The sequence below is a fragment of the Coenobita brevimanus genome, chromosome 54 (genome assembly GCF_032717465.1).
Source record: "Coenobita brevimanus isolate Jiangsu-jjx chromosome 54, ASM3271746v2, whole genome shotgun sequence".
NCBI classification, from domain to species: Eukaryota; Metazoa; Arthropoda; class Malacostraca; order Decapoda; family Coenobitidae; genus Coenobita; species Coenobita brevimanus.
Genome location: NC_137007.1, coordinates 36,025,405 through 36,086,352, shown reverse-complemented (window position 1 = coordinate 36,086,352; position 60,948 = coordinate 36,025,405). Strand labels below are relative to the sequence as shown.

The 60,948-nt window shown below is 40.9% G+C and overlaps 1 protein-coding gene across 1 annotated transcript; it reads right to left on the bottom strand.

Annotated features, from left to right (window-relative positions):
• Positions 1–9,336: 9,336 nt before the first annotated feature.
• Lnk (SH2B adapter-like protein Lnk) lies at positions 9,337–47,006 on the bottom strand. Its single transcript, XM_080273324.1, has 8 exons — positions 46,272–47,006; positions 41,560–41,661; positions 40,981–41,084; positions 30,000–30,156; positions 23,548–23,635; positions 16,684–16,880; positions 10,653–10,880; positions 9,337–9,459 (listed from the first exon to the last, which is right to left on the bottom strand). Exons 1-8 carry the CDS (start codon positions 46,902–46,904, stop codon positions 9,337–9,339), a joined length of 1,632 nt encoding a protein of 543 aa, XP_080129450.1. The 5' UTR covers positions 46,905–47,006.
• Between the last annotated feature and the right edge of the window lie 13,942 nt (positions 47,007–60,948).

Below are 60,948 nucleotides of genomic sequence, written 5' to 3'. Positions count from 1 at the left end.
TGATGCCCATACTTTCAGTATGTGTTACTTCTAATATAAAACAGAAACAAAAAATAGTATAGATGTTCCTGAATCCAAAGTTTTGTGCATATCTGCAAGGCATATAGTTATCTGTATAAGATATAAGATTAAAATGTGAGGATTCACCATTATTAGTATAAAAGAAAGGGGGAAGAGCAGAAATACAATTACAATAATTACACTCCTCTAGTTTCAGAGGATTCTCTTGTCAAGGAAAGCTTAAAATAATTAAAATCAATTATGCATTTGCCATCCACTGCCTTCCAAATAATAATACCCTGTAATAATAGCAATAAATAATAACAATAATAATAATAACAATAATAATAATAATAATAATAATAATAATAACAGCAGAGTAACACCCGAGTATTGTTACTTCCTGTTGCCTGAGTTATGCAATCACCAGTATTTAAATAAACTTTTAACAGCTTCAGCTTCCTAAGTAAAATTGCCTTTAAAATTTTCAAATACCATCTTTCACCTTTTAATGTCAATCAACATAACTAAAGAACTTCAACTGTTTTGTTACCTGAACTATTCATCTTCTTCACTGCAAAAACCGTGTATATATAATGATAACTTCAATTATTATGTTCAGGTTCATTATCCGAGTCTCAAAAATTCTCTAACCACTTCAGTGACAATATACTGTACTGTATGTATATGCATATACATATACACAGTCACTGCTCGCATAATGCACGACCAGAAAGCGCGAAATCAGTCATAATGCGGCCTTTTTTTATTTTTTGAGTCCAAGGGTGGAAGTGAAGTTAGCAGGGGAGTGAAAGATAAAAATGGTAGATTACTAGTGGAGAAGGGAGAAAAAGTGAGCAGATGGAGAGAACACTTTAAGGAATTGTTGAACGTAGAGGATGGAAGTAATGCGAGTACAAGTGGCTGGGGAATGGCTGGGAGAAGGAGGGAGGTGAGAAGACAGGAAGAAATCAGTAGGATAGGAGTTGTGGAAGCAATGAAGAAAGATAAATCGGGGAAAGCCCCAGGAATTCATGGAGTGTGTGGTGAAATGCTGAAGCATGGGGGAGGGATAGTAGTACAATGGATGTGGATGATGTGCAGATTGGCCCGGGAGGAAGGTAGAGTCCCGGAGGATTGGAGGTCAGGTATAATTATTCCCTTGTACAAAGGAAAAGGGGAAAAAGAAGTGTGTGGTAATCATAGGGGCATTTGTCTTCTTAGTATAATAGGAAAAGTGTATGGTAGGATACTTATTGACAGAGTTAGAGAAAGAACAGAGAAATTAGTTGGAGAAGAACAGGGAGGCTTTAGGAAGGGAAGAGGTTGTGTAGATCAGATATTCATTCTTAGATCTTTAGTGGAAAAGTTTCTAGAGAAGGGAAAGAAGTTGTATGTGGCTTTCATGGATTTGGAGAAAGCATATGACAGGGTGGATAGACAAGGATTGTGGAAAGTGTTAAGAATATATGGAGTAGATGGGAAGTTGTTGAATGTTGTGAAGAGTATGTACGATGGTGCGAAGGCTGCAGTGCATGTGGATGGTGAACTAAGTGAATTTTTCTCTTTGAAAGTTGGTCTGAAACAGGGATGTGTCATGTCTCCATGGTTGTTCAATCTGTACATGGATGGGGTAATAAAAGAGGTACAAGGTAGGGTAGTGGATGTTGGAGTGGCCCTGGTGAGAGAGCATAGTGTTTGGAAACTCCCTGTACTGTTGTTTGCAGATGATACTGTGTTGTTGAGTGAAGATGAAGGGGAGCTGCAAGGCTTGGTGGATGAGTTTGAGAGAGTGTGTAAGAAACGGAATCTAAAGGTGAATGTAGGGAAGAGTAAAGTGATGGTCTTTGAGAGAGGTGAAGTCAGTGAATGTATAGTGAGGTTGGATGGTGAAGAATTGGAAAATGTGAGTACGTTTAAGTACTTGGGTAGTGTGATGAGTATGGATGGAGGTTTGGAGGGTGAAGTGCTTGAAAGGGTACAGCAGGGAAGAAAGGTTGCTGGTTCTTTGAAAGCAGTGATAAGAAACAGGGAAGTGAGCATGGAAGAGAAAAAGTTACTACACGACAGTATTGTGATACCAACTCTAACGTACGGAAGTGAAGCTTGGACGTTGTTGGAAGGACACAAGTCAAGAGTGAGAGCAGTGGAAATGAGTTATTTAAGAGGAGCATGTGGAGTCACATGGAGAGACAGGCTGACGAATGAGGATATAAAGGAGCGTTGTGGTGTTGATGTGGATGTGATAGGAAGCGTTATGAGGAACACACTGAGGTGGTTTGGCCATGTGGAGAGGATGGAGGGTGAAAGACTGACGAAGAGAGTGTATGTGAGTGAGGTGGAGGGGGGAAGAGGGAGGGGGAGGCTGAGGATGAGATGGAGGGATGGGGTGGAGAGGTATATGAGAGAGGGGGGTGTGAGTTGGGAGCAGGGCAGTGAAATGGCGGGGGACAGGGCGACTTGGAGGCGATTTATTTGTGGCCACCCCAAATGGGATTGAGGCGTCTGGCAATAGATAGATAGATAGAGTCCAAGAAATAGTAAAAACGTGATTTTGACAAACATTAAGAAGGTGGAGAAATTGCCCATTTCTTACAAAATTGTACTTACTGAAGCAAGCTGTGATAAAAGACCCACGTTTGACTACTAGACAACTGAAAGATATGTACCCAGAATTGCTGAAAGATGTGTCTGAAAGAACCATAAAGCATCAACTTCAGAAAGACTTCAAGATCCCCAGCCGTACTGCTGCACTGAAGCCTCTCCTTAATTTTTACATTTTCCTCTCTCATAGTTAAAATTCGGGCTTTTTCTACGTCAGTTAGTGGCTTGGGACCCATCTCCAATGATTCACTAAGGCAGAGGAGGGTGTGAAAACGAGAACTTTGATATTAACAAGGGCCAGGCAGGACAAGAAAATCTGACGTGCTTTTCCATCCAAAGTCAGGCAGGCACTGATCTCATAAACTCACAGCATGTGGTGTTAAGCCTGCAAAGTTGCTAGAAGCCACCAGAAAAAAAATCCACCGACTACAGGGATTTTCCTACAATATTTCTTGGACCCTACCAAATATATGGTGCGAAATAGAGGGTCCAGACTTCCATTGCGCCGACTATATATTAATCTGGTTTAAACCATGCAAAACTACTATAAATTACCTTTATAATGATATTGTATATAGTTTATGGTAATTTATGCATGTTATTGCACAGTAAAGCGGAAGAAAAAAGATGCACAATTTTGTATGATTCTTGGCTGCATTCAGGTATACCCTGGTTTAACAATGCAATTGGTTAGGTAAAAACCCATCGTTAGGCAAGGTATCATATACTCAGGTAGATTTAACATGTAAAGTGATGGGATGCCTTTATCAGCCTTGGGTTTCCCCCTCAACCAAGTTCAAAACCCACCCAAATGAGTCCAAAAACAAGTTTAAAGCCAATCTAAATGGCCTACAAGCCGTAAACGAAGCTAGCCTAAGCCTAACACCTGTAAATAACTCACTAAAACCAACAAATAAAATTTGACAATCGTCAAATGTCTAGAATAAATCAAATTTAGTAAACTGTACCCCAAAATGACAATGTTTACCCCACCTATTGGTAAAACACATTAATCTAAGTCTAAAAACTGTTTATAAATCAACCTAAACACACCATTTTAGTCTAAAATATCATCAAAACCAGTAAAAAAAAAAATGAAAAACCCATCGTTAAACTGGGGTTTGGCCATCATTACGTAGGGTACGATGGTATTTCTACCCCCATCTTTAAGCCGGGGTATCGTATAGATATTACTGTATTCCCTCAGTGATCTTTTTCTTTGATTGGTCTGTGTAAATATAACTTTCATGATAGTATGCTGGTTTTGGTGTCATTTTAAAGCTGAATACAGTAAGACCTCACTATGATAAACTAATTGGAGCCCAAGCCATTCCAAAAAACACAAAACTCCGATAAAAGCAACACCCAGACTTCCCCCTGATAACCCAGACTTTTTCCCATATATCAGACATTAGTCCCGGATCGCACGAATGGTTTTTAAACTGTTTTGACTACCATTGCTGTACTGGACTATGCTTTAACTTCACTACATTACTCAAATGGTATAATATATATAATAATACTGTACTGTACACTTATAAACATGACTTTTATTTACCTTACTGTGATGAACATAGCTGATGTGGTCAGGCAGTTCGGACTGCTTCTGGCTTTATCGGATTTTTTACGATATGCAGGAATTTAGTCTGGTAGCTCCCCTATTCTGATAAAAGCAAATTCCAGTTTATTGAAGTCCGTTATACTGAGCTTTTACTGTAGTTGTACTTGATCGCAGTACGTTCAAAAATGGAAGACAAAGAAAATACAGTAATGTCAAAATGAAAAGTTAGGCAAAAATGAAAACCTTTATACCTTGCTGCAGAAAAATATTCACCAAGAATAAAGTAATAAAGAGATAAAGCCATGAGTCAGACCAGCTGTGCAGTACCTGCCATGCATAGACCAAGCATTCTGTAACGTCACAATCAAGTCTCTTTGTTATGACACGTAAACGCAATTTATGGTGAATCTTTTACAAAAGTATCTTAAAATGATGCATAAACACATCATCGGAATCTCTGAGGTTGGATCTGAAATGACGCGAATTTGTGTCATTGGCATCTCAAAGGGTTAAGATGGGAGTGATCAGTCTCACTCATCCCTGAGTGGCATTATGTGAGCAATAAACCCCAACCACTCCTTGGATATAAACCTGCATCGGCTCAATTCGACTGGAGCACCTTAATTGCCATCTAAACCACCAGGTGCCATAATCTGGTTATATGGTTACTACTCAGCATAGTAACTGGTTTCTTGGTGTACAGGAAACCATTTGTCTTGTTGCTCAATGTAGTGTCACTCATAAGCAGAAGCAAGAGGAAAGAATGAAGGTAAGAAAGACAAGAGGAAGGATGGAAAGAAGGAAGAGGGGAAAGGGCAGGCACCCAAGAGCAGCACAACATCAAGTGCATGATCATCATCATTATTTACTGTATATATATATATATATATATATATATATATATATATATATACGCAAAGACGGTCTCAGAAGCAATGTAATTATAATAAACATCTCTAAGCTAAAATATAACCACTGGTTATAGGTACAAGTATTGTGTTCATTTCCAGCAAAAATGCTTATATCTCAGAAATATTTTTCCTGGGAATTTTGTTTTACTAATTTGCAACTTTACTACCAGCTGCAAAATGATATTACTGAATATCTGTTTTATAAAACACGATTTTTTAGGTTACAATAGGTTAGTTAATATTAGTCTCCGGACTGGGATGGGTTCAGTTACTACAGAATAATATAAGGTTTTCAAAATTTAAAAACATCTGACTAAAAACATGGTTGTCATCACTCCCTCAAAGCACCTTGAAAATGTGGATTTTAAAAATCCATTATCAATGGGAAATAGGAGAATGTCTTCTCATCAACAGTTACTGATGCTATTTCAACTGAATTATACTGACTAATTCTCATACAGTGCATACATTAACAAAAATTACATTGAAACTAATCTCTGATGAAAGTGAACAGTGTATCACAAATTGCACAAATAAATCTTAATACCTCACTTTGGATCTAACTCTAACAAAAATATACCACCCATTAAAGTTGCAAATCTCCAACAGAAAAAACCGAAGCAACAGAAATGAAGAGACAGTATGTACTGAAACTTCAGTAATAAGAAATAATCCACTACACAAAATCACCCTATGCTGATGCAATGGTAATATACTTTTAAAGTATTCTGGCAAAGTCACACAGATATAAAAGGGATCAGAACTTCTGACTCAATAAACAGTACATCAGACACTTAATAATCTTAAATGATTACTGAGATACAATGCAGTATTACGGTACACAAATTTCCATGGAAGTAAACTATATGAAGTTCACACAATCACAAAATTTAAGTTTATACTGCACAGCTGCAGAAATATTTCCCTGGATTACTTAAGCACTGTCTGCCAACTAAATATTTTACTAAACTTTTCAGCCTGGTGATCTCATTCTTTACTTTACTCTAGCTGCTAGCAGATGGTTTTATTCATATTAGGAGAGTACCCCTTGTACAGAAAGTCAATTAAGGCTATATCTTACCTCATCAGTTCAATTTCTCTCCTAAAATGAATAAAACTGTTCAAAGTATCAAGAATAAAATAAGCAATATGCCACTGGATTCATGGGGTTAATAAGTTATAACTCTTACTTCATATAAACTGCAAACCACTCATAGGTAATAATTATCAACCATGCCAAATACCTATGTCAGACATTGGTTAGGGAACTTTGCTATAACAGTCTTAATATCCAGTACAGTACACTCAATGATGCTAAAAGTATGCAAGATACCAGGGGTATGCTAGCCTTTTCTGCAACTGTACAATAAACTGAAAATCATGAGTTTAACACAACACTGCTGAGTTGAGTACAACAGCAACATCAAATATTTCACACATAATAGCCAGAGATTGCAATTGTCAGATACCATATGAAGTGCAGCAAACCCACAAATACTCTCATACACAGACATACACACACTAATATACTTACACACAGAATCAGTTTATTAAAAGTACATCAGTGCAGCATGTAAGCCTGATCCTGGTCCCAGTTTTTCAAGGTGGAAGCAGGGCACACTGAGTCTGTATCAAAACTATTGTTCTCAATTTACTCATTATTTGAGTAATAAAACTATTCATTCATACAGTCAAGTAAGTGCAATATAAGACTAATGCAGTTCAGAGATAAATGTGGCATTTGCTGCATTTGAGCATTTACTGTCAAATAATAATAGCCTACATATGTTTGTGCTCATACAAAGTGGAAGAACTGCATTCTTGATTAATAATTTGATTAATTACTAAATTGATGCTTGCCAACCTGAAATACATCCCTTTCACAACCTGAGCTGTTCAAATTACAAAACCTCACAATATGAATACCTAATTCCCGGCAGCATGAAAAGCACTGCAATTAAACAGAATAAGGAACTCAGATGCCTTGTATAACTGCAGAGAGCGGTACTAAAATCTTGTCACCATAAAAGAAAGAGAGCATTTTCACTTACACAAAAAAATTCACGAGCATTACTCATCTCAATACCAAAATATTTCCCTGATAGTCTAAATGAATATCAAGTTATCGTGTATAATATACAGTACTTACGTATTACAAGGAGCTCCTCCAAAAATGAACAAGATATAAGAGAAGTAAATATAGGAATGTCTTCATCTCCATAGATGCTAAGATTCCTTAGCAAAATAATGTGGCTACTCTAAAGATGACTCCCGAATCTTCAGATACCATATCATGTAACCTCTGCTTACCCAAAAAGTTAATCAGGCACTAGTACTTGATAACATATTTAGATATTAAACACACTTTGCTACCTTACTCTAGCACAAATGAGTAGGTCAATTTGCATTCCTGGCTAATTTCCCTTTTATTAAAGTTCCTTTTTTTAAAAAAAATCAATGTAAGATATGAAAATACAACTGAACAAGAAGGTGTAATGAAATAAAACCATCACTAAGAACCTGACGGTTAAGATGGCCTTAAAAATGGCTACATGCGAACAGTTGGCACTATGCACTTAACTGAAGTGAGCATCCTGACTTAAGAAGGTATCTGGGAATCTCTTTCCTGGACAATTTAAGCAGCTGACACATCAGTGAATACAAAATATAAATAATATTCATTAAATTTTTTTTCTTTTCTCATGCAAATCAATTTAAATCATAACATAATACAGTACTTGGATTATTGATTTTCAGAGGCAATTTGACATTTCTTCACAGCAAATATAAGTGGTTCTGCAAGACAAGATGTTCCTCAATATTCCTCATGGCAACTACACCAAAATAGTGCAACTTTCTTCAAGTTTTCATCAGTAAATAAATACAAGTGAAGAAATGACCAATGGATATCTCATTCCAATCTGTCTCTTGCTACCTGAATGAAGAGTATAGTATGTGAAATTTTGAGTTCAATGGTCGTTGCTGGTTGTATTTTCATTATATATATATATATATATATACAGTATATAGTGTTTCATTTTCCTAACTTAAAGCTAACGTCAGTTTCTGGAGATCATGGTGTAAGTGGATGGAGGAAACTTAGGGAACTGTTGCCTTGCCTGACCTTAAAGGGGTTCTCCTTTCATGCTATGAAAAAAACATATTAAAAGTGTAACACTGTATGGCTGCAAGATTTGGCATGTAAGAGAAGAAGACATACGCAGATTGGAGTGCACAGAGATGAGAACGCCAAGGTGGATAAGTAAGGCCTCTATCAGTACCAGAACTTATAATAATGTGCTGAGAGTGATCTGCCACAAGAAATACCAGAAAGCTCATGCAAAACAATAGGCTGAGGTGATTTGGACATGCTGAGAGGAGGGATACGATGACTGGGTGGCGAGCTGTAAACATGTAGGGAAGCACCCCCACAACAGGGAAATCATCCAAGATTGCAACACATGGAGGGGAACCATCAGGTGAAACAACCTACAAGTTACTGACCAGCATGCCAGACAGCTAGTACTGCAATGTGATTGTGTTATTCAATATTATTAACACAGATGTAAATGCAGTAATGCAAAAACTATCATCCACCAATGACGTAAAGTAAGTATTGGGAAAGTTTTTTATACAGTATTTCATAATCTAGTAACAGTAAATTAGAATAAGAAAACATATTAAGATATGTTTCACTCTCATCTTAAATGTCGGGACCAACTGCCTAGCCCCGGGCTCCTACGTTCCTCATGGGGCAATGCAGGATTGGATGATGGATGGATAGATGGATTAAGATACGTTAAACCAATATATACATGCTCTAAAAAGTAATGATTTTCCAATAATAATTAAATATGGTTTACAGGTACACAGGTTCAACCATACAGCATCACGAGATATCATATATATATATATATCTTAGTTAATGCCATTGTTGTTACCATCAACTTCCAAACATTATTGCCCTTAAACGAAATACGGATTCCACACTGAGGAACTACTGTAATGAGAGACTTTCAGAAGACAATAGCCACACCTCTTGCTAAGGTTATTTCTTGAAAAAATAAAAATAAACCAAAAATATACATTTATAAGGTAAGCACATTATATTTTTCTTGACAGAAGCCACACTTCATACGCAATCCTGACATGGAGCAGCATAAGTACTGTATAGAAAAAGAGATTACCAATTTAGTCATCTTCATGCTGTGAATCTTCTGGTATAAGTGCAAGTGTTCTCCTGCGCAGTGGTGCGTTGCTTCAGGTGTAGGTGTAAGTGTTTTCCACAGCCCTCCCTGTTGACCCACCTGAGTTGCTCTGCTCATACTGAAGCCGCTCTAGTGCTGAGGTTGTCATTCGAACTGATCCTCCATGAGTTGTCACCTGAAGAGAAAAGTAATGTTAAATTTCATCTGCTTATTAATGAACTCTTAAAAAAAATAAATAAATAAATAAACTCCATACTTCTAAGTCGATCACCATTTGGGCTGTTACTTGCTTCATCCATCATTCACAATACTGTACTGTAGTACAACCATACCCCGATTTCCAGCAGTGCTGTGTACCAGTGGGAATGTTCAATTAGCAAGTATGTCGGATATCAAAACAATTTTCCCCAGAAGATACTGAAGAAAAGCCAGAGATGCTCCAGGCCCAAACCAAATTCTCATATACCTTACTCAATCAATAGAGACTGACACAGAAACATCATAAGCAATGTTACTGTCATTATAAACAATACTATTGCTAAAAAAAAATGGGACAGCAAGCATCACATGCAGGAAAATGAGGCTGTGGGAGGGCAACTGACACGCAGAAAGCTACATGGGGGGGATGGGGAGGGAGACACGCAGGGGTGAGGAAGAGCGAAGGGACGGGGAGGAGACATGGAGGGGTGGGGGAGGGAGGGGAGGGAGACAAGTGGGGGTGAGGGAGGAGGGGAGAAAAGGAAGGGCAGGGGGATGGGGAGGGAGACAAGCAGGAATAGGAATGGGTGAGGGAACAAGGAGGAAGATAAAAAAGCCAACTGCCCTACTACCCCCACCCTTACTCCATCTCACTCACTCACTAACTCACTCATTCTCTTATTCACTCATTCTCTCTCTCACTTGCTCATTCTCTCACTCACTTTCTCACTCATTCATTCTCACTCACTACTCACTTTCTCACACATTACGGCAATTTATTAATGACAAACGAAAAGTTTATTTACAAAACGAACATTTTCCTACTAGGCTGTTGCCAGGGAGTGTGGAGGTGTCTCAGCTGTTGCCTGGGAGCGTTGACTTGGCTCAGCTGTTGGCATGACAGTGGTTTGGACATGTGCGTTTCAAACCTGGGGAGCAGCAGGGTGTCGGACTAGCGAGGTGATGGCCTTTCAGATTGTGGGGATGTTCCCCTATTTCTTTTGTTCGGTGTTGTGAATTGTCAGTTATCAATGCATCGGAAATCGGAGTATGGGTGTAACACCTTCTGCATCAATCATAAAGAATGGAACATCATTGCTTAGCTCATCTTTGCTCAACAAAGGTTATTTCTTTTTCCTTCAGCCATTACCAGAGTACTACGAATACTACCTCTCTGGTGTCAGGAAGTGTAGGTGGTCTGCGGTCTGGTCCTGTCTGGTTTGTCTGTACGGTGTACTCTGCAGCGATGACAAACTCAGACAGGGTGACATCAGAGGTGCCTCCTGACTCAAGAGGAATGTGGTTGTCCCGGAAGTACTCCAGCAGGTCAAATATTGTGGCAAAGGACAGATGTTGCACCCGGCAAGCTCCATCTGGATTGATGGTCATTCGCAGGTGCTGAGTTGGGGGGATGGAAAATAACAGCCATAGAAATAATGTCAATGTAGGATTCTTATGTTAGTTTTATCACTAAGCAACAAGCTCAACTTATATAATCAACCTACAAGCACAAATCCATTTAATATTTTGCAGTATTTCATCATTTAAAATGCTTGAGCATAAGTTTTTCACTATAAAGCTGTTAATTAATACAGGAGCACTTTCACATAACAAACCACTGTTCATTATTAAGCAAACAGGATGTGAAGCAAAAGACCAGGGTTGATACAACTCAAACTACCATTTATCCCAATATACCACCCATATCTTTAAACTGCTTACTTAATACAAAACATTCACACACACTGAGTCACAATACTGAATTAACTACTTTTTTATAATTTTTTGCAGCTTTGACTATGATTTTTTTTTAATATTTGAAAAGACATTCTCCCTTGCTGGAACAAAACCATCTCTTAAAGACTTAACACTTAACAGTGATTTTCAGGAACACAACGAATATTAAGTGAGGAATTACTGTACAGTAATAATGGTATGCTGCTGTCAAAAAGTTGTTATGCAGATGACAGATGACCAATATTAATGATACAGTACTAAAAATAAACTGGGATCCCTGATGTCTGATACTAAGATCTGGAAGACAAAGAGATGACTCTGAAGCTTGGTGAGTCACAGCTTCATCCGTCTGTTCTGTTCAAAATCTCGGTGTACATTTCAAATAAAAACTAAATTATCAACAAAATATCAATCATGCTGTCAAAAGTTGTACCCTACACATCAGAAACCTGTATTCTGTAAAATACTTTCTAAAACAGATGATGCTTCTTAACACTGACCCACATAATGGTTTTGTCTCTTGTTGTTTAATGCAACTTGTTATGGATTGATCATCCAAATAATCTACTAAAGAAGCTTCAGTCTGTGCTGAACAGGGCAGCAAGGCTTATCTTTGGCCTTCCCCAAAGAATTTGGGAGGAATCTGTGTGTGTAATGGAGGGAGAGTAAGAAATTGTTTTGGAAGGAGGTAAAGAAAGTAAGGCAGTGTGAATGGGGATATAGTAGGGGAGTGAAAGATAGGAATAATAGATTGTTGGTGGAGAAGAGAGAGAAATTGAGGAGATGGATGGAGCACTTCGAGGATTTGTTGAATGTGGAGAGTGACAGCAGTGTGAGTATAAGTGGTTGGGGAATGGCTGGGAGAAGAAGAGATGAGTGGAGGGAGGAAGAGATCAGTAGGGCGGAAGTAGTGGAAGCAATGAAGATCAAGATGGGAAAGGCCCTAGGAATTGATGAAGTGTGTGGTGAAATGCTGAGGTATGGGAGTGAGATTGTTGTGGAGTGGATATGGAAGTTGTGTAGATTGGCTTGGGAAGAGGGAAGGGTTCCAGAGGACTGGAAATCAAGTATAATTGTCCCTTTATACAAAGGAAAAGGGGAGAGAGAAGTACGTGGAAACCATAGGGGTATTTGCCTTCTTAGTGTGACTGGAAAAATATATGGCAGAATACTCATTGATAGGGTTAGGCATATGACAGAGGAGCTAGTTAGGGAAGAACAAAGAGGATTTAGGAAGGGAAAAGGGTGTGTAGTTCAGATATTTGTTCTAAGATGTTTAGTGGAGAAGTATCTAGAGAAGGGAAAGAAAGTGTATGCTGCCTTCATGGAACTGGAGAAAGCTTATGACAGAATAGATAGGCAAGGTATGTGGAAGGTATTAAGAATATATGGAGTGGAGGGGAAATTGCTGAGTGCTGTGAAGAGTATGTACGACGGAGCTAGGGCTATGGTGCGAGTGGATGGTGAGCTGAGTGAGTTCTCTGATCTCAATGTCGGACTGAAACAGGGTTGTGTGATGTCTCCATGGCTGTTTAATATATACATGGATGGGGTTGTAAAGGAGGTGAAAGGCAGGGCAGTGGATGTGGGGGTGGCTCAAATGAATGAGGGTGAGATTTGGAAGATTCCGGTGTTGCTGTTTGCTGATGATACAGAATTGCTGAGTGAAGATGAATGGGAGCTGCAAGGTTTGGTGAATGAATTTGGGACAGTGTGTAGGAAGAGGAATCTGAAAGTTAATGTAAATAAGAGTAAAGTAATGGTGTTTGAGAGGAATGAAGTCACAGAATGTACAGTGAGGTTGGATGGTGAGGATATGGAGAATGTGAGTGCATTCAAGTACTTGGATAGTGTGATGAGTAAGGATGGAACATTGGGGGATGAAGTGTGTGAAAGGGTACAGCAGGGAAGGAAGGTTGTTGGTTCACTGAAAGCAGTGATGAGAAATAGGGAGGTGCATATGAAAGTTACGAAGTCACTGCATGATAGTATTGTGATCCCTATCCTGACATATGGAAGCGTGGCATGGACCTTGCACGAGGGGAACAAGTCAAGAGTGAGAGCAGTGGAAATGAGTTACTTGAGAGGAGCATGTGGAGTGACATGGAGGGACAGGTTGACGAATGAAGAAGTCAAGGAACGTTGTGGGGTGGATGTGGATGTGGTTGAGAAGATAAAGAGAAATACACTGAGGTGGTTTGGACATGTGGAGAGAATGGAGAATGAAAGACTGACTAAGAGGGTGTATGTAGGTGAGGTGGAGGGAGGGAGAGGGAGGGGTAGACCGAGGATGAGGTGGAGGGATGGAGTTGAGAGGTAAATGAGGGAGGGGGGAGTGAGTTGGGGGTAGGGTAGTCAAATGGTGGGTGACAAGGCGACTTGGAGGCATTTTGTCTGCGGCCACCCTTTGCAGGATTAGGGCGTCGGGCTATAGATAGATAGATAGATAGATTGATAGATTTTTTTTTTTTATTGTAGAAGTGTTGAAAGTTTGTTGAGTGCTAATGAATTCCTTATTAGAAGAACTGACACTTCTGAGAAACAAAAAATCAGTGTTTTTTCATTATTATTATCATTATTATCAAATATTTGCAGTGAGACAGATGGTGGAGAAGGCATGTAAGGACAATAAAGTGTTTGTGGCATTTTGGGATCAGGAGAAAGCATACGACAAAATAGACAGAGATGGATCGTGGAAGGTTTTGCACACATATGGTGTGGACGGTAAGCTGCTCGGTGCCATCAAGAGTTTTTATGACGGTAGTGAGGCAAGCGTACGGGTAAATGGGCATCTAAGTGAATGGTTCACGATCACTGTAGACATGCAACAAGGTTGCATGATGCCCCCATGGTTGTTCAATATATATAAGGATGGGGTGATAAGAGAAGTAAAAACATAAGTAAAGGAGAAAGGGATGTCATTGGTAATGAATCGTGATGAATGGAATACTGTATTTCAAATTTGTAGTATGTTGATGATGCAGTGCTACTTACAAACATGGGATAAGAACTTGGTAGACTAGTGCAGAGTTTTGTTGATGTCTGTGAGCATCATGCCTAGAGAGCAAATGTAGAAAAGAGTAACCTAAAGTGATGGTTACTGGGAGAGAAGGTGACCCCCAGTGTGATGTTACAGTGAATGGAGTGAGACTGAAAATGGTGAGAGAGTTCAGATACCTGGGCACAACAACAGAAAAGAGAGGCAAATGTACAAAAGAAGTGGAAAGTAGAGTGACACAAGGAAGGAAGGTAGCTGGTGCTATGGAAGCCTTGATATGAAACAAAGGATTGAGTGTTGCAGCTGCCCCGGGCTTACATGAAGGAGTGTCAGTGCCAATTTTAACATACGGATGTGAGACCATGGTGTGGCATGAAAATGAAAAGTCAAGAGTAAGAGCAGTGGAGATGGGACTGCTGAGGAATGTATGTGGAGTACAGAGAGTAGATAGGATATGGAATAGTGTGATACGTGAAAGACGCAGAGTGAGGAAGTCTGTGGACACCAGAATTGAAGACAATGTACTGAGATGGTTTGGTCATGTAGAGAGAATGGATGACAACAGAGTGGTGAAAAAGGTGTATCTGAATGAATCTGAAGGAGAGAAGAAGCAAGGTAGGCCAAGAAGAAGGTGGAGGGATATGGTGAATGAGTGTGTGAGGACAAGAGGTATGGAAGTTGGTGAGGCTAAGGGACTGACAAGTGACCGAGCTGGATAAATGAATTTTGTGCGGAGAAGCCCATAACCATGGATTTGACACCCCTTTTTAACGTGACAGCATTTGGACCAGCTCTATCAGACAGGTATATGTGAAGCTACTGAATGCGATGAAATTTTTGGGGGGCCTATCTGATGAAACCAGGATTCTGAGGGCTTGAATGATAAGTGAATGGAAGCAAACCTTGGCTGTCTGGATGTTGCTACTCCTCATCATGCCCTATGGTGGGAAAGGAGGTCTGAATGATGATGATGATGATGATGATGATGATGATGATGATATGATGATGATTTTTATTAGGTCTAGCATTTCTGAAATATGGGTTATTGAGTGAGGGTTTACTAAATTTACCCTAGTCTGGCAAAAGCTAATAAAATTAGAAGTGTTCACACCACATTAACATTGCAACATCCCAAGTTAAAGGGTGCCATACCAATATTATTTTTACCTTTTCGCTTCGAGTTTTTTTTTTTTTTTTTTTTGGTGGGAAAGGAGGTCTGGATGATGATGACGATGATGATAAAGATAATTGTTCTGATAAAATATTCCACACCACAAAACAAACCATAATTTCTTAAGTAAAATTATGTCTAACATGATGTAAAAAAAAAAAAAAAAAAAAAAAAAAAAAAAAAAAAATCCTGAGTGGTGAGCTGTCAAAACCTGTGGTGTTGGAGCTCCTCCACTGCCAGATGTATGCCATTAGGTATAATGATGAACTCAAAGCTGTTCTTTTTTTTTTTTTTTTCTTTATAGTAGCACCTTCATTATCACTCTCACTTTCGGCTGACAACATAATCTGAGTCATCAGACATCGCTTCCATCACATGCAAGTAAGGTGCCACGGAAGCAAAACATTTCACACCGCATGCCTCAACATACTTCTCATACGTGATAAAAATAATACTGTAGACAATAAAATACGCCTCCTGTGATGGGAAGTCCTCAGTCTTGTCACCTCCTGATACTGAACCACTACTGGGCCCCCAGTACTGGCGCGCAAATATAAAATGTCCAGAACATGTACATGTGCCACCCAATGGCTACAGACATTTCCTCGTTGGCACATTGATGTGCCATCTGATGTGAAAGTGTTACGTATGGTGCATGCATTACGGTTCTGAATGACTATTTTTTCAGCTATTAGGTGACAAAAGTTGAGAGAAATGAGAGAAGAGTATTATAAAAATCACTGTGTCTTGTAGCTGATTGCTTCCCACCAACTACCACCACACCAAAACAAAACAGACTGCATCACTTTGTGTCAAAGTGTGACATATCTAATATAGATATATGTGCATTACAATTCTTAATGGCAATAAATATATCCTGAGCTCTTAAACTGAGTGAAATGTGTGAAGAGTAGCCTAACATAAACTCAATGAGGTAAAAAAAATAAAAAACTGTTATTCATTCACGATCACTCCACCAGGTGACCAGATTGGTTTTGGACATATACCAATCTGTATTTGGTATATGAGAATACTGTTCAGCAGGCTCAGAAAATTCATTAGTTTGTACAGCCAAAATTCAGTATCAAAAGGTTCATTATAGCAAGGTTGTACTGTACATATTTCAAGACGTCCGTGTAGCTTTAAGTTGGTGTTAAACACACACATCCACATATCTCTAGGCTGTTAGATTATAAGCATTTTCTGATCCGCCCATGAGCACTGTATGTTCTTTTAGTATTCCTTGCAGCATATCTTCTCCATACTCACTGCACACACTTACATTCTCCACTCACCTTGGCACGACCTTGGTAATTGAAGGTTAGGACATATTCGCCTTTCCTGGTCTCACTCTGCCGAACCAGGAAAACCCCATGCCCTGCTACAGCTTCTTGCAGCACTGCTGAGGCTGCATCACATCGGGACAGTGTGCCATGGAACCAAGGGTAGTCTCGTAACGTTGAGTAGAAATCTACTTCTGGCGGAACATTTCCTTAGTGAAGATGGGTACATTTTGCTCTTATAAATACAACTCACAAATAAATAATACTTAGAATGAAAACTACACTATCTTCTGTCTATCTATACCCAGATGTCCTGCTCCTGATTAAGAACACTACTGTGGAAAAAAAAAAAAAAAAAAAACTAACCACAAATTAGATATACAGTACAGGTATATAGGTTTGATTCTTGCTTCCTTATTACAGGACTGAAGACCAATTACTAATTTCACAGAAGATTCTCACCTTACAAAGCTAATGTATTAACCAATATCCAAGTGTCCCATGGAAATCCCTTTTGCTGGCCTCTTCAGTGAATAATAATAATAAAGCTATTATGTCAACCCAAGCTTGTCTAATTTCCACTTTTCCATTAACAACCACATACAGTACACCCTTGCTAAAATGAACTAACTGGGAGGAAGCCTAACCTGACAAAGCAGATAATCTGCTATTTCCAATGGTCCCCACTGAGGTGGGACTTAAAGCACGACCGAAAATGATTATAATAGTACTGTATATTCACATACTAAAAATGAAAACTATGACCATTTTACACTGACTTAGTCCATAATTTTCCCCTCTTGCAGCTTATTTCACATCCTAGTCACAGCACTTCTTTATGGATTGAACAGTACATTGTTACTGTAGACTGTCATTACAACTCAGCAATCACGATGGAGAGAAGGCAATTTCAGGAGAGGATGGAGTAAAAAAAGAGTAGAAAACACATGTACTGCAATTCACTGTGCCTCATTAAATGGACACTGTTTGTTATAGCTGATGGATATCCAGTGGCCTTCATAGTGTCCATTAAATCTGATATCTTACCTACCAAGATCCTTTAAATCAAAGGTGTACTATATGACTCCAAATTATCAACTATAGTAATATGCTTCCTAAGGATATACCTTACTACACAAATGTAAAACAAACATAAGACAATGACATTAATCTATGGATTGCGGCAGAGGAGCTGCAAAATCGGCTCCGTGGAGTGGCTATATGGCCAATTTATTTATTGTTTGAAAATGTACTTCATCATCTTGGAGATGATATTAAAACACCTACCCATGATTTTCTTTCTTTCTTTTTTTTTCTTTTTTTTGTTCAACTCACCATAGTTATGGAGTTACTATGGTCAGATATTTCCCAGTTGGTGGGAAACAGACAACCATGTGAGAAGGACTCACTCCTGTCAAAGCGCCAGTGAACTGCCAGTTGGGCAATAAGCCGTAACTTCAGTGTGACATGCTACTTTTGATCATTTATTTCATCTTTTTCTTTCATCACTGTCAGCCTTGTAATCAATTCTGCCATCAAAAACCAGCTTTTCAAGACAGGTCTGAGCCTTTCTCAGGTGCCAATGACATGGTAAATGGATCAGAAGTGCATGAATTTCATTCATTGTAGCTACTGTTACTGTTTCTTGACTCAACCTATGGGGTGGAGAGGAGAGCTGATAGAAAGCCTAACATCCCATAAAAACTGCATGACACTACTCCTGTGAGAAAGCTTTGTGGTGTGTTGTTCAAAATCCTGCTCATACGAGGTAGGTTGTAAGTCACCGTGGTTGACTTAGATGGGGTAAGTCACATGCCACAGATTAAAGAAATTTAAAGCAATAATTAGTATTGTGGCAACTACTATCAATGCCACAACTACAGCTACAGCCACTAACATTACCACAACTACCATCACTACCACTACAATAGCTGCCAGCACTATAGCTACCATTACTCCTACGACCACAACCATCAGTACCACAACTGTCATCACTATCACTACAGTATAAGAATTAGCATCACCTCCATTACTATAACTACTGTAATTCACTACCACTACCACAGTTACCATCACAACTACCATCAATGCCATTATCAGGCCAATACCAATCCACAAACTCAGTGACAGCAACACATTTGGGATAACCACATAAGGCAAAACAAAATGACAAAAATGCATACAATAAACTGAGAGGCTACTGTGCCTTACATGCACCTAAAGTTTTCTGTAAGTTTGTGTGACATGATCAGAGAAAATGCTGAGAGGGCAGCCTGGACTCACACACAAAGGAAAACATTCCCAGGAATTTTATTTGCCCCAGAAATTGATTATACAGTATTGGTATAAACCGCACATCTCTATTTCTGCTGAGTTTATACTATACAATAAGCTAAAAAAAACACAGAAAACTGACGAGCAAAAGTATAGTGAAAGTACCGAAATGCAATGAGAATAAAGAATAATGTTCTACGGTGAAACTGGCTTCCCAACATCCAACCGCAATACAGTGAAACCTCAATATAACGGACTTCAATAGCCTGGAATTTGCTTTTATCGGACTCGAGGAGTTACTGGACTAAATTCCTGTTTATCTGAAAAAGTCCAATAAAGCCAGAAGCAGTCCAGACGGCCTGACCACTTCAGCTATGTTCACCACTATAAGGTAAATAAAAGACATGTTTATCAGTGTACAGTACACTATTATTATATATATTATACCATTTGATAAATGCAGTGAAGTTATAACACAGTACAGTACCACAATGGTGGTCAAAACAGTTTTAAACCATCCATGCGATCCGGACTATAGTCCTTCCAAAATATCGAGATTGTTTAGACGTTGTCCCTCACAGGAATTCCCCTACGTGCTACGTCGCCACAGTTTCTACTGGGCCAATTATTGGATTAGAGACAAACCTCAAGGGACAACTCTCACTCCCAGCTCACTACCTCTATCTCTCTCTCTCTCTCTCTTTCTCTGCATATAAAATCAACATTATATGGAGATTTACTTCAATAAAAAGTCTATACGGTTGTATGAATTATTAGAATTTGAGGTAAAACCTCCTGACTCTGTCTATGTCTGTCTGTCTGTCTGTCTGTCTGTCTGTCTGTCTGTCTCTCTCTCTCTCTCTCTCTCCCTGCATTAAAATCTACATTTTATGGAATTTATTTCTATAAAAAGGGATCAATTATAGGTCCTCTGTTGGCCTTCTCTTCTAAAAAATACTTACTTACACTGTAAATCAGTTCTTTTTCTCGACTGTGGAGCAGACGAGGGTGAGTAGTAGGGGTAGGAGCTTCCATCTTTAATGGCGGTCAGAGAGGAAATGACCTGCGGATTGACACCTGACCTACCCTCACTGACTCACCTACAAGCATGACAGTGTTGAAAAGCAATGTTGCCAAGTGTTGAGGTATTTATGAAAAGTCATTGTTATTATTAAAAACAATAGGCATTTTCCTACACTATATAGCCTTATTAGAGAATTTTATATAAATATATATATATATATATATATATATATATACTGCAAATAAATTTCACTTAGAAGTAGTAAATAGCTGACATGAGACAGAGAGGTGTGTTTTGGTACAGATTCGGCAGCGTCATGCGAAGGGGAATTCTCGTGAGGGACAACGCCCAAACGATCTCAATATTTTGGAGGGACTATGATGTCTGATATATCGGAAAAAGTCCGGGTTAGCAGGGGGAAGTCCGGATGTCGTTTTTATCGGAATTTCGCATTTTTCGGTATGGTTTGGGCCCCAGTTAGTCCGTTATAGTGAGGTCTTCCTGTATTTTGTCTGCACCATGCATGAGCTAAGCATATGTCTACATGTAGAATTTCATGAGCTTTCACGTGGTGTCTTCGGAATTTTGATAAATCAAATAGTTTTTGAGTAAGTAGTCAAAAATCACATGCATACACTCCCCCCCACCCACTGAAGGCCAAGAGGAAGACGACTATTTAAGCATGATGACCTTGAAATAGACACCCTCCTCCATGATGCAGCAAAGATTGATGCATTTCATGCTAAAACTTAATTTTTGGTGAATATTTTTGTCCAAAATTGCCTAAGCGGCATCCCTTCAGTTCAACACTGCCAAGTGTGTCATAGTGCGTCATCAGTTCCTCTTCAGCCTAACACCATTTTTACTCAACTTGCGTCATCACACATGAGGAGGTTAATATTCATTACATCAAGCTGACTTACACACTGTATGATGACACCAGGTTATGATTCATACATTAAAAAATGAATAAATGTTTATACAGTATTCTACATACAGGTTCACTCTGTATCTTATACTGCAGTATGGTATTGGTAAGGAAAAAACTTTTGGGTCATTCCTTTAATATTACTGTTCTTTCTCTGTGCCTGCTCTCCTCTTCTCCCATCTTTCCTGTTGCTTTATTTTAATCTTCTTTCCATTTCAGGTGGCTTTACTTTGTGTGACAAGCCTAATGGTTTCCTGTACACCAAGAAACCATTTACAAGCCTAGGTGGTAATCATATAACCAACCACACATATGTGTTTCCTACATGTCAACAAGAGGGATGGCAGAGGGTCAGTGCCCCTTCCCATAAAACAACTAACTCAAAGTCAAACGGACACCCCTAATGGGATTATGGTGTCTGGCTATAAATAAACAGACAGATCTTTGAAAGTCTGTCAATATTCATAATAGTATGATGAAGGGCAAAGTTATTGTAATGATAACAGGTCATGCTTCATGCTACAACATGAAAAAAATATACATTTTGCTTCTGAGAGGAGGTTCAATAATCTTTACGAGGTCTAATCAGAAAGTATCCGACCTTAGGCTCTAAAAAAAAATAAATAGCTAACATGTTGAGCTAGGACACTGATCACTCCTCAATGCAGGTCCCTTCTGACTTGACACACATAACCCAGCATTCTTTCCACTGCCTGAAACATTTTTCAAAGTCGGTTTTGGTATCTCCTGCAGGTGCTTCGTCGCGTTCATCATGATCTAGTTTCTTGTTTCAAATTGGGAAACCTTCAGCAAAGTTTTGAGCCTGGGGAAAAACCAGAAATCGCATGGAGCCATGTCTGGAGAGTAGAAAGCCTGCCGGACCTGTGGGGTGTTGCGCTTGGCCGAAGATTCCTGAGTCAGTTGAGAAGAATGGGCAAGGGCATTGTCATGGTGCAGCTTCCAATTTGCTGCTTTCCAAAGGTTTGGTCTCTTCCGCCAAACTGTAACATGAAGATGATGGATAATATCAAGATAGTAATGTCTGGTGACAGCCTGACCTTCTGGTGACTGGTAGGTATTCGTGATACACAACACCATGGTAGTAAAAAAAAACTGTCAACATGCATTTCATTTTCCTGTGTACCTGTTGTGTTTTTTTTGGCCAAGGCAACCCTGCATGCTTCCACTGGGATGACTGTGCTTTGGTTTCTGGGTTGTACCCAGATATCCAAGTCTCATCTCCAGTGATAACAGTCTTCAGAAAGTCTGGATCGCAATTTGCACATCCCAGCATGTCTTGAGCAACGTTCATCCACAGAGCTTGTTGTTTAAGTGAAAGGAGCTTTGGAAAGAACTTGCCGGTAACTCTTCGCATGTCCAAATCATCCATTAAAATTAAGTGTGCTGAACCATCGCTGATTCCAATTTCATTAGCAATTTCTCTGACAGTCAACCGACGATTTCCCAAGACCAAATCGAAGATTTTCTTCACATTTTCAGCACACCTGCTTATTGATGGTCTCCAAGGATGTGGATTGCTGTCAACTGACATTCAGGAATTTTTTTAAGCGATTGTACTCATCCTATATTTGTGTTACCCCCGTGGCTTCAATCCCCAAAACTTCTTTCATCGCAATGAGCGTGTGAACATAATAAACGTAAGATGCACAACCATGAACACAAGCTGACTGACAGCCACTGAGTCATTTGTGGTGGCTGGCATTATTGAGGCACGTGCACAAAGGTCCTTCACTACACTACAGAAAACTCAGCCCCTATCCTCCAACTGGAAAAAAAAAAAAAAAAAGGGGGGGGGGAGGGGTTGGATACTTTCTGAACAGACCTCATATTATAACTGGCAATTATTCATTACAGACAGACAAAAATGCACATAGTATAATGAAAATAAGTTAACTGTACGTTCAAAACATAGTGATAAATAACTATACTTTGCAGGAAAAATCTTACCCAGCTTACAAAATACATAAACCTTTGCTCTAAGCTCATAAGCAGTGCCTCCAATAATCACACACACACACACACACACAGTGAATCACTACTTGGCAAATTGATCAGTACTGTATAGATGTCCCCTTACTTATGAACTTTCAAATTGCAAACTTTTGGACAAGAAGGTTTTGTAAGAAGAATTTAATGAATTGTCTTTTTGATGACAGCAACAAAATACTGTATATAATACTACTGCAATTAAGACAATGACAATTATATTAATAATGTAACATAATTAGCTGGTTCTGATACTTGATTTAGCTTTCAGTTTATAGAAAACATGGCCAACCCCAATACAAGGATTCCTTAAGCAGAAAGAAGGCATCCTTTGTAGATCAGTGACTGGATTATTAACTTACCTGAAATAACTGGTCCAACAATGGTATTTGTTTCTGCCTGTGTTCAACAATTATTTGTAAGTGTCTGACTTTGGGTATTAGTGAATCTCAACATCACGAACTTTTGGAGTTACAAACCAACTCTTGGAAATTATGAAGTTTGGAAGTAGGGAGTAACTGTATCATACAAGATACTTTTTTTTTTTTTAATAACAAATTTTCATGCACAAAAAATCCATAATTATACATTCTTTACCATGATCAGTCATATTTTAACTCATAAAACAAGAAAAGATACCCACCAGCATCTTCATTTGAGTAATCACCAAGTCCATTTTGAGATCTTGAATGCATTGAGAGGTTGTTTTGTCTTGCTATGATGAGAGAAGCCTATTGGAGCATAAAACTAAGATTACTGCCCCTCCAAAACAATACAGTTAAGGGCTTTATTCCAGCCAAGAATCAGAGTCATAACAAACTATATTCCAGACATGAATTTAAGCAACAACAAATTATTTTGCTGAAATCAATTTCAGTCACAAAAACTACAAAGTTCCCATAAGAGAAAGAAATGTCAATCATAGTGGCAAGTCTGTATCTCTTTACTAAGAATTTTATATACAGCACCTATTAACATGCTCAGCCTGGAGATGCCTTATTTTCTTCTTCCCATTTTTTGGCAATTTCATTCAGTTTAGGATCAAACTTAGTAAACCCTTTAGAATACAAAAGGCCCTCCTAGGTTGAATGAAATTATCTGGTAGCTGCATTAATAAACTACAAAGAACATTATCAGGAGTCAAATGGTTAATATCATGAAACTGATTCCTAATGTGGTAGGTGAGGGTGCTCACCATCCACTCACATGATGTAGTGCTGCTCTCTGGTGTCTGCTCTTTCCTCTCCTCCCTCCTTTCCTTCCTTCCCCTTCAGTCTTTATTTACTTCATTCTTTCCTCATCCTTCTGCCTACAGGTGACTTTACAGTCCCTCTTGTCTTTCTTTCCTTCATTCTTTCTTGTTCTTTCTGCTGATTCAACACTGAGTGACAAGCTGAATGGTTTCCTGTACCTGGGACACCATTTACTATGCTGGGTGGTAACCATATAACCATATTATGACACCTGGTGGTTTAATGGGTAATTGTGGCGCTCCAAACGGACTGAGCCGGTGAAGGTTTATATCCAAAGGGTGGTTGGGGTTATTGTTCATGTAATGCCACTCAGGGATGAGTAAGGCTGGTCACTCTCATCTTAAATGTCAGGACCAACTTGCCTGGCCCTGGGCTCCTACGCTCCTCATGGGGCAACATAGGATTGGATGATGGATGGATATTTTCAACACAAATCACTAACTTATGCTCTTCATTCAGTACAGTATATATAATTGAATATTTACAAAGAAGAATGTCTGTCTGTCTGTCCTCTATGGAAATCATGGGTAATGCATACAGAGCTCTCTAAACAGCTCTAATGGGCGAATACAGAAGAATACATTTGTGTGCCATAAAGAGTACGGCATGTATGATTGCACTAGGGCTGCAGTGCATGTGGATGGTGAACTGAGTGAATTTTTCTATCTGAAAGTTGGATTGAAACAGGGATGTGTCATGTCTCCATGATTGTTCAATCTGTATATGGATGGAATTATAAAAGATATACAAAGCAGGGCAGTGGATGTTGGAGCGGTGTTAATGTGAGCGAGTAGCGTTAGGAACTTACTGTTCTGTTGTTTGCAGATGATCTGTTTTGTTAAGTGAAGATGAAGGAGAACTGCAAGGCTTGGTGGAAGAGTTTGGGAGAGTGTGTAAGAAAAGGAATCTAAAAGTGAATGTAGGGAAGAGTAAAGTTGTGGTCTTTGACAAAAATGAAGTCACTGAATACACATAGCCCAGGAACATTATGGATGCACCTGGAAAACAAATTCAAGAAAGCTGATTTTTTCAAGAAAGTTACACAGGAGCCTCCTAAGTCAAAATCAACAAACATCCTAAACATTCCACATAAACTGAGCATGTGGGACGAAAACTTCACGACGACCGTCATCAGCAAGGGACGTACATAGCTTTGTGACTAAAATTCATGCTTGGTCATGTAATACCACCTTTTATGGGTTTTAAGGAGTGATAAATCAATTTCTGCTGTTATTCTAAGCATTCTGTATCACTGATACACACAGAAAATGTGTGCCAAACAAAAACAAAACAAAAATCTCTACTGATAATTTTGCTATGAATTTATAAACTATACTTCATCAGGTGTTTTAATTTTTCAGGTCAGACACAGACTGAAGTGTAGAGGCAGAAGTACAGTACAAAGATGAATAGAAGACAGTGTGAATGGAATGAGATGGCAGCGCAAGAACAGTGCGATACTTGTGACTTTTGTGATAAGCCAATCTGACCGAAGCACTGTCACAGAAAGAGGCCTACCTAGCACTGAACAACAGTGCTGATCTGAGGGATGGACTTGATGAAAAGCTATTATCCAAAGCGCTGCTTGTTCCAGCTCATAAATAGTGCAAGGTACATTAAATCATGTCATCATACATAAAATGTTCTGCCACAAACAGTTCCTGTTTGTGAGTCACTAGAGGCCACTGTGGTCTATATTCTCAGACAGTTCACCAACACACAAACCTCCAGGACTCCACAATTGCATGTGATAACAAACACTTTCTCACCTTTTGGAATTGCCTATCACACCTTTCATCATCTGCCTATGCATGTGACTACCACGAGATACTGGTCTGCATTGATACTGGAGTCATGGCATTCATTTGTGCTAATGCAAACTGTGCAGTCAAATCAGGCGAGGAGGCAGCTGCATGTATAACTGGCCTGAACTATGCTGATGTTAAGCTCAAAAGGAGTGACAAGGTTAAATCTATTGGTGCTGCAACCTGTACTGCCACTATCCATGGCAAAGATGTTGAGGTCGACCCCACATTACTCTTCATGTGGGTCGCAAGAGTGATAAAGAACCGATCAGATATGGGAAAACACCTTGAACATGAGTTTAGCAATCAGCCACCAGCACTATTTGACAAGGGTGCAATGTGCAAAAACAACAAAAATGGTCTTGCCAAGGTGCTGAAGGCTCCAGTAGTCCCAATATTAACTGAGGCTCTTAAAAACCCATACTATGTGGTGAGTGGAGGACACATGCCGCAAAATGTGACATGGCCTGTGGACTGCATATATGGTGATGTGGGTGACAGCTATATGAATCACGTTATCAATAACTATGGCAAAAAATGCACTGTCTGCTTTCATGGCAACACAGTCAACCAAGATAGCTGAACAGAACCACTGCACTGATCAAACGTCTCTGCAGTTATAGTGTTTGATTTCAACACATCAGTCACGGGCAATCAATGCTCCATCTTAGCAAATCGTAACAATGTCACAGTCAATTAATAAGCTGAAGGACCGGCTTACATCTGAAGGGGGTGGTTGCTGTCAAAGTCAGGCTATAATAAATAATAATTTTGTTTTACACCTGGTATCCCCGAAGGGCTAAGGCGTTGCCCCTGGATAGAGGACTTTCGGACTGATAGCGTGTAGCGTTTTATGACCGGATGCCCTTCCTGATGTGTACCAATGACCCTTGGGTGGATTCGATCCTCCGACCCTTCAGTCAGAGCGGAGCACTCAAACCCAGAGCCACAGCTGCTACAGTCAGGCTGATGCTGACTACTTAATAAGTAGCACAGCAATTACATTTGCTGGAAATATTGCACGACCTGTCGTACTTGTGGCAAAGGATACATGTCTGCTTGTCATGTAGGTTGCTAGGGCCACAACAGACAATATCTATATGCAGTATGCAAGAGACTCTGTTTATTGCATACACAGCATCCAGCAGGCAATGCATCCACACATCTGACAACACATATTGATAGCACATGTTATCACCATATGTGACACTGTCTCTGCCCTATATGGCACTGGCAAAAATAAGGCCATGACAGTCTTGGAAAGCTAGGATTGGATGACGTTGGATGTGTTTAAGAAGAGCGATGCCAGGCATGAAGAAGTTGCCAGAGTGGGGGAAATATTCTTACTGAAGTTATATAATTCCAATCTGACATGTACAACACTTGATAAGCTGAGATTTGTCAAGTACATGCAGAGGATGAGCAAAGTATCCAGCAGCTTCCAACTTCAGAGCCTATCTCCCACATCCTCAGCTGCAAAGTACCAATTACATCGAGCCTACTTTGCAGTTCAGGAGTGGTTGGGCACTGTTGAGGATCTAAATCCTACTGACTGGGGTTAGAAGCTTTGGGATGGAATGCTTTATCCCATTTTGACTTACAGACCAGTAGCAACAGAGCATGCTCTTCTCATTGTGTTATGTGGGTGTGAACAAATTTGTGGCAAGAGCTGCAGATGTCGGAAAGCAGGACTCCACTGCACACCTGTGTGTTCCTTGTGTGTTGGCCAATCTTCTGCTAATTCATGCCCACTTGATGGAGAAAATACTAAGTCCCCATGCTATAACAGTGACTAAAACTAGTTATGATACTAAAAAAATGTTTTATTTAGAAGTAGTTCAATAACTGCTGGTGGCAAAACTTAGTGCTGGCTGTTGACTTTAAATGTGTTGAATTTACCATTTTGTTTAAAACAGTACTTTACCTTGATCATATCTTGAACATAAGTCAATAAATCATTGAAATAATGGTAAAAATGGTTTTCTTATACCCAGAAAACTCCTAAAAAGAGGTACTGCATGACCATCTGTGAATTCTGGTTCCAAAGCTATATATGCATTCCATGCTGTTGGCAGCCATCTTGGACTTTCGTCCCACACAGCTAGCTCATGTGGAATGTTTAGAATGTTTGTGTATTTCGACTCAGCATGCTTCCAAGCAGCTTTCCTGAAAAAAATCAGCTTTCTCGAATTTTATTCCCAGGTTCCCTTCAAATTTGAGCTGATGCTCCTGGCCTAACAGTGACGATGGATGATGAGGAAATGTAAAACATGAGTGCATTTAAATACTTTCGTAGTGTGATGAGTAAAAATGTAAGTTCTGAGGATGAAGTACTTTAACAGGTACAACAGGGAAGAAAAGCTGCTGGTTCCTTGAAAGCAGTGATAAGAAACAGGGAAGTGAGCACAGACATAAAAAAGTAGCTGCATGGTAGTATTGTGATGCCAACTCTAACGTATGGAAACGAAGCTTGGACCTTGTTGGATGGACACAAGTCAAGAATGAGAGCAGTAGAAATGGGTTATTTGACAGAAGGACGTGAAGTTACAAGAAGAGACAGACTGACAAACGAGGAAGTGAAGGAGCATTGTGTTGTAGATGTGGATTTGACAGAAAGCATCAGGTGAAATACACTGAGGTGGTTTGGCTCTGTGGGAAGGATAAAGTGTGAGAAACTAATAAGGAGAGTGTATATGAGTGAGATGGAGGGGGGGAGAGGCGGGGGGAAACCGAGATTGAGGTAGAGGGTATATGAGAGAGGGGAATGTGAGTTGGGGAGATGGCAGTGTTTTGGCAGGGGACAGGGTGACATGGAGGAGATTTGTCTGTGGCCACCCCTTATGGAATCTGGGCATCTTGCTATAGATAGACGGACATTACAGTTGCTACAATTTTCTAAAAAGTCTGTGAAATTGCAAAATGGTGGATTTTCTTAAACATCCCACTGCTACTCCCCAAACTGAAACTACAAATTTTTTGGTGCATCCAATGATGCTATTTGGAACGACGACGTGAAGCAGGCCAGACGAGTGGTTACAGTGAGCAGAAACTCACTAATAAATATGACTATTTTGAGTATGCGTGCATGCGCACGCACACACACACACACAAGCACACTGACACAGCTGAATCTCATGCAATCGTATAGGATGAGCTGCCAAACATGATACCATCCTGCTTTGCAGAACTGATAAAACTGAAAGTGGAAAAAAATAAACCAAAGACATCACTGGTGTGAAAAGGATAATAAAGGTATACTAGTAAGTTTGTTTTCATCTGGCATAACTGGATACTCCCACAACTTAAATACTAAGTCATGGTTGCATGAAATCCGATACACTTCAGCTATGGGGAACGAATGTACCTCATTGGTACAAGTCAAATCAATCTTCCAATATGACAACACTCAGCTACCAACTGAGTGGAAAGGAGTTAAGGATCTTAGTAGGGTTAAAGAAAGATACAGTGCAATTACAGGTATATATACCTCAGTTTAACAATGTAATTGGTTAGGTAAAAACCCATTGTTAGGTAGGGTATCGTATATCGGTATAATTTAACATGTAAAGTAATGGGATGCGTTTTTGAGCCTTGAGTTTCCCCCTCAACTAAGTCCAAAACTCATCAAAATGAGCCCAAAAACAATTTTAAAGCCAATCTAAATGGCCTAACAGCTGTAAAAGAAGCTAATCAAAGCCTAACACCTGTAAATATCTCACTGAAACCAACAAATAAAATATGAAATTCGTCAAATATAAGTCTGGAAAAACTCAAGCTAGTATACTGTACCCCAAAATGACAATGTTCACCCCACCTATGGCTAAAACACATTAATCTAAGTCTAAAAACAATTTATAAATAAACCTAAACACACAATTTTAGTCTAAAATATAATCAAAATTGCTAAAAAAAAATAAAAACCCATCGTTAAACCAGCGTTTGGCCATCATCAGGCGAGGTATGATGGTACTTCTATCCCCATCATTAAGCCGGGGTATTGCATCTAAAGGGTATTGTATATTGAGATATACCTGTACTGGCTGGGGAGAGGGTGAGGTGGTGCCGGGAACACGAGGGGGAAGGTCTGGCGGATGCTCAGCTTCTTCCCCAGCCTCACCCACTGCACCCGCCAATGACTGGGATGACTCATTTTTCACACTATACATTGGTAGCCGCAGTTCATAGTTTTTGGCTCTGAAAATAAATGGTATTCATTCAATCAACATTACTGCTATATAATCAACACATATAGACAGTAAGTCCTCACCTTTCTAATTTTGTATTTATAATCAGTTAACAGTAATCAAAGAAAAAAAAAATGTTTATTTTAGTGTTACTGCTAACTATCAAGTTGATATATATACTAGTTCCTCCAATTTTCAATATCATCTGTGTGAAAAAAAGTTTAGATATTTTGGGGTGCATCCCTGACTTACAATGAGAACTGCCTGTTTACAGCTACTGTATTTCATACAGGAAAGTTACGCATCTGTACATGCAACTTACGCTACAAACTATTATTCAAAATCTATATTAACTATAGATACGATATTGTTAAGCTTAGAAGGGAAGGAGAAGAAAAGGAGGAATTCAGATTAGAATGCAGAAATAGGTTTTTGGTGTTGGAAACGTTGGAAGAGGGGGAGAGAAGTGTAGATGAGATGTGGGAGGATGTGAACAAAGTTTTGCATGAGACTGCTGAACGTACGATTGGAAGGAGACATAGATTCAGGAGAAAGAAATGGATATCAGAGGAAACGTGGGATATGATAAAAAAGAGAGGTGAGGCTAAATTGAGGAGTGAGATGCAATGCGTTGATGAACGAGAGATTGAATTAGCAAGAGCTGCGTACTGGAGTTTGAATTCAGAAGTAAGAAGGTTAGCTAGGAGAGATAAAAGAAGATGTGTGGATGAAAAGGTTGCAGAGACTGAAATCTTAATAAACAAAAATGATGGACAGAGTCAAAGAATAGCATATGAATCGATTAGAGAACTGAGTGGTAATGCAGGTAAACGCAAGGAAATACCAGTTAGAGACAGGGAAGGAAATTTATTGACCAAAGATGGAGATATTAAAAATAGATGGAAAGAGCATTTTGAGACAGTTCTTAATAAACCAATACCACCAGAAGAGGATATACCGTCTGCTCAGGAAGATTTAAATATAGAAACAGGAGAGTTGAGGCTTGCAGAAGTGGAGAAAGCAGTAAAACAGTTAAAGAATAATAAGGCACCAGGGGAGGATGGTTTATTTCCGGAAATGTTTAAAGTGGAGGGGGATAGATTAATAATGATCTTGACCAAGCTATTCAATAAGATATGGGTGACGGGGTTACTACCATCAGTTTGGAAGAATGGTGTAATTGTTAAAGTTCGAAGAAGGGAGACCTGAGTGAATGTGGTAATTGGAGGGGAATCTCTTTGTCACCGATAGCTTTGAAAGTTTTCAGTAAAGTGTTGTTAAATAGGTTGGAGCCGGTGGTTGAGGGTATTCTGAGGGATGAACAGGCTGGTTTTAGAAAGGGACGTGGTTGCAATGATCAGATCTTTATAGTTAGGCATTTGATGCAGCAAGTTAATGAAATGAGAGTACCGTTAAGTCTTTGTTTTGTTGATTTTGAAAAGGCTTTTGATAGTGTTTCGAGAGAGACTATGGGGAAGATCATGAGACATTATGGAATACCAGAGGAGTTTGTGAGGGTCATTATGAACATGCATGAGGACACATTTTGTAAAGTGATGGTTGATGGTTGTCTGAGTGATTCGTTTGAAGTCAAGTCCGGAGTAATTCAAGGTGGTGTTCTATCGCCTTTACTATTTATATTGGTCATTGATTACATTATGAAACGCGTTGGAACAGAAACCGGTGCAGGTATACTTTGGGGAGAGAACAGGAAACTTTTGGATTTAGATTATGCAGATGATATAGTTTTGATTTGTGATGGGCCAGAAGAGATGCAGAGAGTGTTGGACTGTTTGGTGAGTGAAGGTCGCAAGGTGGGTTTGGTTATTAATTGTGGAAAAACTGAAATAATCAATATGAATATGGAAAATGCGCAGGAATGTGTAATTGGAGGTATGGTTGTAAAGCAAGTTGATAGGTTTAAATATTTAGGTACTTATTTAGCCAAGGATGGTTCTTTGAACTTTGAATTCGAGGAAAGGTTAAAGAAGGCTAATCAGGCAATGGGAATGCTTAAAAATATTTGGAATAATAACAATTTCTCTGTGCATACAAAAATCAAACTTTATAAGGTAATGGTTAGGAGTATCTTAATTTATGGACACGAGTCTTGGTACAGCACAGTGACTATGGAAAATAAATTCTTGGTGTTTGAAAATAAAGCACTTAGAAGAATATTAGGAGTTAAGTGGTGGGAAAGGATACCAAATAGTAGAATTAGAGAAATAACGGGAGTGCAGCCGATCGATGAATATGTTAGATTCTCACGATGGAAGTGGCTAGGACATGTGTATAGGAGACAGGGAATAGTACGAGGTACACCAGGGTGGATGGCACTTGGTAGAAGAGGTAGAGGAAGGCCAAAAGAAACGTGGGTGAGGACAATGAGACGGGAAGCTGGAGATGAGTGTTGGGGAGATCTTGAGGAGTTAGCACAAGATAGGATGTGGTGGTGTGAGTTCATCGAGGCCCTATGCATCCCCGAGGGTGCCACAGGAAATGATTGATTGATTGATTGATATTAACTATAAAAAAATATTTTAACCATACTTATATCAAATATGAGAGAAAACATTTTGAAAGCACAGAGAGGAACCTGTTTTCTTAACTTATAGATGCTGGGCCTATTATTCAACTGGGGAAAATTTTTTTGTTTCGTTTTTGAAGGCTCCAACATGCTTGCATGTGTCAACCTTGGTCACCAAATGGCAGCTCTCCACACTGCTCGATCTATGGCAGCCTCCCTGTTCAGTCCCTTAACCCTGAGGTCACATTTAATGACCTCGTTCTGGGTGTTTTTCAGTCTACCCCTCGCAACGCCACCCCTAATATTAACTCTTCTCACTTTCTGCACCGAATTATCGTCCCCGATCCTCTCCAAATGCCCAAACCACCTCAATCTACCTCTCCTCACCACAGCGCCAATACACTCCAGTCTCATCCTACCTCTCAACTCTTCCATTATAAACCCAGCCCCCCCAGGCTTTGCACTCAGGGATGCACTGCACATCCACCTAATCATTGTCATTTCTATACATTTGAGCCTGCAAATATCCTTTTCCTTTACTGCCCAGGTCTCACTACCATACAGTTTTACACTCCTAACACATGCTGCATACAAAGATCCCTTAGCAAATAGAGAGAGCCCTCTCAATGTCAGAAAAGGCAACAGCTCCCTGAACTTCTTCCAACCACTTCTCAACCTAGCCACAAAGCTAGCTCCAGCCCCACCTCCAGCACATATGTCTCCCAAATAACAACACTCTTTCACACATTCAAGAGACGCACCAGCAAGTTCAATCCTTTCACGCTTGACAATCTCCACCTGCTCTCCCCGATATGCTGCACACATAAAATCAGCATTATCTCGCAGTCTACCTAATACCACTACATCTCTTTTGCACCCACTTATCACAAACACTGCACAAGATGAAACCGCTTCCCATGCCCTCGTGGCAAATTGCACATGGCCACTCTCCCTCTTCTTTGACAGTACTGCCACCAACCCTAGATATCATCACTTTTGTTTTATCTGCATTTACTCTTAAGCCCTTGTGCCCCATACCATCTCTCTACTTCTTAAATCTTTCCTCCACCTCCCTTTCATTCCCTGCAATCAACATCAAATCATCAGCATACAGCATCTCCCACAGGAATCTTTTTCTGAAGTCACGTGAGTGGGCTTCAAGTACCATGATAAACAAGGGACTCAAAACTGACCCATGATGCACACCAACATTCACGGAAAACTCATCACTCAAATCTCCATTCACTCTTACCTGGGTGCAAGCACCCACATACATGGCCATAACCACCCTAACCAGCCACTCCTCCATTGCAAGCTTTCTCATTGCCCACTTCACCACCTGTCTAGGGACTCTAACAAATGCCTTCTCCAAATCAACAAAAAGTAGTTCCCCTATTATTTGTTCTAAATATTTTTCCTGAACCTGTCGAACAATGAATATGGTATCAGTGGTCCCCCTGCCTAGCATAAACCCTAACTGCATCTCATCAATATTCACTCTTTCTCAAATCATGCCTTTTAGAACTCTCTCCATTACCTTCATTATCTGATCTAAAAGCTTTATACCTCTATAATTTCCTCTTTCCAGGGCATCACCCTTCCCCTTGTACACACTTACACTCTTAAGCCAAACATCTGGGACAACACACTAATAAATAATCTCCTAAGGCCTTCAACATTTCAGAAGTTAACCCAGACACACATGCTGCCTTCCCCACTTGCATCCCGCCTATTGCCTCATTCATAGTAGCAGTGCCAATCAAAGGTCAAGGGCCAAACACTGAATCTCCTGGCTCCAAACCTTCCCTGTCCCAGTCAAAGTCATGCAACAACCGGCTATAATGCTCTCTCCATGCATCTTTAATATCCCCACTGTTCACCACTACCCTTCCTTCATCATTATTCACACACTGCTCACCTATAATGCCCCAATTATCTCTCTTCACCTGATTTGCCACCTTAAATATCATATTCTTCCTTTCCACATGGTTTAGGTTATCAAGTAAAAGTCTCTGTGACTGACTTCACCCTGCATACCTCTCTTTTAGCCCTACGCTTAGCAGCCAAGTATTCCTCTTTACTACCACCCTTCTTTCATTCCCGGAAAAGCTTTCTTGTCTCCTTAACTGTAGCTTCTACACCCTCCTCCCACCACCGAGTTATTTTATGTCCTGGTGGGCCTATTGTCCAACCGCATGCTGCATCAGTAACTCTCAAGAGTATAAATAAATATAGTACCAGGAGTCTATAATTAGCAAACATTCATTACCAAAACATGAGTCAGCTGTCTGAAACTACTCTATAGTATCAATATTTTTTAAAAATGATATTAAGTGGCTGTAATTAGTGGTCATGTAATAGTACTTAACTGTAATCCCACTATGACAGTTCACTGAACAAAATATACATCATATCCAGGAGAATATGACTGTGTGCTGGAACCTTATGTTAAAGTTCTGATGCTCTGGGCACATACATGACACTCTGGTGTACATGTATACATAAGAGCTAAAGCATTTTAAATTGTTATTAGTCTTTTTTTGGCAGTCAAGAAAAAACATACCTGCATGTGCTACTTCTGATCAGATAACAATAACTCTACCCTATATATAATACACAACAACTATACAGGAAATCTCGTCATTTGAGTAGTACGGCATGTAAAAATTACACTGGAACCCCCTACAGGCAATATTTTCACCTAGGATAAATTGGATTATTTATGAGTGTGTTGTCCCAGATGATTGGCTGAAGAGTATAATTGTAAATGTGTATAAAGGGAAGGGTGATGCCCTGGAAAAGAGGAAATTATAGAGGTTTAAAGCTTTTAGATCAGATAACGAAGGTAATGGAGAGAGTTTTAGAAGGTATGATTAGAGAGAGAGTGAATATTGATGAGATGCAGTTTGGGTTTATGCCAGGTAGGGGGACCACTGATGCCATATTCATTGTTCGACAGCTTCAGGAAAAATATATTAGTAGGAGAAGGGATCTTTATTTTGTTTTTGTTGATTTGGAAAAGGCCTTTGACAGAGTCCCTAAAGAGGTGGTGAAGTGAGCAATGAGAAAGCTTGGCTTGGAGGAGTGGCTGGTTAGGGTGGTTATGGCCATGTATGTGGGTGCTCACACCCAGGTGAGAGTGAATGGAGATTTGAGTGATGAGTTTTCCGTTAATGTTGGTGTGCATCAGGGGTCAGTCTTGAGTCCCATGTTGTCTATTGTGGTACTTGAAGCCCTTTCACATGACTTTCGAAACGGACTCCCGTGGGAGTTGTTGCATGCTGATGATTTGGTGTTGATTGCAGAGAACAAAAGGGAGGCGGAGGAAAGGTTTAGGAAGTGGAGAGATGGTATGGGGCAAAAGGGTTTAAGGGTAAATGCAGATAAAACAAAAGTGATGATATCTAGGGTCGGTGGCGGTACTGTCAAAGACGAGGGACAGTGGCCATGTGTAGTTTGCCACGAGGGCGTGGGAAGTAATTCCATCTTGTGCGTTGTGTGTGATAAATGGGTGCATAAGAGATGTAGTGGTATCAGAGGTAGACTGCGAGATAATGCTGATTATATGTGTACGGCGTGCCGGGGTGAGCAAGTGGAGATTGTCAGACATGAAAGGATTGAACTTGCTGGTGAATCTCCTGAGTGTGTGGAAGAGTTTTGTTATTTGGGAGACATGTTGTGTGCTGGAGGTGGGGCTGGAGCTAGCTCTGTGGCTAGGGTGAGAAGTGGTTGGAAGAAGTTCAGGGAGCTCTTGCCTCTCCTGACATTGAGAGGGCTCTCCCTACGTGCTAAGGGGTCTTTGTATGCAGCATGTGTTAGGAGTGTAATGCTGTATGGTAGTGAGACCTGGGCAGTGAAGGAGGAAGATATTCGCCGGCTCAGACGTACAGAAATGACAATGACTAGGTGGATGTGCAGTGCGTCCCTGCGTCCAAGGCCTGGAGGGACTAGGTTTACTATGGAAGAGTTGAGAGGTAGGATGGGACTGGAGTGTATTGGTGTTGTGATGAGGAGAGGTAGATTGAGGTGGTTTGGACATGTGGAGAGGATGGGGGATGATAATTGGGTGAGGAAGGTGAGAAGTGTTAATATTGGGGGTGGGGTTTTGAGGGGTAGACCGAGAAAGACATGGGACGAGGTCATAAAGTGTGACCTTAGGGTTAAGGAACTGAACAGGGAGGCTGCAATGGATCGTGCAGCATGGAGCGCTGCCATTAGGTGACCAAGGCCAACACATGCAAGCATGTTGGAGCCTTTAAAAATGAAACAAAACAAAATGAGTTACCAACTGTCAACCAATGAAAATTAGTCCTTTCTCATGTCTGATTCAGAAAAATTTTCTTGTCAGTTGAAACTAAGCACATTTTAGTTTCACCAGTGTTCAATTTGTATGTTACGAGACAGTGTAAAGTACATGTCCGACATACCCTATAATATTCTCTATTATGCTTTAAATCTGTAGTTTTTATAGATTCTCCAAAGGTCAGGTGGGTAACAAATACACCTACCAATTATCCTAACCTGGGTTCAATCCCACCCATAGTCAGAAGAAGGGTGCAGCAATAGCCTATCTCCTTATGTGATTCATATGTTCACACCTTGTCAAGGTTCCCTCAATTATATATACAGAGTCTCTTAATTACAGACACAGCCACCATACAATACAATTTCTGCATGCACTTCTCCTCATAGGGGCATTTGTCTTCTTAGTACTATAGGAAAAGTGTATGGTAGGATACTTATTGACAGAGTTAGAGAAAGAACAGAGAAATTAGTTGGAGAAGAACAGGGAGGCTTTAGGAAGGGAAGAGGTTGTGTAGATCAGATATTCATTCTTAGATCTTTAGTGGAAAAGTTTCTAGAGAAGGGAAAGAAGTTGTATGCGGCTTTCATGGATTTGGAGAAAGCATATGACAGGGTGGATAGACAAGGATTGTGGAAAGTGTTAAGAATATATGGAGTAGATGGGAAGTTGTTGAATGTTGTGACGAGTATGTACGATGGTGCAAAGGCTGCAGTGCGTGTAGATGGTGAACTAAGTGAATTTTTCTCTTTGAAAGTTGGGTAGAAACAGGGATGTGTCATGTCTCCATGGTTGTTCAATCTGTACATGGATGGGGTAATAAAAGAGGTACAAGGTAGGGTAGTGGATGTTGGAGTGGCCCTGGTGAGAGAGGATAATGTTTGGAAACTCCCTGTACTGTTGTTTGCAGATGATACTGTGTTGTTGAGTGAAGACGAAGGGGAGCTGCATGGCTTGGTGGATGAGTTTGGGAGAGTGTGTAAGAAACGGAATCTAAAGGTGAATGTAGGGAAGAGTAAAGTGATGGTCTTTGAGAGGGCTGAAGTCAGTGAATGTACAGCGAGGTTGGATGGTGAGGAATTGGAAAATGTGAGTACGTTTAAGTACTTGGGTAATGTGATGAGTAAGGATGGAGGTTTGGAGGGTGAAGTGCTTGAAAGGGTACAGCAGGGAAGAAAGGTTGCTGGTTCTTTGAAAGCAGTGATAAGAAACAGGGAAGTGAGCATGGAAGTGAAAAAGTTACTACATGACAGTATTGTGATACCAACTCTAACGTATGGAAGTGAAGCTTGGACGTTGTTGGAAGGACACAAGTCAAGAGTGAGAGCAGTGGAAATGAGTTATTTAAGAGGAGCCTGTGGAGTCACATGGAGAGACAGGCTGACGAATGAGGATATAAAGGAGCGTTGTGGTGTGGATGTGGATGTGATAGGAAGCGATATGAGGAACACACTGAGGTGGTTTGGCCATGTGGAGAGAATGGAGGGTGAAAGACTGACGAAGAGAGTGTATGTGAGTGAGGTGGAGGGGGGAAGTGGGAGGGGGAGGCTGAGGATAAGATGGAGGGATGGGGTGGAGAGGTATATGAGAGAGGGGGGTGTGAGTTGGGAGCAGGGCAATGAAATGGCGGGGGACAGGGCGACTTGGAGGTGATTTGTTTGTGGCCACCCCAAACGGGATTGAGGCGTCTGGCAATAGATAGATAGATAGACTTCTCCTCAACATTATAAACGGCCCTCTACATCTATACCCATTAATAAAATCTTGGGTCAGGGCAGTTCATTTCTCTTGTAACAAAAAGTGATGTTCCACAGCTTGAAGTATCAGCTGCCCAACAGTACCAGCAAAAGATCGCCTGAATGTGTATAGCAGAGATCTGTCAGCCAATAATGTGTATGAAAGCCAATTGCTACAATATTTACAAAAACAAGCTTCCTACTCCAGAGAATTTCATAATTACTGAGTGTTAGGAAAAACCCATGACCCACCATTATCATTTGAATGTTTTGCTGGTACAGTATGACACTTCTGTCAATCAACTGCCTGATTTATTCAATTGAAGGGTCTGGCCTAATCATCCATCCATCCATCCATCATCCAATCCTATGCTGCCCCATGAGAAGCGTAGGAGCCCGGGGCTAGGCAAGTTGGTCCTAACTTTTAAGATGAGAGTGACCAGCCTCACTCATCCTTGAGTGGCATTATGTGAGCAATAAACCCCAACCATCCCTTGGATATAAACCTACACAAGCTCAATCCAATTGGAGCACCTTAATTACCCACTAAACCACCAGGTGCCATAATATGGCTACATGGTTAACACCCAGCACAGTAAATGGTCTCCTGGTGTACAGGAAACCATCTGGTGCAGAGTCACCCATAGGCAGAAGAATGAGGAAAAATGACAGAAAGAAAGACAGAAGAGGATGTGTAAAGTCACCCATGGGGAGAAGGAAGAGGAGAGAATGAAGGAAGGAAGGAAGACAGGGAAAGGCAGACTCCTAAAGCAACACTACATCGAGTGGATGGTTGGAGGCCGCCCCCTCGTAAAACAAGCATCACACTCCCTTTCCCTCTCCTAACCTCAGTCATATAGGACTATGCCCATTGTTGGTGTTGCTGTTAAACAACCCCCTGATCTGTCAGGCTAACCAGATCCACAGGCAAGCAACCACCCTTGCAGGACAATGCTGTACAGTGAAGCAATGTTCCACTGTGGTAGATGGCGCCTCGCCAAGGCACAGGGAGGAATGCTGAAGTTTGGTTCCTGGATGGATGCTACATTTGCATCTCCCCACCCAGTTAACAAAGGCACCATAGCAGCCTCCACATTACCCAGTTACCTCAATATATGGTTATCACCCAGCACTGAATATGGTTTCCTGGGGTACAGGAAACCATTAAGCTTGTCACTCAATGTAGAGCCATCTGAAGTGGAAAGAAGAGTAATAAAGTGACAAGAAGGATGGGAAAAATAGGAAGAGAGGACAAAAGATACTGAAAAAGAATGATAAAGGTGAAGGAAGAAGATGCCAGCACTACATCAGGTGAGTGGATGACGGTCACCACCGCCATCCACCAGGCCTATACTGACATAAAAGTATATATACTGTATATGTAGTACAATACAAAATAATAATACTTGTCTTTTACATCAAACCCACAACTTGATCAGTAAAATATCTATCTATCTATTGCCAGACGCCTCAATCCCGTTCGGGGTGGCCACAAACAAATCGCCTCCACGTCACCCTGTCCTCCGCCATTTCACTGCCCCGCTCCCAACTCACACCCCCCTCTCTCATATACCTTTCCACCCCATCCTTCCATCTCATCCTCAGCCTCCCGCTCCCTCTTCCCCCCTCCACCTCACTCACATACACTCTCTTCGTCAGTCTTTCACCCTCCATCCTCTCCACATGCCCAAATATATGTCTGTAAAATATAATTTCCTTAAGTAATATAAAGCGTGTTAGCGTGGTAGGTGTTGGCGGCCATCATCCATTCACTTGACATAGTGCTGCCTACTTCTTCCTTCATCTTTATCACTGTTTTTCTGTGTCTACCCTCCTCTCTTCCTATTTCTCCCATCTTTTCTCTCATTTTTAATTACTCTTTCCTTTTCAGGTGCCTGTACACTGAGTGGCAAGCCTAATGGTTTACTGTAAGCCAGGAAACCATTTACAACACTGGGTGGTAATCCTATAACCAACCCACACATGTTGCATACGTGTTAAAAAATGGGTTGGTAGAGGGTTACTGTCCCCTCCCCGTAAAACCACTAAGACAAACAGCCACCCCTTATGGGATTATGGCATCTGGCTGTAGATAGACAGAAATAATATAAATCAAACAAGCATACAAAGATGTATGGTACGAGTTATGATTCCTAATTCCACTTCCAAAATAAACACTAGTGAATGTTCAAACTAAACTAAGCATAAAATATGCAAATTATGATTCAGTTATCAAAATCCACCCAGTAAAAATAATGCCAGCCTTACTGTTCTTTGTCAGAAGAGCAGCAGTGAGCAACAATCGTGGTCAGCCAAATCTTCATGTCTTCTTGGTCTTGTGCTTCTACCACCCATTCACTTCCACTGTCAGCCTGACAACAGAATGCATCTCCTAATTACAGTATCACCATTATTTGCATCATATATTAATGCTACAATTAACCTTACTTATAGCTGCCATCATTTTCCTGGCCTATCATCTATCATCAGTCATTTCTGTACTCAATGAACAGCACTGTCAATCTCACTTCTGTATTTCTACTTTCATCTAGCCTATAGTTACATTAACCCTATCATGCATTCCAACAATGCAGAGTGTAAGCTTTGGCTTTCCAAAAAACATTATCACTATCATGAATCATCATCACATAACTTTAAAATATTCTGCACAAAAAAAAAAAACCCTAAGGCATCGGCATCAAATTTTATGGCTAGTGAATGTTATGAAAGCAAAATGCATACCAGTGGTACTTGCAATGATGATATGTGTGCTGAGAAAAGATTAATCTCTCTGACTCAGGGATGACACCAATAATAACAAGCACAAATGCACCAGTGACAACCTACCTTGATCACAAATGTGTTTCTGAGATCTGGCATTTCTAAATCTGTCGTTTCCCTGGCTTCATTTATCGATATGCAAAAAACACCTGTTCTTGGTTTCATACTCTGAAAGAAATAAAAAATAAAGCTTGAAAGATGGTAAAAATTTTGTATTTATATAACTGTTCCAGGTGCCCTATTAACTTTTTGGTATGCACACCACAGATTTTCAATAGTCTTCATTATGTCACCTCTTTTAATGTTCCTTTTTGCTATCAAGTTCACAGTAAATTACACAAAAATTGCTTAATAAAGCTTCACTGCTATCCAGCAAACTAATTTGCCAGGATCCCCCAACTTTCAGCAACAGAGGTAAGGAGAAAGCTATAAGATTCTGGAATACATCCTCAATATTATGAGGACTGCTTAGAATTACACTCCAGGAGCAAACCTTCTTACTGTCAATGAATGAGAGCTAAACTCTCCCCTGTCTGCAAGAGCCCTAACCCAGAAGACAGTGGAGCATGAATACGACATTGGGATACTCTTGGTTATCCTGTGTGTTACTCACCCATTTTCTTCACTGATTTTGTAATATGATTCACCTTATTATTTATGAGTTTTCTCTGGTATTAGCTATATTGTAGTTACTTTAATGCAGCTTTCATTCATGCTATACCCTACATACAATATGGCTAAGTACTGCATATCTGTACTCAGTTACTTATCTGGCTAAGTACTGCATATCTGTACTCAGTTACTTATCTGGCTAAGTACTGCATATCTGTACTCAGTTACTTACCGTATCTGGCTAAGTACTGTACTGCATATCTGTACTCAGGTACTTCATCAATATATATTCTGAAATACAAATACAGTACCATTTCCATAAACATTAACTCCACAGTTACAGTTTACCTGTATACAGTTTATCAGTATAAAAATACAGTACTGGTGGCTATGTGTATATGGTACCTGTCAAATACTGTACATAATTAAACAAGATTATACATGGTACTGTACATCAATTTGTCCTTAATAGAAACAAGGTTATTAGTATTTATATACAGTATCTTAAAAAACCATGGTGCTATAGTTATAAGCAGCCTACTATCTATCTACAGTATCTACTGAATTATCCAGAATTACTCTTTTATAAATATACAGGTAGCTATACAAAAATAAGTATACTATGTCCCTTACAGTACATGCAGTAAGTATTTATATGCCCAGGAATGAAGAAAGTCAAAATGGGAAAAGCCCCAGGAATTCATGGAATGTGAAGTGAAATGCTGAACATGGGGGAGATAGTCACAGAATGGATATGGGAGATGTGCAGATTGACCTGGGAGGAAATTACAGTCCCAGAGGATTGGGAGTCAGGTAAAATTATTCTCTTGTACAAAGGAAAAAGGGAAAAAGAAGTGTGTGGTAATCATAGGGGCATTTGTCTTCTGAGTGTAAAAAGGAAAAATAAATGGTAGGATAGCTACCAGTTCTTAATGACAGAGTTTGGGAAATAACAGAGGAATTGGTTGGGGAAGAAAAAGTATAAGGCAGGCTACGGGTACTTAATGATAGAGTTAGGGAAATAACAGAGGAATTAGCTGGGGAAAAACAGGGAGGTTTTAGGAAGGGAAGAGGTTGTGCAGATCAGATATTCATTCTTAAGTCATTAGTGGAAAAGTTTCCAGAGAAGGGAATGAAGTTGTATGTGGCCTTAATGGATTTGAGGAAAGCATATAACAGGGTAGATAGACAAGGAATGTAGAAAACATTTAGAATATATGGTGCAACTGGGAAGTTGTTGAGTGCTGTGAAGAGTACCAGTATGTATGAGGGTGACAAGGCTGCAGTGCATATGGATAATGAACTGACTGAATTTTTCTATCTGAATGTTGGATTGAAACAGGGATGTGTCATGTTTCCATGGTTGTTCAGTCTGTATATGGATGGGGTTATAAAAGAGACACAAGGCAGGGCAGTGGATCTTGGAGTGGCTCTAATGAGAGAGGCCAGCATTTAGAAATTTCCTGTACTGTTGTTTGCAGATGATACTGTATTGTTAAGTCAAGAAGAAAGGGAACTGCAAGGCTTGATGAATGAGTTTGAGAAACTGTGTACGAAACAGAATCTAAGGTGAATGTAGGGAAGAGTAAAAGTTATATATGATCTTCGAGAAGAATGAAGTCACTGACAATACAGTGAGCTTGGATAATGAGGAAATGGAAAATGTGAGTGCATTAAAGTACGGTACTTGGTGATCAGTAAGGATGGACATTTGGGGGGTGAAGGGCTTGAAAGGTACAACAAGGAAGAAAGGTTGCTGGTTCTTCAAAAGCAGTGATAAGAAAGAGGGAAGTGAGCATGGAAAAAAGTCGCTCCATGACAGTATCGTGATACCAACTCTAATGTATGGAGGTGAAGCTTGACCTTGTTGGAAGGACACAAGTCAAGAGTGATAGAAGTGGAAATGAGTTACTTGAGAGGAGCGTGTAGGTTACATGGAGGGACAGACTGACAAATGAGGAAGTGAAGGAGCATTTTAGTGTGGATGTGAATGTGACAGAAAGCATTAGGATGATTACACTGAGATGGTTTGGCCTGGTGGAGAGGATAGAAAGCAAAGCACCAATGAGAAGAGTGTATGTGGGTGAAGTGAAGGGGGAGGCTGAGGATGAGATGGAAGGATGGAGTGGAGAGGTACCGTATATGAGAGAGGAGGATGTGACCTGGAAGCAGGGCAGTGAAATGGCAGGGGACAGGAAGACATGAAGATGATTTGTTTGTGGCCACTCCTTATGGGATTATGGTATCTGGCAATACGATAAATAGGCAGACAGGACTGTGGACAAATGCCATAACTTAAGCAAAGCTATTCATACATATTGACAACAAACTCAAGTTTCCTCAGTAGCTATATGTACTTACCATTATTCATAATTTAAATCAATTTGCCTTGTAAAGGTATAGCTGGAACTTGAGGGGCACTCAATGGAGCACATCTCTCTGATAAGGGTAAAGTAATTTCCAAACCACTCTTCATAATGGGTTGGGTTATTTCAACATTGATTAGGGTTTCACAAAAAATGTTTTCCTGATCCAGAATCTGTAATATGATCTGGATCAGTCCCAAAAGTAAACAACTGTTCCCTGGGACATGGGTTATCTGCCCACCAAATTTGGTCCAAATCTCTCTCTTTTAGTTTTTGAGTAATCCTGCTACCAAACAAACGAACAAACAAGCAAACAGGGATGAAAACAGACTCTCCATGTCAAAGAGGAAAACAAATTATTAACTAATCTATAGGTAGATAATGACAGGATTTCTTACCAAATACCAGTACGGTACATCAAGATTTTAACCCGTACATATATACAAACTTCCTCTTATGTGAGTTTTGGGACAAGAAAAGCACATGCATTAGAGATATTCACTTATGACACACTGAAATTAAAGAGAACCTTGACACAGAGCAAGATTCCTCCAGAACTTCACCTTCTAACCTCCTCCAAACCTAACCCCTACCCCACTTTTCAGACAGAAGAAATACGAAAAGATTTGGAGATTTTTTGTGTTATACGTTCATTCATTCATTCATTGCCAGACGCCATGTATCCCAGACGGGGTGGCCAAGGGCTTAGAGTTAATTGTTTTACAGGGAGGGGCACTAATCCTCCACCAACCCCACTTGACGTAGGGATGCCAACAGCATCTAGTGTTCCCAGGCGGTCACCCATCCAAGTACTAACCAGACCCAATTGTGTTATACGTGATAGGATATATTGCCTGTAAGTACAACAAAAAAAGCAACAACTGCATAATTTTATAAAGCAAACGTCTACAAATAATGCTAACCCTGTAAGAAAACCTCATGATTAGTAAGCGTACAGAATGATACCGTACATTTCGTGGGAAAAAGCAACACACCTTAACGAGATATTATTCCAAAACAAATATAACTTCATTACTAACCACATTTCTGGAAAAAAAACTACTTATGATCGCCCAATTTCAAGATTCAAAACTGAGATAGGTATTTCTGAGTATGAAGAATTTCATCATCAAGATTTTAACCCTTTCCTATATACAAACTTCCTCTTATGTGAGTTCTGGGACAAGAAAAGCATATGTCTATCTATCTATCTATAGCCCGACGCCCTAATCCCGCAAAGGGTGGCCGCAGACAAAACGCCTCCAAGTCACTCTGTCACCCACCATTTGACTCCCCTCCCCCCAACTCACCCCCCCCTCCCTCACATACCTCTCAACTCCATCCCTCCACCTCATCCTCGGTCTACCCCTCCCTCTCCCTCCCTCCACCTCACCTACATACACCCTCTTAGTCAGTCTTTCATTCTCCATCCTCTCCACATGTCCAAACCACCTCAGTGTATTTCTCCTAATCTTTTCAACCACATCCACATCTACCCCACAACGTTCCTTCACTTCTTCATTCGTCAACCTGTCCCTCCATGTCACTCCACATGCTCCTCTCAAGTAACTCATTTCCACTGCTCTCACTCTTGACTTGTTCCCCTCTTGCAAGGTCCACGCCTCGCTTCCATACGTCAGGGTAGGGATCACAATACCATATGCATTAGTGAAATTAACTTATGACACACTGAAATTAAAGGGAACCTTCATGATGATGATGGTGAAGAATTTCCCATAATCAAAATCCATGTTTGTATTTTTGTGTATGAAGAACACACTAATTACTGCTCCAACTCACCTTAGGAGGAGCATAAAACTCCAACATGTACCCCGCAGCAACCTTCACAAGAGCCATCCGGCACTTCAACCATTGTGGTCGACCTTCTTGAGTGTCACCCACCAGCAAATGAACATTTCCTTCCCTCACACACTCCACTGCTAACTTCACTGTACGGGCCTTGTGCCTCTCAATTTTTGATTGCTTGTCATGGTGAGGGGATAGCTCAACCTCATCAGAGTGTTGCTTTAGAAATATTTTACCTTTTTTCAGTCCTTTGAAAGACAACCGCCTAAAGAAAGGCTTGTGAGAAACTTTGGGGGAGGGAGATTCACCACCTTCATCACTACCTGCAGCCTCGAGGATGTCATCAGCTGACGCAGATCGTGTAGTATTGACCACACTTCCTATACCATTACGGACCTTCACTCCATTTGGAGGATTCTGTAACGCTTGTTCTAGATGCGCAGGAAAAAGCTCGGCAAATTTTTGTGCTAAATCTTTATGTTCGAGCTCTCTAAACTGAGCTTGCAGGGCCACAAAAACCTTCCACGACTTGACAAAATCAGTAGCCGCGATCTTGGCCTGCTTATCACAGAAGTCTTCCCAGTCATTCCTACGGTTCTCAGCTTCTGGCTCAGCCGCAGTTGCCATGATTAGATCTTGTCATAGCCTTCACGCGACGTCAGCTAGGAATGAGTTTCTTGGTATTAATGTGTGACAACATCCTGAGTATGCTCAGGTCTCCATCTTGCTGCAGACTGTGTTGTTTACATGCCAAATTTTCAAATGAGCCTCCAAGAGCGCATTTTTAAAGAGATATTAACTAAACTACTATGGTAGCTGAATAAACATATATATTAATTTAATACTTTAAATCATATTGTAGAACTGAAAGACAAATGTATATGCATATCACAAGAATACTCCTCATGAGAAAAAAAAACTTTCGTTTGATTTTAAATTCCCTGCGACAGCACCCACTGGCGGGAAGAAAACATTTCGTCTGCTGAGTTGCGTATAGAAAAGATGATCTGCGAATGAGGAATTCGTGTAGATAGACAGACATTCATATAATATAATTCTGGAGAAACAATCTGTAGATATTTAGTTATGACAATAGGTCCTATCTGCTCCACCAGTTAACAACTTAGTCTATACTGTAGTTATTTGCCGATTTCATGTCTATTATGATTCAGGCTACTGTTGGACACAGCGTGTTATTCACATCACACAGACATTGCCAAGGCTAAAGCTAACCTATCCCCAGGATTTCGTCTCAGTAACCCTCGACACTGTAACACAGGCATGAAATATCTTGCTGCCACATTCCTTGGGCTCCACGAAAGGATGTGATTACATAAATTACATGTCATTTGCTAAAACTAGAAAGCGCTCAGCGAGCGCATACCTCCCCCAGTGCCATCGCCATCGGATCGGTTGAGATATTGTGTAGAATACTTAGTATCCGGATATGCCCCAAAATGTAATCAATTGTTCCTTGACCCATGGCCCACTCTTCCACATTTTATTGAAATTGACAACTTCTGGAGATACTGAGCAGGAATCATAGGATCCGGATCCGCCCCCAAATTTAATCAACTCTTTCTTGGCCCATGGCCCACCCTCCCACAAAATTTCATTGAAATTCGTGGAGAACTTTTGGAGATATCGTGTAGACAAACAAACAAACAGATGAAACTGCCATAGGCAGAGCGCATGCCGGATTCACTGGCGTGTTGGCAGTCATGTGTCTGCTTTGTTTCCCTCGGCGTGTAGGCAGTCATTTGGCGAAAAATTTCGCGCTTCTTTGCGAAGCACAGGATGAGTTTAGGAAGCTAAAAATTGCATTGTCAGGTGCACCAGACGTTCTTTGGTAAGAAAAAAAAAAAATCGATTTTCGAAATCTGAGAAAAATGCTGCCAGGGCCGGCCACTTGGTACCGACAATTTCCGGACCCACGGCCATTGAGGGGCTTCAACCCCCCACCCAGCCCAGGACCTTTGACCGATTTTGATGAAAAACAATAGGCTTACAGGGTTTCTGGATATCTACCTTCTGATTATTTTTCAGAACAAATGGAGCAAAATTGTGACTTGCAGAGAGCAGACACACAAACAGACAGACAGACAAACATACTTGACCAACATGCTTGCCGAATCTTTCGATTCCGGTAGGCAATAAACATAGGTGAAAACATACCCTCCAGCAGCTTCGTTGGCAGAGGTAACAAGATTTCATACTAGACCCACTTGCAACAAGGAGACAAACATACAACATATGCAACATTAAACTGGTGGGGGGAAAAAATAGACCAACAGGATAAGCAAAGGATGCATGCAAATAAATTATGCTTTCCACCTAAGAAAAGCACAACCTAACATAGTACTGGCATCTTCAAACACTCATCGTTTCCCCAGCCCATTTAAGAATGGAAAAACGTACCACCTCATGTAGTTACTAATCCCACTCTTGACTACGTCCTCCAGTCCATATTTTCATATCCCAGTCCTAAACCCCACTGTAGGTCTACATGTTTTCTGCCCATAAGCAGCTCTCTGTAGATCTCAAAATCGAGACTAAGATCAAGATAATGTACGTGATGAACTATACTATTAGATGAACTGCCCATGTCTTTCAGTAGCACTCCTAGGTTGGTTGGGTGAAAGAAAGGGAAGTTCAAATCCCATGCCGTACCGTAAAAAAAAAAAAAAAAAAAAAGTATAGACCTCCCTTGGCTTCAACATATCGAGGCTCGTTAAGACACACACACACACACACACACACACACACACACACACACACACACACACACACACACACAAAATAAATAAATAATAAAAGTACCTTTCCTAATGGAAGGGAAAGAACTGCTTTTAAGACAATCACACCAGAGAAGTTGCTAGTTATCAGATGAGACCTCATGCTCAAGACTCTTATTAAGTCCAAACAGGGGAGGAGATAGGGCGAAGGAGGAAATACTACTATGACGTGAAAATAATACTGCCGACCTTTCCGATAGCCTCGCGAGAGTGTTCAGTTACGGGGAATGAAATACCCTCTTAACACCCAACATTCACCCTGTCTTTCTCTTTTTCTCATCGCTGTGCGTCCTGTGGGAACTGAACACTGGTTCACAGACACAGTTGCGGGACATACGACATAAAATCCTCTCATGTGACAGGTAACCTCAACAGGTCAGTGTTGCTTGCGTGCGTCACTTAATGGACATCATGGAACAATGGTCAGTGTTTCATGCTAAGTGATCCAAATCCACATCTCTGGGAAACTGTATAAAAATCTTGTCGACACAGGTCTTGTGCGTAGCAATAGGTCTGTTTGTCAACTGGTTAAAAAAGGCCAAGACACACACACAATGAACAGCCACCACTCCGACATATACCTGCCAATCTCGAGGGTTTATCTTCAGTGAAGGCATCAGACTTACTTCAGTTCTAGTCCCAGTGAACGACACGGATATAGACGAGAAGGGGTGGTGTCTGACAACAGCATTCAGTCACTGGGTCATTTAGGAGCTACACCTATATCGTGTCAGCTCACCTACTTCCTTATAAAGATCTCTTTATAGCGCACTGGTAATAAGGTGGAATTGCCACATGTCATAACAGTACAACCGAACAACTGTGTGGCCCTGTGCCACACACAACGGTACTTTCACAACAGTGAGTAGCACACCCTGTGGCCCCCATTAGAGTCAACGACTTCAATAGAGGTAAAGAGTGTATGGTGTATGTTTGGCATCCCTTGTCTCTGGGAAGTGGATTTTACAAGGGATGTATTGTGATTTTTCCATGAGAGGTTCAGACAGAAAGATGCCTAAAGGGTTTTAAGAGATGATGATTGACTGGCCTTTGTACTGTTATTTTTTCCGAGAAAGACTTTGTCTGATTGGAAGATGCAGGAACTGAGTCTGTGATGCATTAAACATAGCAAGGTTTCTTTTATCTTAATCAGAAATAAGAGACAAGTCAGAAACCAGGTGTGACATAGCCCCACCTCATGACTGTTCGTTGTGAAAAGCCGGTGAAAGATGAAGTAAAACACATGGGTGGATAGGGCTAGATGTAAAGTTCAGAATATCATTGATGAATAGAAGAAAGAGAATAGATGCAACTAGAGAACACTGAGGAGCACAGCTGATATTTTTTGAAGGAAAACTGGCTGTCTGCAACAACAGCTACACAGCAAGCAGAAAGGAGGCTTAAGATAGAAGCCGTGAGAGAGCAGTTTGGAACTTGAAGATTTATGCCAGGCTCAGTCGAAAGCCTTTGACGAAACGTTTCACCAAAGTCCCTGCAGAAGGATGACCAAGAATCTGAAAGAAATGTAAGATCACCATTGGCGCGTCCATGACGGAATACTGGCGGACTGAAAGGTTATGAGTGGAGAGGTGCTTCAGTATCTTCCTGCAAAGGATAAATTCAAAGACATAAGAAAAACAAGATATTAAAACAATAGGGCAATAGTTGCAGAGAAGCGAACAGCTCTCTTTTGAGGGACGTTTTGAATGAAAATAGCCTTCCAGCCAGAAGGAATATACCAAGTTACCAGCTAAAGGTGAAAGTGTTTGTCTACGAGGGTTTCAGCAAGGAAACTCAGTTCTTGAGGACAATAGGAGGGACCCCATCAGGACCGCACGCCTTCTCTCGTTGAGACCAAGGAGATAAAGAGAGTAGAGAGTAAGTAAGGAGAGTGTAGAAAAGGCAGGGAGAGCAAAGAGGAGGCAGGGAGAATGGAGAGGAAGTGGGGAGAGTGGAGAGGAGATAGGAATTGAGGCAGGGAGAATGAAGTAGTCGGTTGAATGGAGGAGAAGGGGAGAGGTAGGGAGAGTGGAAAGGAGAGTGGAGCAGAATCAGAGAGAGGGAGGCGGGCCAAGAGAGAGAGGGGGAGAGCAAGAAATCAGTGTGGCCTGGGAGAGCAAAGTGAGAGAGTGTTGGCCGCGGTTCCTCTCGCCCCACTCTTACTCACGCTTGCTTCCACTCCTCGCTCTCTCCAACACACAGTGACAGCCCATTTAGGAACAAGTACTTTTCGTTTCTATATTCCATCGGGTTTGATCATCTTGTATGCTGAGGTAAGCTTACAATGTGTCGCTGTTTTGACTGCAATTTTTTGCGTAATTGTGTGTTTTAACTTACGCAATTTTATCGCTTTCCCCCCCTTCTGTGTGACAGTTGGACCAAGCTGACACGGCTATTATCTTTTTCTTTCTTCTCTCTCTCTCTCTCTTTCTCTCTCTCTCTCTCTCTGTCTTTACTTATTCAACCTTCCATTTTATTCGGTTCTCTGTTATATATATTTTAAAGTCATTAGTGTCAGTTCCACTTATTATACTGTATGTTACAGTATGTAGCTTTTAAGACTTATCATATTTGTCTTCTCTTAGTAAAAGTTATTAATACTCTTACTCTCTCTTCATAATCTCCTTTCCCTTACCCTTTGACTGTTGGAATCTCTCTTTGCAGAATATATTTGCTTCATGTGAGTCTGATTGAAATAAGAGTCTACTGGCGGAAGGTATAATCGATAGTCTTCTTTCTTCTTCTCCTTCCTCTTCCTCTTCTTCTTCTTCTCCTCCTCCTCCTTCTCCTTCCTCCTCCTCCTCCTCCATCTCCTTCCTCCTCCTCCTCCTCCTCCTCCTCCTCCTCCTCCTCCTTCTTCTTCTTCTTTCTCTCTCTCTCTCTCTCTCTCTCTCTCTCTCTCTCTCTCTCTCCACTGACTGCTAGGATTTCTTTTAACAGCATCGTCTCCCATTAGCCTGATTAAGCCACATTAAGTTAATCTTGGGCAATGGAAGGCTTAACCACTCCTCGTTCTTCTTATCGTATCGATTTCCTCGTTATTACCCGCCTTAACCAAGGCCGAGCGATATTGTTTTTGCCCCCCTCCCCTGTGTGTGTGTGTGTGTGTGTGTGTGTGTGTGTGTGTGTGTGTGTGTGTGTGTGTGTGTGTTTCCATTGTATCTCATGAACGGCCTGAGTTATCAACATGAAACCTTCAGGATATCAAGATATGGCAAAAATCTTGGCCGAGTTCGAAAATGGGGTTTCTGGGCCAAGGTCAAGGTCAGCAAAATGGCTGCCAAAGGTCAACTAATTTTTATCTCCCGCCTTTAGCACCATTCAGTCTCATGAACGGCATGGGCTATCAACATGAAACCTTAAGGGTATCAAAATATAGCTAGAATCTTCCTATCCCCTCACCGCAACCCGGTCCGCCCAAGGAGGGGCGCCGCCATCCGGCCTCTCCGGGGGGGGGGGGCGCTGCCTCCCCCGTCGGGGGGGCGCGCTTGTAACTTGGCCAACAGCATATTCTGACGGGCAATTAGCACTCGATTCCCGAATGCTTTCTTTCATTGCTTTAGATTCTTTTTTTGCTTCTATTTTTTGCGATTTATTATGCATCGCTTTAATATTCTGTTGCATGATACTTATATTGTTTTAAAATCAACATAGTTCTCATAACACACCACAGTACATAAAATCACCCTCCAACGCCACACCATACCAAGGGCGATAACTAAAGGGCCCTGAGGCTCCCGCATTTAGACTGCTTCTGTGCCAGGGGGAACGAGGAGGGGAAAAAGGAGAGAGAAAAACTCCTCCCTCCCTCCCCTCCTCTCTCTCTCTCTCTCTCTCTCACTCACTCTCCGCATGGAACCATCTTATTTTCGTATATTACTTTCTATTGATATTTTGCAATCAAGATATTACCCCGATGGTGTGCATACTCATTTCATTACTTCTCCCAGATAGGTGGGTTGGGTGGAAAGGAGTGGGTGGTGGGTGGTGGGACAGGCCAGGGAGGGTGGGTACAGGGTGGTCCACATATAACGCGCCTCTTTCACTCCGCTGGGCTATTTCTCATGCATTGAGGGGTCGGTTCAGTCAACGTTATCAATGTCTACCCTGCATCATTTATTCACTTCCTACCCCCACTGTCACATCTATGCCCACATCAGCGGACTAAGCCGTCTCCATAACACACAAGATATTATTAGGCGAGTTTCTAACGATAGCTATACACTGACCATCTAGTTTATGTTGCAAAGGTGGGTGTTGAAGAAAGGCCAATAAGATGTACTACAAAGGTGGGAGGACAAAAACTAAGTGGTCAGAAAGCGGTAGGTGGGATGGTGGTGGGTCGTGGGGCGGCAGGAGGAATACACCCTGCAAAGATGGGCGTTGTATGAAGGGTAGTATTAGTAATGGAAAGGTGTTCAGCGTGGGGGTTACAAAAACTGTGGAGGGGTGGGTCAGATGGATAGGAATGGGCAGGACAGAATAGGATGGTGGTGGGTGGAAGAGCGGGGTGGAAAGAGTACACAATGCAAATATTGGATTTTTATGATAAGTCTTGGCACTAGTAAGGTGCTGAATATGAAAGGTTTACAAGAACAGTAGAGTGGGTATACAGGACTGGGTAAGACAGAGATGATGATGAGGGAAGGGTCAGGGTGGGGCTAGTATACCCTGCAAAGATGGGCAGTGGGAATGCGTTCTATGTAGGGAAGTTACAAAAAGGGTGGGACGGGTGGATAAGAGTGGGCGGGTCAGAATGCTGGGTATAGGGTCAAGTGTGACAAGTATAGCCAGTGAAGAACAGCAATGCAGGTTGATCGATAAAGGAGTGGCGATAGTTTAATTCAGAGTTTTCTTCAAGCAAAGCAAGAAAAAAAAAAACGATAACCTAAGCACGTACCGCTATCAGTCAGACAAAGATTCGCCTGCCGTGTTATTGTATCTACTTCACACTTAGGGCATATCAGTCACTTTTCTTCCCTGATCATATGAAAGGAAAATCATCCATGGACAAAAAAAAAGAAAAAAAAGAAATAAAAGAAAAAAGACAACAAGAGAATCACGCTACGTCTCTCAGCATAAGAATATTAGCCAGCAGAGAAAAAGTAGAAGTGAAATGTTTACCCTGACTGTACCTTGCATCTCACGGCGCAGGTAATAAACAAAATAAGATATACAGAAGGGATTCAAACATTACATCCAAATTAACAGTTGCCTGACGCCGGGCTAGAACACAAAGGATATTACACTTTTGATCTTCATTACTTTTATATTGTTTCGCTTCAAAGACTGTTGCCGTGTTATCGTTGGCTGCAAAGGAGTCTGTTGCACTTATTCCTTACCTTTTGCTTTCTGCATATGGTACGTTATTATTATTGTTGTTATTATTATTATTATTATTATTATTATTATTATTATTATCATTATTATTATTATTATTATTATTATTATTATTATTATTATTATTATTGTTAATATTATTGCTATCACCATTATCATCATCATCATCACCATCATATTTTTCCCCATCCAAGACTGGAGTAGGATGATAATAGGTAAACTAAATCGGCGAGGAAGAGGTGTTTGATATCTTCCTACACCCATGTGAATACGTTCCTCTGACATACGTTCCTCTGACATGGGCCATTCTGCCTGGTCTGACTGTGACTCCCCACTCACAGATTCAGCTGGGCTCCCGCAATGACAGATTTGCATGCCATTATCCTTGTGAGGCGGACCGGATGGGAAAAATGAAAGAGCTGTGAGATCTTGTTAGTGTGGTTTCCTTAACGAGCAGAAGGGAGATGTTGAACCAGCGAGGGAGGGAAGTTTAGATAACGTCTTCATTACGAGAAGGTAACTTTAAACCTAAAAAAAATGTTATGTGTTGCATTTCAGTAAGACAAACGTTACTGATCTTCCTCGAGACTAACCGACATCCCTCCCCACTTAAAAAAAATAAAAGTTAAACATCAGTGTAGCGGTCCTGAATGAGACATCCCCAGCATGTATTCAATATAGAGGGGTGGTATTAGTACCGAATTGGTAACATGTGCAGCTGTGAGACGTAGAAGGATTCGGGCCTCAGGGAACGGCTAAGCTTACTACGCTGAGAGTCGGACACACACACACACACACACACACACACACACACACACACACACAGAGTACTATGAAAAAGATGTCATCGTATTGAAAGATATAATGAAGGTTGTTTCAGACCTTATCACCATGAGGGAGGAGGGAGGGAAACGTCTCTCCTAAATTAAATAAAAACTCCATTCGGTAACAAGAATTAATAAATAAATGACGTCATCGTGCTGAAGGGATAGTCAAGACTGAGGAAATATGATGGATTATATGCCTATTTTTTTCTTTTATAGTGACTCACAAATGTACTAGTTTATTTGCCAGTTGTATGTGTGTGTGTGTGTGTATGTGTGTGTGTGTGTGTGTGTGTGTGTGCAGTGTCTAGGTTATGTGTTGGGTGTCTTTAATGTGTAGTTTATGTGCCGTGTGTGTGTGTGTGTGTGTGTGTGTGTGTAATGTGAGCCTACTTACGAAGATTAGTTGAAGGAATGAGATACTCAGTGTCTGGAGTTTTTCCCGCCTCTGGATCTACACATGACGATACACCCACATACGACACACCTTCACAAGCATCCTCATACACCTACTGTACTGTATATATACACTCACACATACACTCCCACACATGCACCCAAATATACACCTCATATAAATCCTGCCACAGCACCTACACATGACCACACACACACACACACACACACACACACACACACACACACACACACACACACACACGCACGCACGCACGCACGCACGCACGCACGCACGCACTCGCGCGCCTCAAACATTTCCTGCTTTAGCACCCGCACATAACGATACACCCACACGCACTTCCCAAACACCATACATGGATATTTACTACTGTATTCCTAAAATTACGAGGGCGTAGATGCATGCAAGCCCGTACTTTCTGACAGTCACCTAAGGAACTAATGTGAAGTTTATGTGAGGCTAGCCTGCATACAACGATATAAAATGAAATAAGCAGCGAGGTGGAGCAGACAGATACACTTTACTCGTACCTTCATTATGGGGTTTGCTATCAGAAACTTTCCCAGTCTCATTCAATAATACTGCTGTCTGTAGAAAGATGATACAGTAGTGGGTATTATCGAAGTACATTTGTAGTGAAAAATGTAAGGGCTTTTATGCAAACACTTTGTGGGGATGTGGTGAGGTACTGAAAATGATTATGAGATGAAAACAGTGTGCTGAAAGGACCGGGTCAAGAGCGACAGTTCTGTGCGCTCACCATTATGCCACACAACCTGGTGAAGTTAAGATGAGGAGGTACAGGAAGGGGAATTGGATCTTGTTCTCGTCGACTTGGGACGCTTCCTTGTAACTCTTCCCTACCGGTTTATTTCTACATATGGCAAGTTAATTTCGACACCCTGACGTCCCCCCCCCCACTCTCTTTTTTTTTTTTTTTTTTTTTTAACCTGCGCTCGCGGTGCAAGAGTGTGTGTTATGTTCTAATCTGAGTGTGTGTGTGTGTGTGTGTGTGTGTGTGTGTGTGTGTGTGTGTGTGTGTGTGTGTGTGTGTGTGTGTGTGTGTGTGTGTGTGTGAGAGAGAGAGAGAGAGAGAGAGAGAGAGAGAGAGCGTGCGTGCGTGCGTTCTTGTGCGTTGCCAGTAACCGAGTGCGTTTCATTTTTCCGAGATCATTCTTTGGATTGCAAAACCAATTGTATCCTCGGAAAGCTTAGGCCTGTGGTTAGGAAATGGGGTGGATGGGATTGCTTCTGCCCCAGGGGAAACGAGGAGGGAGGGGGGGAAAGGGATGGAGAAAAAGGCTTTCTCTTTCCCTCTCTCTCTCTCTCTCTCTCTCTCTCTCTCTCACACACACACACACACACACACACACACACACACACATTTACTCCACGATTTTCCAGCAATAATTTGAAAATAGAAAATATTTCCCTATTCCACACACACACACACACACACACACACACACACACACACACACACACACACACACACACACATTTACTCCACGATTTTCCAGCAATAATTTGAAGATAGAAAATATTTCCCTATTCCACATTGGAAACTACCAATTTTCGTCTACAATGAGGCCATCTTTATAAGCAAACGAAAATCTAAAAGCTTGTCTATAAACATTCCTAGAAAAAAAAAAAAAGTGCTATGGGTCATCATGTGGATTTTATTTTCGCTGTTTGCACCCCGCTGGTTGACCTTGAATGATAAGCAGGAATAAAATCGATAATGGTGCAGTGTGAAGCTCGTAAAACTGCACACTCGCGGCTCGCCCTTGCCCCAGATATCGTCTCCCTCACTGGATAAAGGGAAAGGCTGACCACTGCATTCCGATGGCGTGTTCTTGCTAGTACTTGACGATTGTATTCAGCTTTGGAGAGACTTTTGGAACTGGAGTGGTTTGATATTGCCTTCATTAACTCCATCACAACAAGACGTGTCCCCTAAGTTTAAGAAAATTGCTTTGGTAGTAGCAAGGATTAAATATAAGTCATCATGGTAGAAGGGTCAGTGTCAAGCCGAATAATATAACCACGTATTGGTAAAGCTTACATATGGTTTAATATGACACCACTACGAAATGCATTAATCAAAATAAGTTTAACTCCTGGAGGAAAAGGTATTTGTCTAAGCTGAATAAATCGTTATAAAGTTCTTCGGAATCAGCTCTAAACTGTGGTACTGCTCCTAAATGAGTTGAGAGGAGAGGCAGGTGGCGTGGAGGAAGGAAAGTGACTCGCTTACTGGAGGTTCTGAGTTGAAACTTTAGGTTGCTTTTGCACTGGAGTCCCCTCCTCCTGTTGCACAGTTAAGTTCGTCGTCCACGTTTGATGAGCAACTTAATCCTTAACTACCTAAAATTGCTACACGCTTGATTTTTGCAGGGATGGTGCTTCAGTGTACTGCCCATCCCCTACAGGCTCATGGTCACGAATGTCCTAGATCTAAATCTTAGGGTTCCCTCCCTGATCACTCCACCCAGCATCGAATTATTATTGTCCCGTTTTATAAGGAGAGTACGGACCCGAAGCTAGACTTCCTAGTTTAGACACTTCAGACTAGGATGATTAGTTGTTCACCGGTGAGTGGTATTATGTAAAGCATATAATTCCACCCATCGCTAGACTTAGACCCATAAGGGCTACATACAGTTGAAGAGCCCATTAGATCACGATTACCACTTAACGTAGTAAGATGTGTCCTGGGTCACAGGGAACAGTGTGATTTTTCACCCAGTATTTAGTCACATACAGGTAGTAGCATTACACTGAGTGAGAGAATGAAAGGAACCCCTCACCTGCCATCATACTGGCTTTTAACAATACTATCAGACGTCTCATAGTCCTGCCACCAGGCGGTTTTTTTTTTTTTTTTTTTTACAGACGAAAATTTATTACAAGTTCCTACCCCGTATGAATATTTGATCCTATTGCTGAACTGCTGCTCTTCAAGGTCAGAGATCAAAACCTCACATGCGTCGGTAGCCACAACACAGCTTCAGGGTATGTCATCTCGCTGGCTGGGTTTCGTCGCCACGCTGCAAAGAATCTTGACATCCTGGGATTTCTGTATTCATAAGAGGACAAGACCTCGTTTACCCTTTCTGCTTACCTGGTAGTGAATAGGCAGTTGATGTATGTCAGACTATTAACCTCTTCTAGGAAATATATTTTAGTTTATTCTTGCAATTTCAGTGCTGCTTTATTACTCTAAGGAGAGGCTTTTCGAAGTGGAGGAATTACATACAGCCTTCAACTTCAACACTAGAGGGTCTATTCTAAGTTAAATAGAAGTCTGGATGTTACTGTTACTGTTGTTTAATCCCGATCTGTCTGGTCAAGCAGACCCGTCGATCACAGGTAAGCAACTTCTTTGGGGCCGTACATCGCAAACAGTACGTGGGGATCCGATACCACCGTGTGGTAGACAGTGCCTCACTAGGAGGATCGGGTCAGGGTACTTTCCACAGCAAGGTGCAGAGAAATAAGAGGAGATTTAGCTGCCGGGTGGGCGCCGCAGCTGCTCCACCCAGTGTGCAGAGCGTCACCACGTGTAGGCTTCTCGTCTGGTGGTATTAATAAACTAAGATAAACAAGTCATGGTAGTGAAGACGTAAAGGTCTGTATTCTGGAGAAAAGTCTGAGTATTTTCCCTGTTCCTGTTGATTTTGTGCGTCTTGCCATTCTCCTCTTGCCCATGTATGTTGAACTGTGTCCTGAAATTTATTCGTCTTCCTGACTTTCATTTTCTTACCGTATGCTCCTGCCACAGTTCCCTCCTTCTCCCCCGATACGCTTTCTTTATCAGTGTCAATCGATCTTACTGCTCAGTTTGTGCGGAACTTTTAATCCCAGCGATTCCTAACTCTTCCTTCCTTAAGCTAGAAGTATGGCGAGATCCATCTTAATTTTATTCTTGCTACCACCAGACGACTTTATTAAGCTTGAGGGAAATACTTGTACTGGTAGTAGTAGTAATAGTAGTAGTAGTAGTAGTTAGCATTTATAACCCCGGGTTCATCTAAAACGCGAACCCAACGGACTGCAGACCTGTGTTGTCCTTGTACTGCTGTCTACCATCCTCCTTTTGGGGGACAGAGAAGCATTATTTTGAAGAACATCTGTATAACCAGACAGATGAGCCACCTAGTTATATCGGTGTCACCACATGAAGGCTTCCTATCCTCTTCCCTCCTCTCATTCCACACACACACACACACACACACACACACACACACACACACAAACGTTCAAACATCAGAGGAGCGACGCAGAATATAATGTAAGCAAATACCTGCTTAACAAAGCGCAGTGTTAACATGCTCTCTCTCTCTCTCTCTCTCTCTCTCTCTCGTACATTAATGCAAAAGGATAATCTGGTCCATTTTTCTCCTACGATATTCGACCATTTCAAAAAGCCCCTCTGTGGCAGTGCGGATAACAGCTGTCATTTGTAAAAGTCGCTGGCCATGGAGGGAAAAATATGCAAACCGCGGCGCTGTGCTGAATTATACACTCTTTTCATGCTTTTCATATTTTGGAGTAATGTTGGGCTGGGATGAACGCGAGTGTAAATGTCTGCGAGTATGTTTATATCATTACGAGCATATTCCTTACACTCTCTCGTTACGCTGTTCCATGCACTCTCTTGAATTACACTCTTGCCATGTCCTCCTTGTTACACCAGTACTCGCGAAGCTAAAGTGTTTGTTAGCGCGCGATAGGCGGTTTATCTATCTGTCTATCGCGAACAGTCTTATTTTCTAAAGGGGTGGCCACAAATGAACGCTCTGCATGTCGCCCTGTCCTCTGTTATCTGACTGCCCTCTCTCCAGCTCTCACAACCCCCTCTCGCACACATCTCCACTTCATCCTCGGTCTCCCATTCCCCCTTCCACCCGGCATCTTACTCACATACTCTTCTAGTCAGTCTCTCAATCCCCATCCTCTCCACATGGCCAAATCGTCTTTAGCCATGACCAAACCATAAGAAAACGTGTAGGTATAAGTGTTCCTAAGTGAATTTGTCTCATTATATTCTTTTTATTTTTTACTCGCTATTCATTACATTCTCTCATGCTCTTTAGTACACTCCTTCATGCTCTTTAATACACTCCTTCATGCTCTTTAATACACTCCTTCATGCTCTTTAATACACTCCTTCATGCTCTTTAGTATCTTTCATGCTCTTCAAACTTTAGAATAATGTTGGAACGAGTGGAAAATATTAGCGTAAATGTTAAGTGCATATGATTCAATACATTCTCGTACTACATCTTCGT

Bases quoted from the DNA above. Each gene is read 5' to 3' on its own strand.
- Lnk (XM_080273324.1), bottom strand. From the start codon at position 46,904: ATGGCAACTGCGGCTGAGCCAGAAGCTGAGAACCGTAGGAATGACTGG. The intron at 23,636-29,999 runs GTACAGGTATAT...ATGCTCCAATAG, and splicing joins CCTCACCCTCTCCCCAGCCA to GCTTCTCTCATCATAGCAAG. The intron at 16,881-23,547 runs GTGGGTATCTTT...ATCTTCACTAAG, and splicing joins TTACTCAAATGAAGATGCTG to GAAATGTTCCGCCAGAAGTA.